The 72089-nt window shown below is 40.4% G+C and overlaps 1 protein-coding gene across 1 annotated transcript; it reads right to left on the minus strand.

Moving 5' to 3' along the window:
* Positions 1-7719: 7719 nt before the first annotated feature.
* TBX1 (T-box transcription factor 1) lies at positions 7720-50685 on the minus strand. The gene is made up of 8 exons (XM_073559081.1): positions 50511-50685; positions 48117-48474; positions 44442-44543; positions 43339-43510; positions 42059-42214; positions 14291-14358; positions 11263-11360; positions 7720-9466 (listed from the first exon to the last, which is right to left on the minus strand). The coding sequence occupies exons 1-8, from the start codon at positions 50683-50685 to the stop codon at positions 9087-9089; spliced, it is 1509 nt and encodes a 502-aa protein (XP_073415182.1). The 3' UTR covers positions 7720-9086.
* Positions 50686-72089: the final 21404 nt, after the last annotated feature.

Consider the following 72089-nt stretch of genomic DNA (forward strand, 5'->3'; position numbering starts at 1 on the left):
CGTAATTTGCCTGAAAAAGACACTTTGTGCACATAGCCTTCTGGTTTGGAGCGGGTTCCATCAGAAGCTACTTAAAGAAAGTGTTATGCACTTTCTTTTTTCCCACCAGGTGTTTTTCAAAACCTGAAGCTGAAATAAACGCTCAAAAACTGAACATATGGACAACAAAGTGGCTTTATAAAAATTTTTATTAAAGCGCAACCGTTGTTTTAATATCTATTTAATAAATCAATAGTACACATAAATAAAAGCAACTTTGTAATATACCGTATATACTCAAGTATGAGCCGACCCGAGTATAAGCCTAGGCACCTAATTTTGCCACAGAAAACTGGGTAAGCCTATTGACTCGAGTATAAGCCGGGTATGCATTGTCCCCCCATCCCTGTCCTGGTATGCATGCCTCCCCCGTTGCTGTCCTGAAATGCGTGGCTCCCCCATCGCTGTCCTGGTATGCGTGGCTCCCCCTGTCCTGTCCTGGTATGTGTGGCTCCCCATCGCTGTCCCGGTATGCGTGGCTCCCCAGTCGCTGTCCTGGTATGCGTGGCTCCCCCTGTTGCTGTTATGGTATGCGTGGCTCCCCCCCATCGCTGTCCTGGTATGTGTGCCTCCCTCCATCCCGTCCTTGTATGCATGCTTCATATTACAGAGAGAAAAAAAAAACATCCTACTCACCCTCCAGCGTGCCCTCGCAGCACCTCGTTCCAGCAGCTCTTCCTGTGCTGAGCGATCACGTGGCACCGCTCATTAAGGTAATGAATATTCCCTCCACACCTATGGCAGTGGAGATGCATGCATATTCATTACCTTAATGAGCAGTACCACGTGATCGCTCAGCACAGGAAGAGCTGCCGGAAGCCGGCACCAATGAGATGCTGCGCGGGCGCCAGGACCAACGAGATGCAGGGCATGCTGGAGGGTGTGTCGGATGTCTTCTGAAAGCTGTGGCTGCAGTTGTCACTGTGCACGCTATAAGAGAAATGAATATTAATTTCTCTTTAGCAGCGGCACAGGCTTGAGCCACAGCCGCCGGCTCCTGCCTCCTGTCACCCACTGCTCTGCCACTCCCCCTACCCTGCTGGCATTCTGGGACAATTGACTCGTGTATAAGCCGAGGGCGGCGTTTTCAGCACAAATGTGCTGAAAAACTCGGCTTATACACGGGTACTGTATATACGGTATCTCACAGAGAACTCTGCCTCTTTCTCCTCCAAGACTGATCTTTCATTTTCAAAATTCTCAATTTACAGGTAAAATCTGGATTCAGTGAAGACAGAATGTTACATTACTGAGATAAGAGATGGCAGTTGGTGCTGATAAGATTCTATGTACATGGGAGGGGATAAGAGAAAGGAGGAGCTCTGCCTATAGCACCTCACTCCTCCTTATCACCTCTACAAAGAAACTTATGAGTAACAACAGTCATTTCCTATCTTCATTGAATACAGATTCTACCCAGAAATTGAGAAATGTACCCAGAAATGCGCGTTTTGGTACAAGACCTTCATCAGGGGTGGGCACCACACTTAGACCTCCGGACCACCAGGTAATACCTAATGTGCCTTTTACATGTTGTTTATTGGTGCTTTAAATTGCCCTCTTCTTTGTCTACTATGCTGTGTCACATATCAACAAAAAATCGATAACATTACATTTTATATATATTTATACGATACTTTATATACGGAGATAGTGTCACTCCGTCTTTGGGGGTGTAATTGCTCAGCAATTGGGACTTTCTGCATCTTGTATTTCCTTAGAGGTATTTGCATACTGATTTTTCTTGGACAATCATTTATCTCGTACCATTTGTGTAATTTCATGTCCCTTCCCTTTGTTTTGGCATGTACCTGCTCCCTGTGTGGTTTGGGATGCTTTTTTTATCTATCTATACACTTCTATATATACTCATATATAACAACCATTGTTGTTTTTATTGTTATGTGGGTACTCGTCATCTACAGTGCTCCCATTCTCTAATCATTGTCTGTTGATAAAGGTTTTTTATCTTTGAAATCTTTTTTTCCTACTCTTTTTATGACCTTAGGTTCAGGTTTTCTTCTTTGGGCACAAAGATCAGAACAGCAGAACAAAGAGCACTATGAAAACATCACCGAGTAAAGCTACAACTGGCAACTGTCTGATCATTGTCAGCTAGCTAAATAGCCAGGCAATCACCCAGAAAGGGTGACACCTGGAGGAAGTTCAGCAGGCCCGGATTTATTGAGCTGTTGGAAAATCCTTAACTTGCCTGGAGATAGCCCCGCACACCCAAACTCTTGATTGGGTGGCCTGGCTATTCCATTCACAAAACTGACAGCCCAGCACGCCCCTGAAATCCATTGGATGATTGAGCTGTCACCCACTACGTCCCTAGGACATGAGTGGTAGAATCGTGACACGCATGTTGCAATATGTGTATCTCACCCCAGCACGTGATGCGCTCCATTTATCTAACTCTAGCACATGATATACTCTGCGTATCTAACCCCAACATGTGACGCACTTTGTGTATCTAACCAAAGCGCATAATGCATTCTGCATATCTAACCCTGGTGCGTAATACAGCCTGAGGCACCAACTAACAGAATGAATCAGTGCTGCCAGACGTCTTCAGTGACATTGTCCAAGAGTCAGTATCACATTTCAGTCACCAACAAATTGTTTCTGCACTGTAATCCTAACATAATAATAACCTCGACCAGGTACTGCACATCTACCCCCTATTGATTTGAATAGGGAACAGATGTGCAGAATCCAGCCACGGCAACTATACAGTTGACGGAGCTGTGCTGTGCAACTCAGTAGCTGAGCAGTTCTGGCCAACACCAGGGACAGCTGATCAGCGGGGGGTGCTGGGTGTTGCACCCCCGCCGATCAGACATTACTGAGCTTTCCTAAATATAGGCCATTAATTTTAAAATCCGGGACAACCCTTAAGGTGCCAATACATAGTACTCCTGCAATTTATCAAGAGTGGGGAAAGATAGTGCCAGACACCTCTGATGGTGGCTCATCTCTGCTGAGAAAAAAAAAAGATTGACCTCTGTAGCATTAAGTCAGTGTCCTGTGTCATTTGTTGTTTTGTTGACAGAGATGTAGCTTTAATCCCTTAACGACCGCCGATACGCATTAAAACGGCGGCTGCTAAGGGTACTTTTCCCTCATTGACATTTTAAATGGTGATCGGTAATAACGCGGTAGTGCTGTCCAGAGTCGGAAAATCTCCGAGGTCTCAGCTACTGAGGATAGCTAAGACCCCTAAAAACATGATCAGGGCTGAATTTTCCGGTCCTCGAACACGTGAATAAACACGTTATTCAGTGAACACGTTATTCAGTGAATAACGGCGATCACAATAAAAAGTGTGCTCGCTGTTTCAATGATTTCTCTCTCTTCTGAAATGATATACATGACAGAGGAGAGAGAAATGATGCCTCCCTTGATACTTCCTCCATCCTCGGGCGCTCCTGATGCGTCCCCCGGCCCGGTGTCATCTTCCTGGGAAAAAAAGTTGCGGGCGTATGTGAAATCTGCCAGCCGGGACCTAGGAAACAAAAGGATATTTTTCCTATTGGTTCCTTTTGATGACTGTGATAGACCCTATCACAGTCATCAAAAGAAAAAAAATTGTAAATAAAATACACCTTTGTCGCACCCGTAGTTAGATAAAAATAATATTTTTTTTTTTTCCATTCTTTGCAGTTGGGGTTAGGATTAGGGTTTGGGTTGTGTTAGGGCTAGTGTTAGAGTTGAGTTAGGGTTGGGGTTATGGTATGGTTGGGGTTAGGGTTTTGTTAGGGTTAGGGTTGTGTTAGGGTTAAGATTGATGCTAATGTTGGAGCTTCGTTTTTTTTTCAAAAGTAAGAAAAAAATGACGTTAGGACAATTAATGTTGAGCGTAAGTGCTCGCTACTCGAATTTTCATGTGGTGCTCGTGTATGCACAGAGTATCTCAGCATGTTTCACGGCTGTTAGATAACCCCCAAAAATGCAGGGATCCATGATACTCCGTGCATGACTTGAGCATATCATTTGAGCACCCGCGATATTTGGTGCATACCCGAGCACCCGATGCAAACCAGAGTAGCAAGCACTTAGACTCATCACTAATGACGACATATTCAATATGACAACCTAATGTTATCAAATTCTGTGTCGTACCTGTGGGTTCAAAATGCTCACTATATCCCTGGATAAAAACCTTGAGGGGTTTGGTTTGTAAAATGGTGTCACTTGTTGAGGGTTTCCACTTTTTAGGCACATCAGGGGCTCTGCAAACGCAACATGGCGTCCGCTAATTATTCCAGCAAATTTTACATTCAAAAAGTCAATTGGCGCTCATTCCGTGCTCTGCCTTGCATCCAAACAGTGGTTTTCCCCCACATATGAGGTATCGGTGTACTCAGGAGAAATTGCACAACACACTTAGGCGTCCATTTTCTCCTGATACCCTTGTGAAAATAAAAAAAAGTTTGGGTCTAAAGTTAAAAAAAAAGTGAAAAAAAATAAAATGTTCATTTTTTTAACCACATTGTTTCAGTTCCTGTAAAGCATCTGAAGGGTTAATAAACTTCTTGAATGTGTTTTTTTTAGCACTTTGAGGGGTGCAGTTTTTAGAATGGTGTCACTTTTGGGTACTTTCTGTCTTATGGGACCCTCAAAGTCACTTCAAATTTGAATTGGTCCCTAAAAAAATGGTTTTGTAAACTTTAACCACTTCCTAACAAAAAAAATTATGTTTCAAAATTGTGTTGATGTAAAGCAGACAAGTGGGAAATGTTATTTGTTAACTATTTTGTGTGGCATGACTGATTTAAGGGCATAAAAATTAAAAGTTTGAAAATTGCAAAATTTCCAAATTTTTTGCCAAATTTCCATTTTTTTCACAAATAAACATTAGTCATATTGAAAAATGTTACCACTATCATGAAGTACAATATGACAACAATCTCAGAATCAGTGTGATACATTGAAGCGTTCCAGAGTTATCACCTCATAAAGTGACACTGATCAGAATTGTAAAATTTGGCTTGATCATTAAGGTCAAAATTGGCTCGGTCATTAAGGGGTTAAAGGAATCTGCAAATTATTTAATGATTCATTCAGGGTTTTTTGGTACATTTTTTGGCATTTTTTTACACAACAACATACCGTATATATTAAAAATAAAAATGAGAAATCTTTCCATTTTCTCACTGACTACTAGGGCTTTTTTTTACTTTTGTTTCAGTAAATGACACATGTATATAGGTACAGTGGTGGAATTCTAACCCTATCTTTTGTATTTAAGTTTCCAATGAGCGTGAAAATTGTCAATTAAAAAATACATGCACCCCAAAAACCTGATTTAAATGTTTATGGTTCCTTAAGTTAAATTATAATCAATTTGACAAATAGTTGCCCAGTCTCTGGCATCAGTCAGTCTTCAGCAGCTATTCACTAAAATGGCTCTTGCATCCACTCTGCACATACTGCTGGTGATGCTCTGTACTTTCTAGGACAAAAATAGAGAATTCTCAGTGTTAAGTGCAAAGTGCATCATGCAGGGCTTAAAACCTGTAGGTTTCATTTTAAATTTGTTTTCCCATGAAAGATATTCATTTATTGCCTATCCCAAAATAAGCATTATAAGGGTTGGGGGACTCACTGCTACTTCCCCACTTAACACTAGAATGGATGTCCCTATCTTCATTCCACTTCTATACAATGAGTAGTGACAGAGCAGCAGGGCCATAACTACAATAGGTGCAGGGACTGCAATCGCTCTGGAGCTTAATGGGCCCAAAAAGTTCCTTTATCCCATATGAAAAGACCAATACTATTAAGAATTTGCAATAATTGGTAGCTTTTGCATTGGGGCCCATAAGCTTCAAGTTACACCCCTGTAGGACAGTATGGTTGTGAATTACTGCTGCCACTCCATTCAGTGCTTGGATATCTCCTTTAAACCCATAGAATGGGGCAGCAACTGTCATAGGAAACAATCTTCTGCTGTACATCCCAACAATAAGCCTTTGCATTTTAGATGACTCTAGTTGTTGTTTTTTATTATTAACCCCTTCACAACATTGGGATTTTCTGCTTTTGTTTTTGCTCCCCTTTTTCCCAGAGCCATAACTTTTTTATTTTTCCGTCAATATTGCCATTTGAGGGCTTGTTATTTGCAGGAAAAGTCGTACATGTGAACAACACCATTGATTTTCCATATAGTGTACTGGAAAGTGTGGAAAAAGTTAAGTGTGGTGAAATTGCAAAAAAATGCAATTCCACAATTGTTTTTTGTTTTTTTCACCATCACATTGAAATGTGACCTCGAGCGTGCGCAGTATGCTTTGCCCAACAAAGGGCAAAACCGAAAATCAGTAGTGCGCATGGCCGCAAAATACTTCCGGGACATAAAAAACAACTGCATATGCGGCGCATGCGCACTACCGATTTTCGGCTTTGCCTTCAGTTGGGCAAAGCATATAGCGCACGCGCGAGGTAATGTTTCAATGCGCACGCACAAAATATGTACGTGATCTGCGATCTTCACAGCGAAGAATGCATACAGCAAGCTGAGGAGGGGTGGAGTGATGGAACAGAGGCAACTCCCATTGGACCGGACCGAACAGATTAACATACAGCACGGGACAAATAAAAAAGATTTTTATGGGTGATACATGGGGAGTCAGGGGATTTCAGAACTAGTTGTGGATTTCTCTCGCGCATCACCCCTACTCTGGAACTCTCTACCACAACATATCAGACTCTCACCTACCATCGAAACCTTCAAAAAGAGCCTGAAGACCCACCTCTTCCGACAAGCCTATAACCTGCAGTAACCACCGATCGACCAAACCGCTGCACGACCAGCTCTACCCTCGCCTACTGTATTATCACCCATCCCTTGAAGATTGTGAGCCCTCGCGGGCAGGGTCCTCTCTCCTCCTGTACCAGTTATGACTTGTATTGTTTAAGATTATTGTACTTGTTTTTATGTATACCGCTCCTCACATGTAAAGCGCCATGGAATAAATGGCGCTAGAACAATAAATAATAATAATAATAATAACTGACACTCAGTTAAATTATATTTTTACCTCGTAGGCCAAAAAAGTGGTGACAGGTTCCCTTTAATTTTCCATCGTGACTGTGTGATACATTTTAACCCTGTTTAGAAAGCAGAGTTTTGCTCGATATCTCCATGAGATATCCAACCTCTTGATTTACTGCCAATTGTAGACTGCGTGGATACTATGTGTAGCCATATGATATAAAGAACAGTAAATCAGTTTTGTTTTTTTTCAAGTGAAACTGTATGTTACGGTTATGGAAAAAGAAGGCAATTTATACTGAAATCTGAAAATATATATTTTTATACACTATTGTATCTTTTGTTTCCAAAAACTTTGAAACTGGTCCTGGGCTTACTTAATCAGTGAAGCATTGCAGGATGAGACCCTGCGTTATGGGAAACATATCTCTGAATAGTGGGTTTGACCTGAGGTTGAGCAGACTCTGTAAGAACACAGTATTTATAAATTTGCTCTATCCCTTCTGGTAGATGGGGAACACACACGTTTTATATCAGCTACACACTACTGCATACATTGCCATATGCTCTGCAAGGCAACATTTGTATACATTTATAAATGACTATTGATCATATATCTACTAATGCTTGTTACCATTAATGTATCCACTGTACAGAAAGAACACAAGGGTACATTCCAAAAGAAGACAAAAATAACATTTATAGTCAGCCATTCATTTTCAGTTTAACAGGTTGTTTTTCTACATACATATCTACAAATGTATCTACACTTGTGTTTACAGTGCTTGCAGAAATGAATTATTAGTTGCACAAGAGCATCTTGCAATGTAGACATGTCATCATACAGTCTAATCTAGAAAATAAATAAGAGTTGATTTATAATGTTCAATGAAATAAATAAAACTTCATGGGTGCTTACAGTCTGGCTAGTGCAGTAGAGTGTGCTGGATTGGCTTCTGTGAAACCACTGGTTATATCAGAAGTGGTGGTACAAACTATGAGTGTATATATAAACTGCTGCAGGACGAACAGATTTAAAAACACTATTTATCCCCTGATAAATAAGTAATGACAGCTCTATCATACAGAAATTAATATTTGCAAGGTAAAACTTCAGAAATACACGGCAAATGAATAACAGTTGGGTTTACACAGCAAACATCTTGTAGTGTCTTATTACATTACACTGGACATCGTTGCTTCATGCATTGCTATACATTAACTGCTTAGATGTGAGATGGGTAAAGCAGTTTTATAATGGAGGTCGATGACCTGTGAAGGAACGTAGGCTACTGCTCGGATGTGCTGACGGGCAAAGCAGTTTTATGAAGGCAGTTGATGACCTGTAAAGGAACATAGGCTACACAGTAAAAAAAAAAAACTTGCATAGTTGTGTGTTTACTTCACAATATGGTGCAGCCAAAACTTCACTCTCCAAAAGTAAAAAAAAAAAACAAAAAGTTATGTTAATACCTCAAGGTTCATCTGCAACTGACCCTACTATACTGTACATTTATTTCCAGGAAATAAAAGAAAACAGCACAACGAAAAGCATATGGCTTCTATAAAGCAAGAATAGTGCTTGACCCTGCAGAAGTCAATGCCCTTTGTGAACACGTCTGGATCAATCATTCACGTGAAGCTGTGGGGACTGATACCACACTTTCTCTTGCAGTTGCTTTGGGAAAGCTGAACTTGTATACAGGTCCATTTTACTACTACTTGTCTTTTGCTCAACACCCTCCCCCAGCACAGCATCACAGGAAGTCACTGACACATCTCAAGTGCCTTTGTTGGCAGAGGTGTCCTTTCTAGTGACATAGTGTCATAACAGCCCCAGCAGGATTAGGTGGAAGATCCAGCTTGCTTGTTGGTTGCTGTCACAGTCATAATGATAAGTCAGCCATAATGACTTTAGGGTGATAGTAACTTTAATTTCAGCAGTAATGTAATATCCAAAGCATACACTACTGAATAATTAAATCATGCATAAAACATCCATTGTCTATAGGTTTAAATAGTTGTTCAATAAGATTATTCACTCCCGTTATCTTGGTCCATATTCATAACTGCTAGGTGCACCAGCCGCAGAGTACATATTGGCTGCAGGGTTCATATGATGATGGTGGTAGCCATGTCCTCTGATACTTGGTAAAGGATAGGGTGTTGGTCTGGTTTTTGCTCCTAGATAGTGATCATAGCTTGTTGGATACTTGTATGGGTGATGATGCAGAGGTTCTGAACCCTGAGAATGGGGGTCCAATCGCAGTTCATGTGGAGGACTGGGCCTGCCAGAACTAAGAGGAACAAGTCCACCCGGCACAGGAAGTGATGGGCTAAGAACTCTAGACATTAGTTGTTGATGGGCTGCGTCCCCGTGTAATGGAGTGCCACTGGTGTCCCTTTCATAATCTCTCCTGTCTCCATCTGCAATAGAATTAATTTTTAAAATTAAATTAGATCATCAGGTTCACTTATAATTTCTGTTCTCTAGATATAGATAATTATTATCTAATTGTGCTGACAAAAAAAGTAGAAAAAAAACATTTTTCATACAGTTCCTAAACCTTTTTCACTTGTATTAACCCTATCCATATTATATTCAATAATTACAAAACTTAATATGTAAAAATATATTATCTCTTTGTTAAATTATAAACATCATTTTGAGGTTACAATTCATGTGTTCACTTGTGGAGACTAATTTGGCATATAGTGTTCCCTGATGATATTGTACCTGCACTCATCCCCAGGACTGTGTATGATATTGGAGGATATTGTTTTAGTATCATTCTGTGTATCACTAACAAGGACCATATACTGTATATGATTAGTGAGGCGAGATCTTTTGATAAATGGTATTTTTTCTAACAGTACAATCTTGTTAGCAGATCACAAGCAATGTTTTATTATGTTTGAGTCTCTATTCGGAAACTATTCAATGGACACATTTACAAACTATGGCTGAAAAATTTAAAACAGTTGCACAGTCCAAAAAAATCACAATACTTAAATGCACCTAAAATCTTTATTAATTTCTTTATTTAAGAGTTTCTTCTAGTACACTCATGCTTTTAGTAAGTTCAAATTGCATATTACCGGCCTAACAAGTTCATATCTGGCATTGAATAGGGAAACACAAGACTAAAACTAAATTCATGGAAGAATACAAAAAGATCAGTATGTGTCATTATTGCTGTTTTGTGCTCAGTGGATCAGATGTTCTTTCACCCTGTTAGTAAAATAAACAGGGGGCTTTGCAATTGTTCTGAGCAAAAACTACTATCAATGCAAGCGAGTCTATCTGAAAAGTAAGCTGTGTATTTTCGAGCACTCCGTAATCTAAGTGCAGGGAGGGGAAGAAAAGCAACAGAACCGTTGTGCGGAAAAACCTCCAATCCTTATCATTGTGCTGAATTGAAAGCTGTGTCCTCCTGACAAGACATTCTTATAGGGATGAAATCTGAAAGAAATGACTGACAAGTATGTGCACGCTTGAAATTTCTTAATGTTGTGTAACCCTAAACAAACACAGACTGCATTTATTTGACCAGACCCAAAGTGTGCTGTAGAGTATGGGCCCCCTTGGTGTCTCTGGAATTGTTTGCTCTGCATAATGGAAAATAAATACATGTAAAATGTACCAGAATGTGACATTATTGAAATCCACAGTATAAGTAGCAAGAAAAACTCCCACAGTGTGTGTGGTAAAACGCCCTATAAATCTGCCAGTCTTTTCCTGCTGTGAGAATTCTGCATCAGGAGGTTAATAAGTGCAAGTTATATAGAGTTATAGAGCTACTGTGTACTCTGTCATCTCCTGCTAATAGCCTGCTAATTTCTTACAATAAATCAATAGATTAATAATATAAAAAGTAAATGTTACTGTTGCTATAATTACCCCCTGTCATAATTTCTTTATAAAATAATATAAAACAAGTTTGATTTGTCCCTCCAAGCTTATACGGCGACTATATATGACATTGAGCACGCAGAGACTTTACAGCACATTTGCCTCAGCTACTAAATGCTAAGTAATGTGCCCTGACCCTACTCTAATTAATTGGACCCATGCATGTAGTGTGAGTGCCTTGGCATTTGTACCTTTTGATTGCCTTGAGGAACACAGATTTTTGCAATTCATTCTAAAAATATCTTATAAAAATTTTCTCCATATTAAACATGTTCATCATGTTAATCACCAAGGCTGCAATCTTACTGACCTTTGTCACTTCCATTTTGTGAAGGTGATGAAACAGGATTCCTGGACCTTGCAAAAGCACTCATGAGTGGGAGGGATCCTGGTCTATGATTCCTGGGCCTGCAAGGTCACAGATATAGAAGTAATTTCCAAACACTTCTAATCACACATTTCTAAGCTCTCTTAACCCCTTAGTAACTATCAATACATCTTTTTACTGACTTGCAATATAAGAGACTAGCATCACCCGACGGGTGACAATCCTGCAGCTGTCAGCCGCAATCAGTGTTGGTATATAGCCGTTAAACCCCTTTAATGCTGCTCTCAATAATGAGTGCCGATACATAATGGATTACTGCTACATTTTTAAACCTTATAAAATGCTAACAAAATAAATTATCATATAGCACAATGTGTCACGAAAAAACAATCTCAAAATATATGGAATAAGTCAAAGCATTCCAGAGTTATTACCACATAAAGTAACACTGGTCAGATTTCACAAATTTGTCTCGACCTCTGAGGGGTTAATACTGCCTTAAATTCTGTGCAAACATCTGCATGTTTCACTCTATGACACAGGATTTTATCATTTATTGAAAACTCCTGTGCTTGGTATCCACGATGTAAACAAATGTTTCATATGAAATATTATTTTTACCATGCTTTCATTATTTAGTAGTAAATATACACTACTCAACTTTGAAATTACAAAGCCAATAAGAAAAAGTTGTTTAATTACAGAAATCACAGAATTTATAGACTTGTCATTGTTATGCAAATGATATGTAAAGTTTTCCAAACATCTTGAATTATTCAATATCAAGTATGTGCACCACGCAGACACGCATGCACTTACATGCCTTGGCTCCTATCAGTGAGATAATTAATAGAAGTTTGATGAATATTCTGCTATACTGAATACACTTGTGCATGCAAATCACCCAGATCTGCTTCTGGCAGCTCCTTTTGCAATTTTCAATTAATGAAGACCTTGATGAGCTTGATGGGAGACAAGACCTGAGACGCTGAAGGCTATGGTGTCACTTTAATACCATTAAGCCTGCTCACAGTAGCACAAGCAACATGTGGCCTGGCATTGTCGTGTTGAAAAACAGCTCTTGTAACGTTTCAGAGAAATTAATGTACTCGTGGTTATACCTGATCCATTCTGTACTGGAAGTGAAAATTTCTTGCTAAATACCAAAGCTAATTATGCAAATTGTCTCTTCAGAGAGGAAGAGGAACTGAACTCCAACGCCACCTATTGGAAGTAGCAATAAGAAAAGTCAATATCAACCTTTTAAATAGCCTTGCAATATGTATACTAAATCATATTGCAAGGCTCGTTAAATGGTCGATATTGACTTGTAGGATTGCTACTTCCAATAGGTGGCGCTGGAATTCAGGTCCTCTTTGTCTCTGAAGAGAAAATTTGCATATTTAATTTCCCAGAGAAGCATGCAAGACATTTAAGTCTCCTCACACTAGCATGCCAGCCCTAACTTGTCACTCTCCACAAATAGAAACCTTACTCCTTAGATCCCAGTCTTAGCCTCACACCTAGCCAAATCAAATCTCATACTATGAACTGACGAGGAGCAATATCCCGAAACACCGTGTCTGCAAATTAGAATTCTGGTTTGGCTTTATCCTAGGTCAAATTGTAAGGCTCATTAAAGGGTTGATATGGATTTCTAGGATTGCTTCTTCCTATAGGTGGTGCTGGAGTACAGGTCCTCTTCTCTATGGAGAATCAGTTTACATATTTAATTTCCCAGAGGAGCATGCAAGGCATTTAAGTCTCCTCATACTGGCATGCCAGACCTGCCTTGTCACTCTCCACAAGGAGAAACCTTACCCCTTAGATACCAAGACTAAGGAATCAAGCTTTGTCTACACAAACCTTTAGAATACATTTTCACATACTGGACTATAAACCATATGTCCAGCTACAGGTGTTCCATTAACCTCATGCTACTGCTCTCAAAGGATATCGTAATGCAGAATAAGGTGGCAAAGCAGCGAGGAATCACATCCTCTTCATCAATGAGTCATGCTTTTGGGTTGGATGCAATGAATGCTTGGGATTGGTAAGGAGACCATGTGGGCAACACCATGAAGAGGCCTTCACAAGAGGAAGTCACACCACTCCTATTCCCAGGATTATAGTGTGTGGTTGCATAATATACAGAAGTCAGACCCCTCTAGTCTTCATTTCAAGATACTCAAACAGCTCGGAGTTACATAGATGTGATCGCGAAACTAGTGGTAAGACGATTTATCCAAAGTGTCCCAGGAGCCATTTTTTAACACTACAATGCAAAATTGCTACTCTTGCTACTCTGAGCAGCCTGCAGCATCTCTGGACTTGTCTCCCATTGAGCACAACTGGGATGTCATTGGTTATAAATTGATAACGGAGAATCTAGCAGTGGATCTTGGTGATTTCCCAAGTGCATTCAGTGTGGCAAAACAATTATCAAACAACCATTAATAACCTCACTTGATACCATGCCAAGATGTGTAAGTGTGTGTATTTTTTGCATGTGTCGCTCAAACTCGATACTGGATAAATTGAGATGTTTTGAAAATTTTCATTTTTCTTTATTATTTGCATAACATTAACATTTCTATCCTGTGATTTCCATAATTCCATTACGTTTCTTTCCTGATGTTGCAATTTCAATGTTGAGCAGTATATTTATAAATTCTAGATCAGCTATATTTGTAATAATCTTTTCCTCCGGGAGCCTCTTACCCTTGTTTTACTCCTATTCACTGTGCAGTGAATTTTAACGTCCTTGTGTAAACACACTGAACTGAGGCCTGGAACAAGTAGGCACTTGCTCTATGAAAATATGATGCGAGTAAAGGCCTGATTGTAGCAGGTAACCCAGTTTATAAAACAGCACTTATAAGAGGAACCATGAATCTAATAATAAACTGTACTGTATTGATACATTTACAAAAATGAAGTTGAAATTGTAGAATAACTACATGTATATTTTTCTATCGCAATGCATTTGACAAAATTATGTTTTACTTACCAGTCCTCTGGGTCACAGTCCCTGAAGCCCTTGGCAAATGGGTTACTAGCAATTTTAAGTTGTGTTATCTAAAAAATAAAAAAAAAATTTACTAAAATGTCAAACTTAAATCTGTTTTAGTACAAGAGTCATTGGTTAATGGTCTGCTGTCAGTAATTATGCCAGAAGACTTTTAGGCCCCATCGGTTTTTCACGTATATAGTCTATCAATTTTTTTTTTCATGGATATAACACATGATATAAACCTATAAAAATGACTACCATAAACAAAATATAATAAAAATAATCAATTTTTTGCTGTATTTGCTACATGATTAAAAGCAAGTAAATATACAGAGAATTGTCAATTCAAAATCAATGTGGGTGTACACACACATCATTATTATTGATACATTAATAAAGCTCATATTTCAAGGCCTCCACTGGTGATACAGATGCTGGGGATGTTTATATAAGTAATAGCCTCCTCAAAGATACATAAGCTATTTAAATAAAGCATAGCTGCAGGAATGCAAATTATTAAAATGATATAATCCATGAGGAAATATGCATAAAACTATAGGTGCGAAGTTCTTACATATATAGAGCACCATTCAAAAGATGCAAGGAGTACAAAGACATAGGCGCCACAATAGTAGGTTAGTAATAAATCACTACTATGGATCATGTTGGACATCAAACCAGGTACAGAAGACTCACAGACTAGGTACAGTAGATAGAGCATATTACAATAATTACCAGAGCTATTTATAGATTGTACTCATAGTAGTCTATAGTGCTGTTCTCATGTCCATGGTTTTAATGAACAGTGTCTTCAAAAACATCCCTGAGACATGTCCAATTTTGTTTTGAGTCATTGATCAAAATCACCTATACAAGCCTGTGGGTCTGTGAAAATCACAAACAGCAAAAAAATCCAAACAAACATTTTTATTGTGCTTTTCTCACAATGGAATCAAGGTGTCTGTGTTCAATCCATGTGCAGTCTGTTTTCATCATTATAAGAAATAGCAAAAGCCTTGCAATTTTTTTTTTTGCATACAACAAATTCATTGATGGTAAAAACTAACACACCAACTATTCCCTGATGAAATTTGCATTGAAAAAAACTGATGAAAATCCGATGTCATTTATTAAAAGTCCTCAAATGTAATATGCAAATGTGCAAAATAAAGTGAACAGTTATTTCACCACATATAGAACATTTTCTCCATATTATTATTTATTCTATTTTTTCCTTTAGGTCAAAGTACAGAAAAATGTAAGAAATTATATTTATCATTTCACAATGGACATACAAATAAATTATAGTATTATTAAATAGAATTTAATGTCTTGTTTTGGCAAACTAAAGTTTGTAATCAACTTAGTAAAGTAAGTGGCATTTAGCACTATTTTACTACTACTTACAGCTTAATATTGGGAACTTGTATGCTACCAAAACACTTTGGATATTGCAGATTTCAGGAACTACGGATGTAGATGTATCTTTATCTACACTCACACAGGACAATCTGTGCGTATACAAATCAACATACAAGGCTTGTCCTGACCAGCATACACAGACCCAATTATGAGAACTCAGAAGTATTAAGACCTCACCTCATGTTAGTTTTGCTTTTGATTCATAATACAGAAACAATGTTAGGGCTCATTCAGATGTCAGTGATTTTCTTATGTGCAAAAATGGTTCATGTTTCATTAGGGTTTTTGTTAAAGAGTTTCATCAGAGTTTGGTCAGTTTGTTAGTTGTTACCATTTACAGTATGGTCAAAAGTTTAATCAGTTTTTGCTTGGATGAAGAAAAAAAATAATGGAAGTTTCTCAAGCTTGTCCTATCAGGGCACTGATTGCTTCCAAGCGCTGTCAGATTTTTTCACTGACCCATTGACTTAAATTGGTGAGTCTGAACTGAGACTCGGATCAAAATAGGCCATGTCTCCCATGCTTGTGTGTAAACCACTCAGTTGGCAAAAACACAGTGACATATGAACAGCTCAGCTCCTTAAACAATAACAGGTATGAGTTCTATCTGGGAAAAAATTCAGATAGAATTTGGATGAAAAAAAACTGACGACTGAATGAATGAATGAGCCTTTAGTCAACAGGGCAATGCACACAGCCATATGTTTTAACAGCTGCATTTCCATGCAGTCTGCATATCTCTATTTATAACATACTCTATTATATGTCACATTACAAAATAAGATGTGTTTTAGATTTGTGTGACTCCTGAATTGTTGATTACTATTTCTATTTTTAACGTGAGAAAATATATATAAAAATAGACCAGAAAGTACTAAACCAACACAAATCTAAAAAATATAAGAATGCAGATATTGAACTACATCCAGATCCATATTTTTTTTATCTCAGCTGCTTATTTTATTTTTTATTTTTCATTTGTCATGTGCATGAGGTTGCAGTATGAATTCTTCTCTTTCTGTGCTATAGAGTGTCTAAATTATATTTTTTACAGCTTTTTTCTGTTACATTGTAAAGAGAATCTGAGCTTTTTCACATTAGCACTTGTGCTGCTGGTGTCAATGCTCTCTGTATTTATTTTAAAAGTGAATGCAAAAAATTGTGAAAATTGCTCGATAACCTATCTGTGAGTCTGAACTAAACCTGCAGGTACCAAAATGCCAGTGCATCAACAGACTAAAATATTTGTTAGAAGGTCAGAAAACAATCGACTTTTCTAAACCTATTTACGATATATTGTAAAAAAAAAGTTTAAGCTACAATATAGAATTTGGAAAAGGTAAGGGTTTGATGCACACAGATACAAATCTAAGGTAAGCCTCAAATACATATTAATATGTATTTTCATCTATAACTAAATAGAATTACCGTAAACATAAAGATTGTAATCTTTAATCAACAACAATTCACATTACAAAATAAGATAAAAATGAAATAAAAAATTTAAAGTAGATTAAATAGTTTTCAACCTTGTGCTCTAAATACGTGTGCAGATATTACTAGTTATATTAATATATATTATTCTGCGGAATTAGTCCAGCATCTTCCTTCATCCCTATATATTTAATTAAATGCTACATTTTAATAACACAAATCTATGATAATCACATGCTTTTTAATCACTTGCTTCATGTGAACTTTTTATAGCATGTATAATAATACTGAAGAAATAAAGAAATGTATGGGATTATTTTTCTGCCAATAGACTTTGCTTAAGGGAAGATATACTGCACCAGGATCAATATCTAGGTAGCACTTAGCACAATATATAATTGTCTACCGTATTGCTGAATAGAGAAGCTGTCTACAGAGATGAAACTTTGTTCTAGTCATACAACAGGCTTAAAAATCTAAAAGTTAAAAAAGCAACAATCAACTATTACGGTCTGTAAATTAACATATAATTCTTCTCCACAGACTTAAAGCCATCAAACACCTATTCACTAAGAGGTTCTGTAACATGTACTTGTAAGAATATGGCAAACTACAATAATGGGTCACCAGCGGAGCAGCTAAGGGTGCATTCACATTGCGTTCAGGCACTCATTCGGTGGCTCCATTGGGGTTTATGATCGAACATCCACAAATCACCCCACAAAATGGGATTTGGATGTATACGCTGACGGGGCCATAGAGTATAATGGTGCTGGCAGAGCAAATGTGCGCTGTGCTGTGCATAATTTTCGAGTGTGTAAGCTTACTGGAGGAGGACACTCAGACGTAGTACATTTGCATCTGCGTGTCTGTCTCCAGTAGGCGTACAAGCCCAAAAATGATGCACGACAGAATGCATGTTCGCTCTGCCAGCACCATTATTGTCTGTGGCCCGTCGGCGCATACGTCTGAATCCCATTTTGCGAGGGGTTCGGACATAAGCCCTAACGGGCCACTGAATGGGTGCCTAAACGCAAAGTGAAACCACCCTAAGACAAATCACTGGCTAAATCACAAGTGTATTTATCTGATTCATCTGAGACAAGGCAGGGCATTCTCTTTATTTAAGTAAATCCGTGGATAAAGTATGTGATTGTGAGTTTCCGGAATGGGTTGAAAAACAAACTTTAAGCCTTTTCTGTGACAGTTTCAGACTTAGAGGTCAAAGTGATAGAAACCAGGAGAGAGGCAGTGAGAGGGGGAAAGAGAGACAGAGCAGCTGTCCCGGGTCATCAGGAAAATGCCAAGCTCACAAGAGCACTGGGACTACTGCTTCCTTCTCCTTGTGTCAGTCGGTATGTGATGATGTGCATGCACTGCATTGCCCCCTGTACCCATAATAATACACAGTGCACTGCATGACCTGCTGTACCATAATAACAAAGTTCAATACATGACTTGCTATACCCATAATAATAATACATAGATCACTGCATGGCTTGCTACACCCATAATAAAATACAGAGCAATCCATGGCCAACTGCTCCATAATAAGAAAGTGCACTGCATGGCCTGCCTGCTGTACCATAATAAGGTAAAATGCATGGCCTGCTGTATACATAATAAAATACAGTGCACTGCAGGACCTGCTGTAGCCATAATAACAATACGCTGTACATTGCATGGTTTACTGCACTCATAATATTAAACTGTACCCTGCATGGCCTGCTGCACCCATAATAAAACATAATGCAAGCATGGCTAACTGAACCCATAATAATAAAGAGTGCACTGCATAGCCCACTGTACCCATAATAATAAACAGTGCACTGCATAGCCCACTGTACCCATAATAATAAACAGTGCACTGCATGGCCCACTGTACCCATCATAATACACTGTATACTGCCAAGCATGCCATAACCATAACAAAACTGTGCTCTGCATGGCCTGCTGCACTCATAATAATACACTGCATGGCCTTCTGCGCACATAATACACAGTGCACATCATGGCCTGCGTCACCCATAATTATACACTTTATACTGCATGGCCTGCTGCACTCATAATAATACACAGTGCACAGCAAGGTCTGATATACTTATAATAACAACAGTGCAATGTATGGTGTATTTTACTCATAAGAATACACTTTTCACTGCATGACACTGTGTACTGTAATGCCTCCTGTGCCTATAATGATTCACTGTACACTGCATAGCCTTCTATACCCACAATAATACACTGTGTACTTCATGGCTCTCTGTATTATAATAATACACTGTGCATGGCAAGACCCGATATAATTGTAATAATACATGATGCACTACTATGCATTATCATAATAAGAACCAATATAATTTGTACCACACGTCTTGCTGTATCCATAACAATATAGTGTGCACTACATGATCTGCTATAACACACAGTGCACAGCATGGCCCCCTGGACCTATAACACACAGTGCACATCACGGTCTGCTGTACCTATAACACACAGTGCACAGGATGGCCTGCTGTACCTATAACACACAGTACACAGCATGGCCTGCTGTACCTATAACACACAGTGCACAGCATGGCCCGCTGTACCTATAACACACAGTGCACAGCATGGCCTGCTGTACCTATAACACACAGTACACAGCATGGCCTGGTGTACCTATAACACACAATACTCAGCATGGCTCGCTGTACCTATAACACACAATACACAGCATGGCCCACTGTACCTATAACACACAACACACAGCATGGCCCACTGTACCTATAACACACAGTGCACAGCATGGCCTGCTGTACCTATAACACACAGTGCACAGCATGGCCCGCTGTACCTATAATACACAATATACAGCATGGCCCGCTGTACCTATAATGTTATATACAGTATGGCCCGCTGTACCTATAACACACAATACACAGCATGGCCCGCTGTACCTATAACACACAATACACAGCATGGCCCACTGTACCTATAGCACACAATACACAGCATGGCCCGCTGTACGTATAACACACAGTACACAGCATGGCCCACTGTACCTATAACACACAATATACAGCATGGCCCGCTGTACCTATAACACAATACACAGCATGGCTCACTGTACCTATAACACACAATATACAGCATGGCCCGCTGTACCTATAACACACAATACACAGCATGGCCCGCTGTACCTATAACACACAGTGCACAGCATGGCCCCCTGTATCTATAACACACAGTGCACAGCATGGCCCCCTGTACCTATAACACAGTGCACAGCATGGCCTGCTGTATCTATAACACACAATACACAGCATGGCCCGTTGTACCTATAACACACAGTGCACAGCATGGCCCCCTGTACCTATCACACAGTGCACAGCATGGCCTGCTGTATCTATAACACACAATACACAGCATGGCCCGTTGTACCTATAACACACAATGCACAGCATGGTCCACTGTACCTATAACACACAGTACATAGCATGGCCCCCTGTACCTATAACAGTGCACAGCATGGCCCGCTGTATCTATAACACACAATACACAGCATGGCCCGTTGTACCTATAACACACAATGCACAGCATGGCCCACTGTACCTATAACACACAGTACATAGCATGGCCCCCTGCACCTATAACAGTGCACAGCATGGCCCATTGTACCTATAACACACAATACACAGCATGGCCCACTGTACCGATAACACACAATACACAGCATGGCCCGCTGTACCTATAACACACAATATACAGCATGGCCCGCTGTACCTATAACACAATACACAGCATGGCTCACTGTACCTATAACTCACAATACACAGCATGGCCCGCTGTACCTATAACACACAATACAGAGCATGGCCCACTGTACCTATAACACACAATACACAGTATGGCCCACTGTATCTATAACACACAATACACAGCATGGCCCACTGTACCTATAGCACACAATACACAGCATGGCCCGCTGTACCTATAACACACAATATACAGCATGGCCCGCTGTACCTATAACACACAGTACATAGCATGGTCCACTGTACCTATAACACACAATATACAGCATGGCCCGCTGTACCTATAACACAATACACAGCATGGCTCACTGTACCTATAACTCACAATATACAGCATGGCCCGCTGTACCTATAACACACAATACAGAGCATGGCCCACTGTACCTATAACACACAATACACAGTATGGCCCACTGTACCTATAGCACACAATACACAGCATGGCCCGCTATACCTATAGCACACAATACACAGCATGGCCCGCTGTACCTATAACTCACAATATACAGCATGGCCCGCTGTACCTATAACACACAGTGCACAGCATGGCCCCCTGTACCTATAACACACAATACACAGCATGGCCCGCTGTACCTATAACACACAATGCACAGCATGGCCCGCTGTACCTATAACACAGTGCACAGCATGGCCCGCTGTACCTATAACACACAATACACAGCATGGCCCGCTGTACCTATAACACACAATATACAGCATGGCCCGCTGTACCTATAACACACAGTACACAGCATGGCCCACTGTACCTATAAGACACAATATACAGCATGGCCCACTGTACCTATAACACACAATATACAGCATGGCCCACTGAACCTATAACACACAATACACAGCATGGCCCACTGTACCTATAACACACAATGCACAGCATGGCCCGCTGTATCTATAACACACAGTGCACAGCATGGCCCCCTGTACCTATAACACAGTGCACAGCATGGCCCGCTGTATCTATAACACACAATACACAGCATGGCCCGTTGTACCTATAACACACAGTACATAGCATGGCCCCCTGCACCTATAACAGTGCACAGCATGGCCCACTGTACCTATAACACACAATACACAGCATGGCCCACTGTACCGATAACACACAATACACAGCATGGCCCGCTGTACCTATAACACACAATATACAGCATGGCCCGCTGTACCTATAACACACAGTACACAGCATGGCCCACTGTACCTATAACACACAATACACAGCATGGCCCACTGTACCTATAGCACACAATACACAGCATGGCCCGCTGTACCTATAACACACAATATACAGCATGGCCCGCTGTACCTATAACACACAGTACATAGCATGGTCCACTGTACCTATAACACACAATATACAGCATGGCCCGCTGTACCTATAACACAATACACAGCATGGCTCACTGTACCTATAACTCACAATATACAGCATGGCCCGCTGTACCTATAACACACAATACAGAGCATGGCCCACTGTACCTATAACACACAATACACAGTATGGCCCACTGTATCTATAACACACAATACACAGCATGGCCCGCTGTACCTATAATGTTATATACAGCATGGTCCGCTGTACCTATAACACACAATACACAGCATGGCCCAATGTACCGATAACACACAATACACAGCATGGCCCACTGTACCTATAACTCACAATATACAGCATGGCCCACTGTACCTATAACACACAATACACAGCATGGCCTGCTGTACCTATAACACACAGTGCACAGCATGGCCCCCTGTACCTATAACACACAGTACACAGCATGGCCCACTGTACCTATAACACACAATACACAGCATGGCCCACTGTACCTATAACACACAATATACAGCATGGCCCACTGTACCTATAACACACAATACACAGCATGGCCCACTGTACCTATAACACACAATACACAGCATGGCCCGCTGTACCTATAACACACAATGCACAGCATGGCCCCCTGTACCTATAACACAGTGCACAGCATGGCCCCCTGTACCTATAACACACAGTGCACAGCATGACCCGCTGTATCTATTACACAAAATACACAGCACGGCCCACTGTTCCTATAACACACAATACACAGCATGGCCCACTGTACCTATAACACACAATACACAGCATGGCCCACTGTACCTATAACACACAATACACAGCATGGCCCACTGTAGCTATAACACACAATACACAGCATGGCCCGCTGTACCTATAACACACAATATACAGCACGACCCGCTGTACCTATAACACACAATACACAGCATGGCCCGCTGTACCTATAATACACAATACACAGCATGGCCTGCTGTACCTATAACACACAGTGCACAGCATGGCCCCCTGTACCTATAACACACAGTACACAGCATGGCCCACTGTACCTATAACACACAATACACAGCATGGCCCACTGTACCTATAACACACAATATACAGCATGGCCCGCTGTACCTATAACACACAGTGCACAGCATGGCCCCCTGTACCTGTAACACACAGTACACAGCATGGCCCACTTTACCTATAACACACAATACACAGCATGGCCCACTGTACCTATAACACACAATATACAGCATGGCCCACTGTACCTATAATACACAATACACAGCATGGCCTGCTGTACCTATAACACACAGCGCACAGCATGGCCCGCTGTATCTATAACACACAATACACAGCATGGCCCGCTGTACCTATAACACACAATACACAGCATGGCCCACTGTACCTATAACACACAATATACAGCATCGCCCGCTGTACCTATGACACACAGTGCACAGCATGGCCCCTGTACCTATAACACAGTGCACAGCATGGCCCGCTGTACCTATAACACACAATACACAGCATGGCCCACTGTACCTATAACACACAATATACAGCATGGCCCGCTGTACCTATGACACACAGTGCACAGCATGGCCCCCTGTACCTATAACACAGTGCACAGTATGGCCCGCTGTATCTATAACACACAATACACAGCATGGCCCCCTGTACCTATTACACAGTGCACACCATGGCACGCTGTATCTATAACACAAAATACACAGCATGGCCCACTGTACCTATAACACACAATACACAGCATGGCCCACTGTACCTATAGCACACAATACACATCATGGCCTGCTGTACCTATAACACACAATATACAGCATGGCCCGCTGTACCTATAACACACAATACACAGCATGGCCCACTGTACCTATAGCACACAATACACAGCATGGCCCACTGTACCTATAACACACAATACACAGCATGGCCCGCTGTACCTATAACACACAGTGCACAGCATGGCCCCCTGTATCTATAACACACAATACATAGCATGGCCCGCTGTATCCACAACACACAATACACAGCATGGCCCACTGTACCTATAACACACAATACACATCCGGCCCGCTGTACCTATAACACACAATACACAGCATGACCCGCTGTACCTATAACACACAATACACAGCATGGCCCACTGTACCTATAGCACACAATACACAGCATGGCCTGCTATACCTATAACACACAATACACAATATGGCCCGCTGTACCTATAACACACAATACACAGCATGGCCCCCTGTATCTATAACAGAGAGCACAGCATGGCCCGCTGTATCTATAACACACAATACACATCATGGCCCACTGTACCTATAACACACAATACACAGCATGACTCGCTGTACCTATAACACAAAATATACAGCATGGCCCACTGTACCTATAGCACACAATACACAGCATGGCCTGCTATACCTATAACACACAATACACAATATGGCCCGCTGTACCTATAACACACAATACACAGCATGGCCTGCTGTACCTATAACACACAGTGCACAGCATGGCCCCCTGTATCTATAACAGAGAGCACAGCATGGCCCGCTGTATCCATAACACACAATACACAGCATGACTCGCTGTACCTATAACACAAAATATACAGCATGGCCCACTGTACCTATAGCACACAGTGCACAGCATGGCCCGCTGTACCTATAACACACAGTACAGAGCATGGCCCACTGTACCTATAACACACAGTGCACAGCATGGCCCGCTGTACCTATAACACACAGTGCACAGCATGGTCCACTGTACCTATAACAAACAGTGCACAGCATGGCCCGCTGTACCTGTAACACACAGTGCACAGCATGGCCCGCTGTACCTATAACACACAATACACAGCATGGCCCACTGTACCTACAGTTGTGGCCAAACGTATTGACACCCCTGCAATTCTGTCAGATAATGCTCAGTTTCTTCCTGAAAATGATTGCAAACACAAATTCTTTGGTATTATCTTCATTTAATTTGTCTTAAATGAAAATACACAATAGAGAATGAAGCAAAAAGCAAAACATTGATCATTTCACAGAAAACTCCAAAAATGGGCCAGACAAAAGTATTGGCACCCTCAGCCTAATACTTGGTTGCACAACCTTTAGCCAAAATAACTGCGACCAACCGCTTCCGGTAAACATCAATGAGTTTCTTACAATGCTCTGCTGGAATTTTAGACCATTCTTCTTTGGCAAACTGCTCCAGGTCCCTGATATTTGAAGGGAGCCTTCTCCAATCTGCCATTTTTAGATCTCTCCACGGGTGTTCTATGGGATTCAGGTCTGGACTCATTGCTGGCCACCTTAAAAGTCTCCAGTGCTTTCTCTCAAACCATTTTCTAGTGCTTTTTGAAGTGTGCTTTGGGTCATTGTCCTGCTGGAAGACCCATGACCTCTGAGGGAGAGCCAGCTTTCTCACACTGGGCCCAATATTATGCTGCAAAATTTGTTGGTAGTCTTCAGACTTCATAATGCCATGCACATGGTCAAGCAGTCCAGTGCCAGGGGCAGCAAAGCAACCCCAAAACATCAGGGAACCTCCGCCATGTTTGACTGTAGGGACCGGGTTCTTTTCTTTGAATGCCTCTTTTTTAATCCTGTAAACTCTATGCTAATGCCTTTGCCCAAAAAGCTCTACTTTTGTCTCATCTGACCAGAGAACATTCTTCAAAAATATTTTAGGCTTTTTCAGGTAAGTTTTGGCAAACTCCAGCCTGGCTTTTTTATGTCTCGGGGTAAGAAGTGGGGTCTTCCTGGGTCTCCTACCATACAGTCCCTTTTCATTCAGACGCCGACGGATAGTACGGGTTAACATTGTTGTCGGACTGCAGAGCAGCTTGAACTTGTTTGGATGTTAGTCGAGGTTCTTTATCCAACATCCGCACAATTTTGCTTTGAAATCTCTTGTCAATTTTTCTTTTCCATCCACATCTAGGGAGGTTAGCCACAGTGCCATGGGCTTTACACTTTTTGATGACACTGCGTACTGTAGACACAGGAACATTCAGGTCTTTGGAGATGGACTTGTAGCCTTGAGATTGCTCATGCTTCCTCACAATTTGGTTTCTCAAGTCCTCAGACAGTTCTTTGGTCTTCTTTCTCTTCTCCATGCTCAATGTGATACACACAAGGACACAGGACAGAGGTTGGGTCAACTTTAATCAATGTCAACAGACTGCAAGTCTGATTTAGTTATTGCCAACACCTGTTACCACAGGTGCCACAGGTAAGTTACAGGTGCTGTTAGTTACACAAATTAGAGAAGCATCACATGATTTTTCGAACATGGCCAATACTTTTGTCCACCCTCTTTTTTATGTTTGGTGTGGAATTATATCCAATTTGGCTTTAGGACAATTCTTTTTGTGTTTTTTCATTTAAGACAAATTAAATGAAGATAATAATACCAAAGAATTTGTGTTTGCAATCATTTTCAGGAAGAAAATGAGTATTATCTGACAGAACTGCAGGGGTGTCAATACTTTTGGCCACAACTGTATAACACACAATACACAGCATGGCCCGCTGTACCTATAACACACAATACACAGCATGGCCTGCTGTACCTATAAGAAACAGTGCACAGCATGGCCCAATGTACCTATAACACACAATACACAGCATGGCCCGCTGTACTTATAACACACAGTGCACAGCATGGCCCGCTGTACCTATAACACACAATATACAGCATGGCCAGCTGTACCTATAACACACAATATACAGTATGGCCCGCTGTACCTATAACACACAATACACAGCATGGCCCGCTGTACCTATAACACACAATATACAGCATGGCCCGCTGTACCTATAACACACAATACACAGTATGGCCCACTGTACCTATAACACACAATACACAGCATGGCCCACTATACCTATAACACACAATATACAGCATGGCCTGCTGTACCTATAACACACAGTGCACAGCATGGCCCGCTGTACCTATAACACACAATACACAGCATGGCCCGCTGTACCAATAACACACAATATACAGCATGGCCCACTGTACCTATAACACACAATGCACAACATGGCCCACTGTACCTACTGTATAACACACAATACACAGCATGGCCTGCTCTACCTATAACAAACAGCATGGTCCACTGTACCTATAACACACAATATACAGCATGGCCCGCTGTACCTATAACACACAGTGCACAGCATGGCCCGCTGTACCTATAACACACCACACAATACACAGCATGGCCCTCTGTAGCTATAACACACAATATACAGCATGGCCCGCTGTACCTATAAAACACAATACACAGCATGGCCCACTGTACCTATAACACACAATACACAGCATGGCCCGCTGTACCTATAACACACAATACACAGCATGGCCCACTGTACCTATAACACACAGTACACAGCATGTCCCGCTGTACCTATAACACACAGTGCACAGCATGGCCCACTGTACCTATAACACACAATACACAGCATGGCCCGCTGTACCTATAACACACAGTGCACAGCATGGCCCGCTGTACCTATAACACACAGTACAGAGCATGGCTCGCTGTACCTATAACACACTGTACACAGCATGGCCCGCTGTACCTATAACACACAGTACAGAGCATGGCTCGCTGTACCTATAACACACTGTACACAGCATGGCCCGCTGTACCTATAACACACAGTGCACAGCATGGCCCGCTGTACCTATAACACACAATACACAGCATGGCCTGCTGTACCTATAACAAATAGTGCACAGCATGGCCCGCTGTACCTATAACACACAATATACAGCATGGCCCGCTGTACCTATAACACACAATACACAGCATGGCCCGCTGTACCTATAACACACAGTGCACAGCATGGCCCGCTGTACCTATAACACACAATACACAGCATGGCCCGCTGTACCTATAACACACTGCACAGCATGGCCCCCTGTACCCATAACATAATGCACATGTAAGGGGGTGAGATATAATCACCTTCGTGCTTCCCTCCTAATTGTCTTTCATTTGCTGATAATGTCTATGATAAATGCCTGCGGTCCAGCTACATAGAAATATGTATTATCGCTCATATTTTATGGTACTGCCACATGTATATATGTGTTACCATTCTGTACAGAACTGTATTATATTATTTTGTGCTCCTTTAGTATAATATTACATAATATAATGTGACTGATGTTCATGTATAGTTTAGGGTAAGTAAAGTGCATTCTTTTACTGACATTATAGGAGGGCACTTTAGTACATAGTTCCTATAGATAAGGGTAGATGGCAACAATAATCCCATAGATGAAAAAATGGTGTGGAGACAAGGGACAACCCTGCTCCAACACCATATGCATAAGCTCAAAAACTGATATAAAAACCAGGAGAAGCAAAAGAGCATGCAGTCACTTAATTATAAAAAATATATCAAAATTCTTTATTGAATACCAATAGTACAGTACAAATCACAAAGACGTGCTCATAAGTAAGTGTGGGCAATAGATCCCAAGAAGTAACCCCTCAACCTCCCCCAGATGAAAAACCCGGCAAGTGACACAATTTGAAATATAGCACATACCTTATCATATATCATAGTACCATGTCAGTTTCCAAAAAGACTGAATCATTGTAATTAAATGGCCAGATAAGATTTCAGTGCTGCCTGCTATTGAGGGCATGGTAGAGGTATACCATAAAAAATGTGCCCACAGAGGTTGCAGGGAAAGCCATATGGCAACTTACCATGGAGGGGAGAGGAGAACTCAGCCTTCTCCTTGACAAAGCGGCGGGGGACGTCGCGAAACGCGCGTCGGGGGTTCCACAGCTGAGTTCTCCTCTCTCTCCCCTCCCTGGTAAGTTGCCATATGGCTTTCCCTGCAACCTCTGTGGGCACATTTTTTATGGTATACCTCTACCATGCCCTCAATAGCAGGCAGCACTGAAATCTTATCTAGCCATTTAATTACAATGATTCAGTCTTTTTGGAAACTGACATGGTACTATGATATATGATAGGGTATGTGCTATATTTCAAATTGTGTCACTTGCCGGGTTTTTCATCTGGGGGAGGTTGAGGGGTTACTTCTTGGGATCTATTGCCCACACTTACTTATGAGCACGTCATTGTGATTTGTACTGTACTATTGGTATTTAATAAAGAATTTTGATATATTTTTTATAATTAAGTGACTGCATGCTCTTTTGCTTCTCCTGGTTTTTAGATAAGGGTAGATGTAGTTCCTTTAAGGGCCACTAGATGGGGGCATACTAGTGGGCACTGTTAGGTATTGTTGGTAGGATGTTTATAGAGGGTTAAGTGTAGGAGGAGCTGCCAGGTAGTAAGAGGGAAGTTTCTAGGAAGTTAGGTCAGACGGGGCCAGGGTGCCAAAGTGTCCATATGGGCTATATGCCCAGACAGCTCGGCAGTCACGTAACGTTAAAGCGCTGTAGCCCACATTATTCACGGCCACTGTGCATCGTAGCAGTGGGCCAGAACAGGAAAGGAAAGATGTGGTGACTCATCGCCTGGGCAGATGCTTTTAGGGTAGAAGTCGGTTAGACTGAAGAGATGAAGAAAGTTGGAGGTTCGACGAGATCGGTACAGACGGGCCGGATGCTTTACCAGAGGCCACCAAACCTGGTGACTGATGATTTCGAGTCTGGGGCGGAACAGTCAGAAGGAATTGTCATCATGGCGAGGTCAGGCCAGGAAGGAACTGGGGAGCAGTCTAGGACAGTCCAGTCCGGGCGTGTACTGCACAGAAGCGACAGCCAGAAAGGGAGAGATGAGGAAACAAGTTAATGTCACAATGTACCAACTGTGGATGTAATGTGTGAAGTATACAGTAAAGAGAATGATAAAGTTAACTTGGACTGTGTCTCCATTGCTGGAGGTCTCCTGGAAGAGGGACCGTCATTGCCTTGGAAGTGCCCGGGGGAAGCAGAATTTGGAGAGGCAGGTACGCTGAAGAGAAGAGTACAGTTTTCTGTAGGGGAAGGACTGGACATAGATGTTGCAGTAATTCAGGTCACGACTACAGTCCTGTCCCTCCTGTACACACAGCATGGCCCGCTGTACCTATAACACACAGTACACAGCATGTCCCGCTGTACCTATAACACACAGTGCACAGCATTGCCTGCTGTACCTTTAACACACAGTAAACAGCATGGCCCGCTGTACATATAACACACTGTGCACAGCATTGCCTGCTGTACCTTTAACACACAGTACACAGCATGGCCCGCTGTACCTATAACACACAGTACAGAGCATGGCTCGCTGTACCTATAACACACAGTACATAGCATAGCCCACTGTACCTATAATACACAGTGCACAGAATGGCCCGCTGTACCTATAACACACAGTGCACAGCATGGCCTGCTGTACCTTTAACACATAGTACACAGCATGGCTCGCTGGGCCTATAACACACAGTGCACAGGATGGCCCGCTGTACCTATAACACACAGTACAGAGCATGGCTCGCTGTACCTATAACACACAGTACATAGCATAGCCCGCTGTACCTATAAAACACAGTGCACAGAATGGCCCGCTGTACCTATAACACACAGTGCACAGCATGGCCTGCTGTACCTATAACACACAGTGCACAGCATGGCCCGCTGTACCTATAACACACAGTGCACAGCATGGCCTGCTGTACCTAGAACACACAGTTCAGAGCATGGCCTGTTGTACCTATAACACACAATGCACAGCATGACCCGCTGTACCTATAACACACAGTGCACAGCATGGCCGCTGTACCTATAATACACAGTACATGGCATGGCCTGCTGTACCTATAACACACAGTGCACAGCATGGCCTGCTGTACCTACAACACACAGTGCACAGCATGGCTCGCTGTACTTATTACACACAGTACACTGCATGGTCCCCTGTACCCATAACACACAGTGCACAGCATGGCCTGCTGTACCTATAACACACAGTTCAGAGCATGGCCTGTTGTACCTATAACACACAATGCACAGCATGACCCGCTGTACCTATAACACACAGTGCACAGCATGGCTGCTGTACCTATAATACACAGTACATGGCATGGCCTGCTGTACCTATAACACACAGTGCACAGCATGGCCTGCTGTACATATAACACACAGTGCACAGCATGGCTCGCTGTACTTATTACACACAGTACACTGCATGGCCCGCTGTACTTATAACACACAGTACACAGCATGGCCTGCAGTAACTATAATGATGTGAACTGCATAGCCTGCGGTACCCACAATAACATAGTGTACTGCATGGCCTGCTGTATGTTAGCACCCTAATGATCAGACCTAAAAGTGTGTAATGAGTGGCCAATTTTTTGCCTCCACATTTGAACAGCCATATTTTTTTTTATCTGATGTGACTATATGAGGCAAAGATGATTTTAGAGCACTGAATGGGGGTATATAGAAATGCTGTTTATGATTTTCTTTTAGTTGAGTATAGAAAATAATATTTATTCATATTTATTTTATATATATTTTATGTTATGTACTCACGGCATGGCCTGGTGTACCTTAAAAACACACAGGCCCCAATTCATCAAAGGGTTTAAAAGGATTGGAAAATCACAACATTTTTCAGTCCATTTTCAGTTTTCTCCTACAAAGTGAGCAAAACTGGAGTGAAACAGGGGGTGTCACAACCTTCACTCATCAAATTCATGGCAATGCCCATAGACGGATTGTAATGAGGACAATCTGGTTTACCGCCCGGGCCCATCGCTGGATTGCCCTCACTATAATGTTTTGTGCGCACCATCTGCAGAGTACATATCCCAACAGGCAGGTTTCTTGGCACTGCCCAGCAGACAATGCAGAATGGCAGCCCAGCTCCAGGGGAGCTCCCGTCGCCTCTGCCGTGCCAGCGTGATGATGTCATCAGCTGGCGCTGGCGCGATTAAGTCATGACATAGTATGTACGCACTGGCCTGTCTAGAAGTGGAGCCTTGGGGGCTCGCAGCAGAGCACCAGGGGCACGGGAGCGAGCTGAATATGTCTGTATGTGTTGTTTTTTTTATTCATATGTGCATGAGGTGTGCGGACTCGTACTGTATCTAAGAGGCTATACAGGGGCTCACATTCTATACAGGAGGCTATATAGGGTCTCTCACTAAATACAGGAGGCTATATAGGGGCTCACACTGTATACAGGAGGCTATACGGGGCTCACACTGTATGTAGAAGGCTATGTGCAGGCTCATACTGTATATAGGATGCTATTTAATGGCTCACACTGTATACAGGAAGCTATGTGTGGGCTCATACTGTATACAGGAGGCTATGTGCAGGCTCATACTGTATATAGGACACTGTGTGCAGGCTCATACTGTATAATAGGCTATGTTCAGGCTCATACTATATATAGGAGGCTATGTGCGGGCTCATAATGTATATAGGAGGCTTTGTGCAGGCTCGTACTGTATATAGGAGGCTACATGGGGACTCATACTGTATATAGGAGGCTATTTGGGGTCTCATACTGTATATAAGAGACTATATGGGGACTCATACTGTATAGGGAGCTATGTGGGGCTTATACTGTATATAGAGAATATTGTCAGTGCTCATACTTTTTATAGGGACTCATACTATATTAAAGGAACTACTGTGGGTATAGAAAGTATTCAGACCCCTTTACATTTTTCACTCTTTGTTTCATTGCAGTCATTTGGTAAATTCACCATCATATTCCACTGTAGGGATTGTATTGTGGCAGGTGATGAGCAGTACCTGGTTTTCTCCACACATACCGCTTAGAATTGTCATCAAAAAGTTCTATCTTCATCTCATCAGACCAAAGAATATTAGTTCTCATAGTCTGGGAGTCTTTCATGTGTTTTTTTTTTTAGCAAACTCTATGCAGGCTTTCATATGTCTTACACTGAGGAGAGGCTTCCGTCGGGCCACTCTGCCATAAAGGCCCGACTGGTGGAGGACTGCAGTGATAGTTGACTTTGTGGAACATTCTCCCATCTCCCTACTGCATCTGTGGAGCTCAGCCACAGTGATCTTTGGGTTCTTCTTTACCTATCTCAACAAAGCTCTTCTCCCATGATTGCTCAGTTTGGTTGGACGGCCAGGTCTAGGAAGACTTCTGGTGGTCCCAAACTTCTTCCATTTAAGGATTATGGAGGCCACTGTATTCTTAGGAACCTTGAGTACGGCAGAAATTCATTAAGTAACCTTGGCCATATCTGTGCCTTGCTACAATTCTGTCTCTGAGCTCCTTGGCCAGTTCCTTTGACCTCATGATTCTCATTTGGTCTGACATGCACCGTGAGCTGTGAGGTCATATATATAGACATCGGTAGAAGAGATAATCCAGCTCTTTGTTCCTTTAAAATCCATCATTTATTGAAGCAAAACTTTAAAATCCAGCATTATGACATACAGCATAAGTGTCACAAACTTCCCCAGGGATCCGTAAGCAGACGCGTTTCGAGCTTAGTGGCTCTTTTGAAGCAATGAAGGAGTAGAACCATCTCAAGGAGGATCACAAGGAAATGGACAGCATGAGACTTAAATATGAGTGTCTGAGCAAAGGGTCTGAATACTTATGACCATGTGATATTTCAGTTTTTCTTTTTGAATAAATTTGCAAAAATTTCTACACTTCCGTTTATTTCAGTCAAGATGGGGTGCAGAGTGTACATTAATGAGGAAAAAATTGACTTTTTTTAATTTACCAAATGGCTGCAATGAAACAAAGAGTGAAAAATTCTTAGGTGCCTGAATACTTTCTGTACCCACTGAACTAATAACACACACAGCACTGCATGGCATGTTATGCTAATATTAACACACAAAGCACTGCATGGCATGTTATACTAATAATACACAGAGCACTGCATGGCCTTATACACTAATGATAAAACAAAGCACTGCATTGCCTGATACACTATTATCATACAGAGCACTGCGTGGCTTGACAAAACTAAAAATAACACACAGAGCACTGCATGTCCAGAAATACTAATAACATACAGAGCATTTCATAGCCTGGTTTACTAATAACAACACACAGAGCACTGCATGGCCTGATGTATTAATAATAACACATGGCACTGTATGGTCTGATATTATTATAATAATAACACACACAGCACTGTATGGCAAGATATACTAATAGCATACAAAGTACTGCATGACCTCGTGTATTACTAATAACAACAACACCGATCACTGCATGGACTGATATACTAATAACACACAGGGCACTGCATGGCCAGATATACTAATAACATACAGAGCATTTCATGGCCTGGTATACTAATAACAACACACAGAGCACTGCATGGCCTGATATACTAATAACACACAGAGCACTGCATGGCCTGATGTATTAATAATAACACATGGCACTGCATGGTCTGATATTATTCTAATAATAACACACACAGCACTGTATGGCAAGATATACTAATAGCATACAAAGCACTGCATGACCTCGTGTATTACTAATAACAACAACACTGATCACTGCATGGACTGATATACTAATAACACACAGGGCACTGCATGGCCAGATATACTAAAAATAACACAAACTACTCCATGGTAGTTAAAAAAAACTAGATGCACTGCTTGGCCTTGTGTACTATGATCTTTATGGTCAGCCTCAAGAAACATGGCTATGTTTGTCAGATAACAACTAGCAGTGCACTGCATAGCAAACGGTATATACTTATAACACAGGTTGCACTATTTGCACTGCACAGCCTACAGTTATAATAGCAGATGTATTGCATGACATGCAGTTATAACAACACGTAGGAAACCATTCATCAAGGTGTTTTCTGCAGTTTTCTGATGTAAAACACCTTGAAATGTCACCTTGAAATGTGCCTATTAATGAGTAAAGCGCATCTTATTCTAGCGGTGCCTTCATTAAGATTCAATACAAAATGCCAGTCTTGATGATTTGGGCTTATTCTGTATCACATAGCCTGTAGTAGTGATAATAACACATAAGTCTGGGGTCACAATACGTTTATGCTACTCCTCTGTGGCTCCATGGGGGCTTACGTATGAATTGCTAAAAAACAGGATTCAAATGGAAACCCTGACAGAGCCATTCACTATAATGAGGCAGACAGAGTCACTTTATGCTCCGTCTGGCATATGTTCTGGTAGTGTATGTCTTATTAGGCATGCACAAAAGCGTGGTGGACTGATCTTTTTTTCAGGTCTAAAAAAACGGACACTATTGAAACAGAGGCTATACGGAGCACTAAGTGACTCTGCCTCATTAGGCTGGAGTCACACTAGCGAAAAAATCGGACAAATGCAATGCGATAAAAAATCGCATTGCATTCGTCCCAATGTTATTCTATGGTGCAGCTCCCATCATCCGATTTTTTTTTTCGGAACATTTCCTCGGACCGAGACAATCGCAGCATGCTGCGATTGTCACCGATTTTCGGATCGGACTCGCCAATGCAAGTCTATGGGTGCGATTAAAAATCGGTTTACAAACGGACCACACGTGAGACTTGCAATAAAATCGCAAGACTCCTCCAGGTCAACAGGAAAGAGCATCAGGCATTGGTATTGGATGTCAAACGGATGCTTAGATGCGAATAAAATCAGTTCATCGCCGGAAATTCGGATGACAGACGGTTCTCTGGACAAGAAATCTTTGCGCAATTTCGTACTGTAAAAATCGGACCAATTTTTTAATCGTTGTGTGTGACTCCAGCCTTAGAGTGAATGGCTCTGTCTGTGGTTTCATCAAAATCACGTTTTTCAGGGATTCATGCAAATGTCCCAACAAAGTCAAACAAGTAGCAGAAACATAATGTGAACACAACTTACTACATAGTCTGCCATAGTATATAATAACACAGTGCACTGCATTAACTATATAATACATAGTGCACTGCATGGGCTGCTGTAGAATATAATAACACATAGTGCTCTGCATGGGCTGCTGTTGTATATAATAACACATAATGCACTGCATGGGCTGCTGTTGTATATAATAACACATAGTGCACTGCATGGGCTGCTGTAGTCTAAAATAACACAGTGCACTATGTGGCCTTCTGTAGTATATAATAACACAGTGCAGTTCAGTGCATGGGCTACTGTAGTATGTAATAACAGAGCTCTGCATGAGCTGCTGTATTACATAACACGTAGTGCACTGCATGGTGTAGTATATAATAACACAGTGCTGTGCATCGACTGCTGTATTAAATGAAAACACTTACACTGCATGGTGTAGTATATAATAACACAGTTGACTGCATGGGTTGCTGTAGTATATAACACATAGTGCAGTGCACTGCATGGGCTGCTGTAGTATATAATAATCCTTAAGGATATAAAGTTATTCTCGGGCTTACTGTGCGCAGCTTGACCGGAATGAAATCACCACAATGTGAGAAATTTGACCATTTAATTCCCTACGCGTTTCAAAGTGTGAACCACTTCTTCTTCAGGGGTTGACATAAGGGGAACTGATACAGCGGCTTCTGGTTAAATACATGCAATATTTGAACTTTGGCGCCAAGAACACATGTGACAGGGAACAAGAGTCAGAGTTCAGAGGTTAAAATAGCGCAGGAGCAAAGTTAAAATCATTATAATCATTTTAATCATTTTTCTTCTAATGTTTGCAGGGGATATCTTAAAAAGGGATTTATAGAAGAAAAAGGAAAGGAGATGAGGAAGAATGAAATTCTCCCAAAAAGACATGAGAATGATGTAAAACGAACCCGTCAAGAAAGGGGAAAAAAAGGGGAGATGAAGGTCCAGAGCCAGAAATACTGGACTAGAGAAGAAACACGCTTGGGAAAGGGGGATTTATACCATGTTTCTAAAATTATCTAAACATATTGCTAAAATGGAAAAAAATAAAAAAATGTATATATATTAAATTGTCTTTTGTATAAAATCGTATATAAAAAATGGTATATAAATATATATAAAATATGAAAGTTTCAATAAGCGCAACCCCTACATCGAAGGGTTAATTCTCACAGGCATAACATTAAAATAGGTTTCCTACAACACGGGTTATCCAGACACTTTGCCCTGAAACACAATAATAATCAGAATGGATTCAAACTAACTCCCAAAGTTCAAATATTGCATGTATTTAACCAGAAGCCGCTGTATCAGTTCCCCTTATGTCAACCCCTGAAGAAGAAGTGGTTCACACTTTGAAACGCGTAGGGAATTAAATGGTCAAATTTCTCACATTGTGGTGATTTCATTCCGGTCAAGCAGCGCACAGTAAGCCCGAGAATAACTTTATATCCTTAAGGATTTGCATTGGAGGTCACGCAGTGGACCTTCGGGCGTGCAGCAAGCTGACGGCGAGTCTATATGCTTATACCTCTCCTGGAAAAGGTGAGTAGACTTTTTCCATATCTATTCCATTTATCACCAGATAAGACCCTATTGCGCTCTTTTGTTTCCTAGTTTCATTATAGTAGTATATAATAACACATAGTGCTCTGCATGGGCTGCTGTTGTATATAATAAAAGTCCACTGCATGGGCTGCTGTTGTATATAATAACAGTGAACTGCATGGGCTGCTGTTGTATATAATAACACATAATGCACTGCATGGGCTGCTGTTGTATATAATAACACATAGTGCACTGCATGGGCTGCTGTAGTCTAAAATAACAGTGCACTATGTGGCCTTCTGTAGTATATAATAACACAGTGCAGTTCAGTGCATGGGCTACTGTAGTATGTAATAACAGAGCTGTGCATGAGCTGCTGTATTACATAACACGTAGTGCACTGCATGGTGTAGTATATAATAGCACAGTGCTGTGCATCGACTGCTGTATTAAATGAAAACACTTGCATATAATAACACAGTGGACTGCATGGGTTGCTGTAGTATATAACACATAGTGCAGTGCGGTGCATGGGCTGCTGTAGTATATAATAACCAGAAACAAAAGGGGCGTTCCAGCTGATAAAATTTCTTACTTTATTGTAAAAATAAAATAGTACAGCGGCTTTCTCCTCAAGAATAGATGGATGTGCAATGAGGCACTGAGACACCAGCTACGTGTTTCGACCCATGTAGGGTCGAAACACGTAGCTGGTGTCTCAGTGCCTTATTGCACATCCATTTATTCTTGAGGAGAAAGCCGCTGTACTATTTTAATTTTTCAATAAAGCAAGAAATTTTATCAGCTGGAACGCCTCTTTTGTTTCTGTCTACTATCAACTATCGTTGGGTCCAGACGAGGTTCGGTGCTGTGGCTGTGGCTGGTGAGCTGGCTAGGGCTTTTTTAGCCCATTTTTTCTTCTATTAGTATATAATAACACAGTGCTCTGCATGGGTTGCTGTAGTATATAGCACATAGTGCAGTGCGGTGCATGGGCTGCTGTAGTATATAATAACACAGTGCTCTGCATGGGCTGCTGTAGTATATAACACATAGTGCCGTGCTGTGCATGGGCTGCTGTAGTATATAATAATACAGTGCTGTGTTTGGGCTGTTGGAGTAAATGATAATATATAGTGCACTGCATGGGCTTCTGTAGTATGTACTAACACATAGTGCAGTGCACTGCATGGCTGCTGTAATGTATCATAATTCAGTGAACTGCATGGCTGTCATAGTATATAATAACACAGTGCATGAACTGCATGGACTGCTGTAGTATATAAGAACACAGGGCTCTGCATGGGCTGTGCATTACCATGTACGGTAGTTTGTAAGCAGGGCAGGATCCTCTCCCCAACCATATCAGTCTAACAATTTTACTTTATTTATGTATGTAATATATATGTAATATATGTGTTTTATATATATACAGTATATATATATATATATATATATGATCCCAGCAAAGAGCAAACAGATGAACGGCATACTAGGGCACACAAACCACCACATTATCAGACGGAGCTATTTATCTGAAGTATTGCGGCATATAATTCAGTCAAAAAATTGAGGTGCTTGCATGAAAAAACATGAATATTTCAATGTGAAGCGAAAAAAGAAAAAATATGCAGCACTCACCGATGTAGCTGAAAAACTGTGAGTCTTTATTTCACATAATTTCCATCAAATGTGTGGACATGCAGGACGTTAGAGGAATGCTAGGGGAGGGAGGTGCCGGACAACGGCCGTTTCGCGATATATATATATATGTGTGTGTGTGAGATATGTATGTTATATGTAATATGTGTGTGCTGTGTATGTAATATCTATGTAGTATATATGGAATATGTGTGTAGGATATAGGTAATATATGTGTGATGTGTATGTAATATATATGTAATATGTGTGTAGGATATATGTAATATGTGTGTGATGTGTATGTAATATATGTGTAATATGTGTGATGTGTATGTACTGTGTGTGATGTGTATGTAATATATGTAATATATGTGTAATATATACCTAATATGTGTGTAATATATATATGTAATATATATGTAACATGTGAAATATATATGTAATGTGTGTAAGGTGTGTTAATATGTGTGTAATATATGTAATGTGTGTAATATGTGTAATACATATGTAATGTGTGTAATATACTGTATGTGTGATATATATATATATGTAATGTGTGTAATATATATGTGTGATATATATGTAATGTGTGTAATATATATGTAATGTGTGTAATATATATATGTCATATAGATGTAATGTGTGTAATATATGTGCGATATATATGTAATGTGTGTAATATGTGTGTGTAATATATATGTAATTTGTGTAATATATATATGTCATATATATGTAATGTGTGTAATATATATGTAATATGTGTGTAATATATATATGTAATGTGTGTAATATATATAATATGTCATATATATGTAATGTGTGTAATATATATGTGTGATATATATGTAATGTGTGTGTGTAATATATATGTAATGTGTACAATATATATTGTAATCTAATATATAAAGCTCAAGTGTGTGTATGTATGTATGTATGTGTGTGTGTGTATGTCCGGGATTGGCATCCGCACCGTCGCAGCTACAGCCACAAAATTTGGCACAGTCACACGTCTGGACCCCGAGAGTGTCCTAGGCTATGTTGTGAGGCGAAATTTTAACCCTGCGCGTTCCAATTCACCAATTTTGCCCCTATCTACATAATGGGGAAAAAGTGTATCAAGCCCCGCCCCTCATTATGATGTCATAATGGTTGCTATGGCAACGCTGATTCATCATAGGTTGCAAGCCCTGCCGCTCACTATGATGTCATAATGGTTGACTATGGGATGGAGGATGTGTGCTGGGTATATGGGCACTGGACTATGGGATGGAGGATGTTTGATGGGTATATGGGCACTGGACTATGGGTTGGAGGATGTGTATGATGGGCATATGGGCACTGGACTATGGGATGGAGGATATGTATGACAGGTATATGGGCATGGGACAATGGGATGGAGGATGTGTGATGGGTATATGGGCACGGGACTATGGGATGGAGGATGTGTGATGGGTATATGGGCATGGGACTATGGGATGGAGGATATGTATGATGGGTATATGGGCACTGGACTATGGGATGGAGGATATGTATGATGGGTATATGGGCACTGGACTATGGGATGGAGGATATGTATGACAGGTATATGGGCATGGGACAATGGGATGGAGGATGTGTGATGGGTATATGGGCACGGGACTATGGGATGGAGGATATGTATGATTGGTATATGGGCACTGGACTATGGGATGGAGGATATGTATGACAGGTATATGGGCACGGGACTATGGGATGGAGGATGTGTGATGGGTATATGGGCACGGGACTATGGGATGGAGGATGTGTGATGGGTATATGGGCATGGGACTATGAGATGGAGGATGTGTGATGGGTATATGGGCATGGGACTATGGGATCGTGGATATGTATGATGGGTATATGGGAATGGGCCTATGGGATGGCGGGTATGTATGATGGGTATATGGGCACGGGACTATGGGATGGAGGATAATTATAATTTGCTATAACTAACCACAGTTAGTTACTATGCCCGGGCAGCGCCAGGCTCTTCAGCTAGTATATGTCATATATATGTGTGTAATTTTGGTGATATATGTAATGTGTGTAATATATAGGTAACACGTGTGATAAATGTAATGTGTGTAATCTGTGCGTTCTATACACATATACACTGCTCTCTTGCAGCTGGTGTCATGGGCAGCTCACACGGGTGTTTGTGGGCAGTGATGGGCACTTCCGTGGTGAGGTAGAGCAGGCCTGGCACATCTATGAAAACAAAGAGCCAGATTTGTGCAAACACCCGTGACTGACATGTCACAGTGGGGAGTGACGTGGAGTCAGCGGCTCTGGGTTTACACGGGGAATGATCTCCCTGTGGGGTTCAGCCTTGTTTTCCTTCCCTCCTGTGTCCATCACTTCGTTATGACCGGAGCTGCTCTCTGCCCCCAAGTCCTGGACAAGGCCTGGAGCATATGGACACTGGACAGAGACTGCATGCAGAGACAGGAGCCGCATTCTCAATCATTACCAACACCACGGTGTAATAGCCGGCATTATGGCGTATGACACTGCTGCGCCACAGTACCAGGCTGCGGCCGTCGGTGCCTCACAGATTTGGCGGGAAATTGTCAGTCACGTTTATAAAGAGGCAGGAGGGGGTTATACATGGAAGGCGGTGTCCCCGGAGGACAGAACTACAACCATACAGCAGCCTCCACCGCCTGAGCTGTGCTGATGGCGCCGCCACTCACCCGGTGGTTCTGATAGGCGGTGACTGCGGTGAAGCGGGTCTCCTCAAACACAAACGTCTTGAAGTTCTCCTCCGCGTATTTCTCGCTGTCCTTCCGGGGGTCCACGTACACCACATGGAAGCGCGGCTGGTACCGGTGCATGGAGTTCAGGATGATCTGAGGAGGAGAAGCCCGGACAGTCACCACGGAGCCCCAGAATGGCTGCCACTGCCCCCTCACAGAGAGTATATACTGCATAGGGTGATAATGTGAGAGCCAGCCATGGGGTGGAGGACCCGAGCGGCCAGACGGGAGACACAGGAGACATTCACCCTACAGAACTAACAGTAACATGAAAGAGATGAGATGTGGACAACATGAGAGAGAAATGCACCAGAGATGGCAGAAAGATGGCGAAACCCATCCAAATCTACTGAAGGGAAAAACAATAGATACAGAGTAATAGAAAAATATAGAAAGATAGACTGATGTGAACATATAGATTTCCCAATAATAAATAGTTATAAGGGAAATGCATAAATAATGGAAACATAAATATATAGACAGTAGTGAAAGATAGATATTAGATAGATACTAGATAGATATTAGATAGATAATGGATAGAGATCGATAGATAGATGATAGGCAGCACAACAATACATTAAAAAAAACTGAGCGAAAGATCCACCTTTGGACCGAAACCTCGTCATTACCGGCTACTAGAAACTACTGGTCTCATTCTTTCCCCTTTGTGCGCTGCCTCCATTTTTTTCTTTAGATAGATAAACAATAAAAGCAGCAGCAGTAAAAGAAGTGAAGGTGCCAAGTGTCCCAGGTACAGACCAGGCCTTCCATAACATCACAAATGGAGGCAGCCCACCAACTGTACAGGGGAAAGGCACTGCTATGTAATAACTCATTATGGGCTGATAATAGCTCTATGCTTCACCTTTACAATTGGTGTGCTGCCTCCATTTTTTTTTAATTTTAGACAGATGTGTAAATATAGTTTGATGAATGATACAATTATATAAAGGGAATAAATAAACAATAGAGACATAACAGGAAGATATAAATAGATTAATAATAAAAGAAAAAAACATACATAGCAGATAGATAGATCGATAGATAGATATGTAAACAGGTACATTGAATAGACAATGGCCCATAACAGAGCTGATGATGCTGCTCTGTGGGGGTTCTCTGTGATAAAGTCATTGCACCCCATAGATGGCTCTCTCATCCCCACTAGCCCCAGTGTATTCTGTGGATAGCTGTAGATATTACTTTCTCTCACTTACATGGCCATTGTCGTCTAGTAAGTTATTGGTCAACTTCAATTTGTCAAAGGAAACGATCTGTTTCATCCACTGAGCCCCCTTGGCTGGAGAGTCCGGGTGGTAGTGCACCCTGCCCGGGGTGGCGGGGTCAGCCTTGCCTGCTACTAACCACGATGAGCTGTGGAAAGCATATCTAGAGGGAGACACACAAGGCATCACATAGGAGAAACACGCGTGACCGGACACTGTGATGTGCAGGCACCGGTCTGTTCTTGTATACATTTATGTGCATCCTATCTTGTGTATTATCTGTATGGACGGTATGTATGAATGTGCTTCTCTCTGTGAGCATGTGACACATATTTATGTTATGCTTTTTTTATATTAATATGTGTTTGTAATGTGTTTGCTCGGGTAATCTGTGCCCTGTGTGTGAGATATGTGCACACTGTGTGAGAGCACCATATGTGTTGGATGGGGGATTGAATTTGTATCCTTTCCAATCCTGCTTCCCAGTGTGCACGTTTATATGTGTAATATGTAGGATATGTAATGTATGGGGAGAGAACTGCTGGTACATGCAGATAGCATGGGTTATATGGCAATGATGGTTCTCCTGCCCTCACCCCATACATAGAGTCATTATAATTACCGCAATGGCAAGGTTTGTTATTACGGTGTACAATGAGTGGTTAGTATATATTGCATCTTTTCTCATATTATTATATAATAACATAGATTAAAGCAGCAGATTATGCCCAAGTACTATTTTTTATGTACAAGAAGGACACAAATGTGTACAATGCCCCTCACTTTGTATATGCTTATTACATGGGGTCATGACAACATTTAAAATTAATATCATGAAATATAGCAGTGAACCTAATACATCTACACATAAAATAACATTAATCCTTTCTGATCCATTATGCTGTTTTTTTCAAAGAAAAACAATACGGGGATACATGACAAGATATCAGACATACATGCTTTCCAGAAGCCCACATGGTGCCCATAGTCATTGCTGGCATTAGCCCGGGGTACAGGAGGGGCATCTGGGATGACATATATGTGCAGCACCTCACCCCCTGAGTCTATGCACAGCTGGAGAAATGATCTCTTACCGATAGCGCTTATCGTCCACTGGTACAAAGTCCATTAATAACATGTAATCAGCCATGGGGTCCATCCCGAATATCTTCACCTGGAAGGTGGGAAACATGCGCCTGGCAGGGGGAAGGAGGGGCAGTGTTATAGAGGATGGGGACATACAATCAATGACCACTATCTGATTATCACAAGAATAATAAGAACTCGTCTTCTTTCCAGATTGATGAGCCTATATTTGTACCTTGCTCCGGTATTCCCTATCTATTTCAAAGCCCCTGGAAGGATTACTGCAGGCTAGTACCCTCCTCATAATGAGCCGGCAGTCATCGACTTATCTGTGGCTACAGGAAAACACTGCCACAATCTCTGCACACTCAGCCACAATCGGCTTACTAGATTATAATCCAGATCTCGACTCGTTATCCTCAGTCTATCACTGAAATTATTTGACATGTACATGCACAAAGGCAATGTAGGAGCAATCACTTAGTCCAGGCGATCAGCAACGTAAAAGAGCGGTGTTACTGTGATCGATTATGTGTGTGTGTGTATATATATATATTACACAAACACACATACATATGCATGTATAAATATATAGCTATAGATATATAGATATAAATCTAATCAAAATATGAATAGCCTAAAGTAAAATGTATTATATCGGTAAGATCGTGACTGTCTCCTACTAAGAGCAATAAAACAAACAAACACTATTGGAATTTTTATCCTCTCCTAGAAATAATTTTACGTTTCCAGTATCCGTACATATATATATATATATATATATATATGTGTGTGTGTGTGTATACAGTCACTGCCAATTGTTCGGTGAAGCTTAGTGCACCAGATTGATATTTGAATACCTTGGATCATGACTTATATTACTAGTAATAACAATAAACTATTAGGTTTCAATTTTTATTGTATTCTATATGTAAGTTTGATGCGAAAAGAACTATATTTTAATATAAAATGTATCCCCGTGTGTGGTATTTAATATTTTGCTATCTGTGGTTTGCAAAAAAAAGTCGGTTAAAAGAAACAAAAAAAGGAAAAAAAGCTAGTGACTGGTCCATCTGTTTACATTTTTGTTTTTTTTGCTACTTCGATAATTAGGAAAGTGACAAGGAATGTGCGGGATGCGGTGTGGACGGTTGCGGTGTCACCAGGACAATGCAGGGACAAACAAGTAGAAAACACCGGGCTGCCATATACATCACTGATTTTCCCCATCATTTCCACTGCTCAAAAGGGCTTTTAACTCATTTACTCCTTAACCGGTTTTTAGTCGAGCCTAAACGTAAGGAGATGTCACTTCATACATTCCATCCACTCCATCCACAAACAATCCCGTCTCCCCTCCTGGTAACTGGAGATGTCAGTGCCTGCGACCCGTGTGAATTATTAAATTACTTTCTCATATTGTATCCAACAAAAGCAAAAGTTTGCTATGGCAAATCATCATATCCTTGCCAAAATTCTAGTTCATTATACAATGTGTGCATTTGTGTATACATATATTAAGAGCAATAAAACAAACACTATTGGAATATCTATCCTTTCCTATAAATAATTTGAGATTTCCACCATCCGTTTTATTATCAATTTAAATAATTAGTCCAGGCTTAAACAAAAGGTAGAAATAAAGTTTGTCCCCTGGGAACAACAAATCTAATGCAAGATACTTATTGAAATGTATTTAAATCGATTCGGATCCAGCGCTCACAGTGAGCAGCAACAGCAGGGTGTCAGGGCCCAGAAACACTGGCACTGAGGACTGTACAGCTACACGGTTTATTGTCTGTTGATTTGGGGGAACCTGCAATTTCGAGATTTCCTTATTGATCTTTCCCTTTGGCCTGGTGCATTGATTTCATTGCTCGTCCTATCTATTCTGTGCAATCACCTGTTGAGAAGTAATTGGATTCAGTAACTTGGAATAATATTTACTCTGAGCTCCTAGAAGGAGAAGAGCAAACACTAAAACACTATTTTTTTGGAGATATAGGTCGCATCTAAAGGAAGCCTCATGACCTAGGAACAATACAGAAACCTTAACAATGCAGCTCTTAATAAATATATGTGTATATATATTTATATATATATATATATATGTATATGCAGTCTATATGTCGTATATAATCAGAGCTAGATTAAACAACTGTTTAATAAACATAATTCAAGAATCTAGTAATTATTTCGCTAATTTACTAAGAACAGTATAAAAATCTGTATGTCAGCATTATTTACAGATCTATTGGGAATAAACTGCAGAGATAGTCAGTACATAGAATAACCTGAATATACTGACTGAGAGCACTTTATACTTAATAGTATTGTTGGAATTTATAGCAGAAGTAGGGAATATAGACTAGCAAGAGCTGAATCATGCTCATGTTATCAACTATGCATGGTTTCATTGTATATGCCTAATATTTAAAAATTCTCCAAAAGAGAAAATTCATCTGTTTAAGGTCTGGCGACTGCTGTGGCCCTTGAACCAAACCTGCTGTACCTATCTATATAATAAACTTATCTATATAATAATAATCATCATCATAATTAGACAAGTGTGTCTTGCTTATATCTAATAAGTTTGTGATAAGTTTACAGAGGTCGCCGCTGATAAAATAGGTTACTATGCTTCTATGATCAGGACTTTTACAATTATTGGAATAAATGATTTGGGGATAAACCCATAACAAATCCTGATCTCCCACATTGTCTCCCTGACGTGGGAATCCTCCAGAAGTTTTAGCTCCAGCTTAGCCCGTCCTGTCTCCCCTGTGCAGCCAGCACTCTAGAGTCTTTAGGTTTTTGCAAGACACAAATCTCCCCATTTTCCAATAATCCCAGTGGTCTTTATGATGCCGTGTTGGGTGGTGATAGCATCTTGGAGGGGAATTAATGAACTGAAAGCCTAGGTGTCAGTAAAGATACCTTCTCGGATCAACCTTTCACTTTGTGAATCTGATTCTAAAAGCTCTAATGCCATAATATACTGTATTAGCCCACTATGATGACACCTCAGAATGGAGTCTAGCAGGTGGTGAGTGACCATGTTTTCAAAACAGCGCACTGTACATTATTCAGGTTTTCCCTCCACAAGCTGCATGCCAATTATTGTAATTACAGCAAGAAATATTCCTACTATGAAATCATCTTTCTAAAATTGTCACAGTTTCCACTGCCAGATTCCAGCTTCACGAGTCTTATGGTTCAGGCCTAGAGAAGAACATTGTGCCCTGGTCACATATCTGCTGGTTTGGGCAAGCACCAGACCCCTGACATACTGCTGTGGAAGAGCTACAATTACAGAGTCAGTATCACAGACGAAATGACCAATTATATTCAAATAATAGGATGCACACAATGGTGATTATTATTATTAATAATAATGACAGCAGTCACAGAAATATGTTACTGTGTATGAGACATTCTATACATCTATGGATGTATCTGATAAAGATGAGGCTAGCCCTATAGCTATCCTAATACTACTCCTCTATATCTATCTTGAAAAAGGTTCGCCACTTGAACCGAAACGTTGCACTTATTGGCTAAATACACAGCTCTCATTTAACCCTGAAAAACCAGTGTGCTGTTCCTGCTTTCTGGCTTTTTTGTATCCTAATACTATAAATGACACCATATCATAATAATGGCACTGATGCATTGGCCCTTACCTTCCAGCCTTGGTGACGATCATCTCTGTGCCCAGCTGGTTGAACTCGTCCCAGAGAGCTTTCATCTCCAGCTGCACGGTGATGTTGGCCACCTTCGGGTTCTTTTTCACCGGGGCTTTGCTGCTGCTACTGCTGCTGCTCCCAGGGGTGGAGGAGGATGAGCAGCTGGAGGACGAGGCTCCAGCACTTTCGGATTCCGGGCAGGCATGGCTGGAACCAGGGCCAAAGCTGTAGGAATGCTGAGCCGCCGAGCAGGGTTCGTAGTGAGCTTCGTGCTGGCTGTAGGGGTCCCCTGGAGATGGGGAGAGGTGGTAGCCCCCAGAAGCGTTTAAGCTACTTAGACTGTTCGCTGTGAAAGCTGCAACATCGCAGAAATGCGAGAGCTGGGTGAGCCAGGGACTGGAGATTGCTGAGATCATACCCAAAATAATAAAAAAAAGAGCAAAGAGAATAAAGCAAAGGACAAAGCAGATGTTCGGCTGTGCACGACTCCAAGCACGGCTACCTGAGTGCAGACTAGCACTGCTACATGCAGGAATTTGGGAGGACAATGTAGGTGATCTGGAGGCTGCTCCCTTCCTTGTGTTTACTCAGCCCAGCAAGTTACACAGATGATCTGCGAGCAGCTACAGTCCCGGGGCTGCCTGGAGGAACCAGTATGTGGGCCACATTCCTGGAGAGATGGGCCAGTCAGATCCTTCCTGTCCTTGCCACTGCAGTGAGTGATGTGGCCCTGAGAAGAGCAGGAGCTGCTGGTAGTGCTGCAGCCCAGTGCCCGGTGCCTTATCTCCTCGCCTGCTCAGTCAGGGCCTCCCCTTTCACTACAGAACCGGTTCCTACTTCTGGGTAGATGAGCAAAAGCTGGGACTCCCAGGTAATGCGCCCTGTCCTCGCTTATGGGACCCTGATGGGATGATTGACACCCAAGTGCCTCTTCTTACCAGAGCTTCCTCCTCATGACACCCACTTTTCTGTGCAGTTATATAAGGCGTCACCCTTGCTACACCCCCTCCTCTCTTCCACTACTGCCCTCCCCTTCCTATTGTTGAAACAATAGCTATACACTCTTGTGGAGCCCTCCATCCACAACCAAACAAACAGGGCATTTTCCTTCCACTAAAAGCAAACATCAGGCACCAATGAGGTGCCATATCCCCCTCCTCTGTACCTGCCCCATATGTGCTGCTAGGACAGGGATTGTCACTGTACTCACAATTAATGGATCCTTTTCCTGCCTGGATGTAATTGTGACATATTGCTGATAATAATTATGGTAAGAAATATATGAGAAATATATGTAAATCCAAATGATTCATTGAATCAACAACTCAAGTTTTGGCCCTGGCAAAATAATATATTCAAGTCTTATGTATTTGGGTAATGTAGGAAATATATTTGTTAAGGACTGTACAGCTATAATTATTATAAAAAATTATGTTATACTGTAGTTACTTGACTCGTATAAAATAAAACAAAACTGAATGTAAATACCTCAGCACGCTTTGTATGCACTTATTTTATTTACTATTTTTTATTTGCATATTACAACAATCCTTGATTGCTAATAATTTGGTATATTACACTGACTCCAGATAAAAGTATTCCAATCTGATGAGTGAACTTAAATATTCCAGTTCTATTTATATAGGAAGCAGCACATCTGTGCGAATAATAATAATAATAATAATAATAATAATAATAATAATAATAATAATAATAATAATAATAAGAATAATAATAATGTCACTTATGGTGCACTTTAAAATATATGCTGCTTCACATGGAATGATATATATGAAAGGACATTGTCTATGGTCTTGTGTGTAATAAAAGTAGCCTGTTTCTTCAGTGAATTTCCATGTACATGCGACCTATTAGTGACCTGGACATGTAATAGTAGAATGGACTTGTCATTGTTGCTATCATTTGATATTTCTGCCTGCTTTCTGCTAAACTTCTGGTTTTATAAATGCATCTTATATTAACATTAATTGATCATGTAATTTAACCCGATAGACACAGAGTATGTGTGTGACGCCTTAAATACATTTGCAGGGGTTACATTTATTTCCTTGGTGAACTTGAAATTGGGATCTGCTGTGCGCATATACACTTGACTGTGCCAGATACAGTGGGCATTTTATACGAGCAGTTCTCCTATATGTGTTTCTACATTTTCACAGCATTATCAGAGGGTAAGATGAGGACAAGAGTAAATTAAGGCATTTGATGAGTTTATTAATAGGGACCCGCGATCCACACTACTGATCCAGGGCATTACTCAGGGCACTTGCTGGCATAGACAGACTGGGACATTGCGTGTAAAGGGAAGCCAGGGAGAAATTGTGATGATAAGAGCTACTTATGTGGATGATTAGTGACAAGGAAACTTACCCTCCATGTCCCTGGTAACAGCACTGAAGTGCATTCTCATGGGGTGGCACTGGAACCTGCAGAGCTTCTCCAGGGTAGCTCTATGCTCCTCTGTGTCCACTTCTTCTGAAGCTGAAATCAGAGAGGCGATACTGAAAGCATTGGCTTTAGGGGACAGAGGGCTGCTCTCTTCCATAAGGGAGCAAAAATAGCAGCGCCCCTGCTTCCAGATAGTCCCTCTATGACACCATTCAAGGCTGTGAAACCATCACCCAAACATAGAGAACTGCTCCTTACAGCAGCACGACGCCAACAGTCACTTCACCCACTTCTGTCCTGTAGAGCTGTACGTTTCATTGTCCGTTCTAGGCAACATAGAAGAGAGCCCCCCTCCTACCCTGTACTAAGTAACCGATAAAACGTGATTGTGTAGCCCTGATCTGTACCCAGTGTCAATCAGAAGCTGGGTGATGTCACCAGGGTCATTGCTGGGAGCTGCCCACCTCCAGGAGCTGCCTGATGCGACTGCACGTTCTGCTGGATTGGGATTTAAATAGAGCCCTGTCAATCACACCATAACTGGAAAATGCAGTGTATGGCATTACAGCGAGGATGTCCTGAGCTCCCATGTAAACTACTAGTATATATACAATATATAAATACTGACATTATCAAATAAAATATGAAATAACTGGTATAGTCTCCCCCCCCCCCTCCCCCCAGAGCAGGATATATTGCAGCTAGATTTCAATGGAGCAACAATGGGGTCGTGATTGAAATATCCAGATATTAGTTTGGGAGAGCAGGCCTTTGTGCAGAATGGTGGCGGATCTCATTAGCAGGGGATTATTCAGGGATGTATCCTCCTCACATTACCTGCTGAAATGGCCCTTTCACAAACTCTTTTACAATCTCGATGATTCCTGTGAATTACCAGATTTTAGGGACCCTGCTAAATATACAGTACATGATTGCTGATGAAAAAAGGTATGATATTGGCACCTTATGTGAAACTGACACAAGCTGCACTGAGATGTATAACATGCTAGATAATGATTTCAGTGGAAATGATTACTCTTTGCGACAAATGTGCTCTGAATCTAGGACGTATTTGGGCTAATTAAAAAGACAAAGGGATTGTTCACAGCGCCACGTTTTTAAGCAGAGACGACATCCAATCTGTAGATCACTGAGTAAATGTAATTTCCACACTAGGAGATGCTGAAATGTTCTCATGAATGGAATGAAGGAGCAATCCTCAGGTCTGCTGTGTGTTTATAAGTTGTTGATTCTAGTATTATTAATATATTCATAATATTCACATTAATAAGCACACCGTCACGTCTGCAATCATCTGTACATGGATCCAGAGGATGCGCTCACTATCATTTGTTCCCACTCTGAATCTATAATTATTATAATTGGAGTCGTAAGAAGAACGAGTAGGAACAGTTTTTATAGCAGCACTGTAATAAATTAGGATAAACGTAATATGTGATATGTCGGAGCACTAAACTGGTTTCCAGTAATAACTTACACAGGCCATATATTAGACACATCACATTATATAATTTGTATGAAGCGCTGAAGCCCCGGGGCACATGATGTGTGATGGGTATATTCCAGCTTGTGCTTGCATCTATCACCCTTGCAGGAATGCACATGGCGGTCATTTTGCTATGCTTAGAAATACAACTCTCATGCACCCCCTTTCATATATAGATTTACAGTCATGGGTCTAACAAAGCATATGATTAGATAAGCTCTTGCATGGTCAATCTGGTCAATCATTTGTAATTATTACCTCTTTTCATATAATTTAATTTTTTTTAAATGAGCGTTCAAACTATATAACACAACAGTAATTACTCTTCCTTCTGTATTTATTATAGTGAGCATTCTTCCATCATTTAATGTTCTAAAATAATACTCATTGTTTTAATTATTTACCACAAGGATAAGGAACACAAAATCAACTGTCTAGAATTTATAGTGCATACTATAACAACACTGCTAATGTATGGGGTCTATAAGGGGGCACCACACTACCATACACTACTATCCTAACTACATCCATAAATGTATGCAGCTCTCTGATACATATTTATATATATATATATATATATGTGTTATATATATATGTATATAGATAGATATCTATATAGATATATATATATATATCTATATATATTTATATCTGATATATCTATATATCTATATATATCACATATATATATATATATATATATATATATATACACACACACACTGAGTTTGCTGATGTGATTTACCATGACACATATCATAATGTTATATATATATGCAAATTTTCGTGAATAGCTAAAGTCACTGATTAGTGTCTATGCAAAGATTATAAGCAAGGGAAACACGTCTGTATCTCTTTTCATATCACTTCACTGGGGATTGTGGCTGATGATTGAGCATTGTGGGCACTATATGTTCATGTGTGCCTCTTATGTATTAGCCTGTCTGGCGGTATCTTGAAGGTTGCGGGCTGACAGTTGCTATATTGCTGTTGTGGGTTTGCTGGTAAACAGGTCTTGTGAGTTGTGTTGTGACAGTTGTTGTTAGGCCTGTGGATGACAGGTAGACAGACAGGCAGAGGTAAGTCAACACTTCCTGGCTTCAGGCTGCAGAGTTCTTTCCTAGCGCTCAGGGAGAGGTGGGAGTTCCACTGTATTAGTGCAGCATAGAAGAGATACTACTAAAGGTGTATTGTATCATCATGGCACGCCTCAGTGTAACAACTAATGTACTATAGACATAATGCTGTATTAACTGTCCTGCAAAGCTTTGTAATGGTGTTAAAATAATCATCTTCTAAATTCTAACTAAATCTATTGTCTCCAAAAGAGCATGAGATAGAAATGTCTATATAATAATAATAATAATAATAATAATAATAATAATAATAATAATAATAATTAACATTTCCGTAGCATCTTCCTACAATTCTACCTGTTTCCTTTTTGGATTGCACAACTGTGCTCCAATTAATAGACCCTACACCCCCTTTATATGAGGTCTGGCTATAGTCATATGACATGTCATCAAGTCATTTTTTTCTCCGCACAACAGACAGTGGTCTATTCCCCGGATTCTAAGGGGTTAAAGGGCACTTAATCTATCACTCTTATGGACGTCAACACCCACCTTTGTGTCCTTTGTTATTTTTTCCTGTTGCTGTTATACTGAAATGGCCAACCATGGGCAGGAAACCACAGTCTGAGGAGATGATACAGTGCTGTCAAAGCTCAGCTACATTGTTCCAATATTTAATGAAACATTCATAGCACTCTATGTGATGTGATCCATTGTGAAAAGCTGCTGGTTTATGAGATGTGTTCTGTGTATATGTATGTACCTGATCAGTCCTGTATATTCTACAGGAGACATCAATCCGTTTGTTTATTATTCTGCAGTAATGAGATCCTGAGCACCAGGCAAATTTCCTGTACAGCCCCAGTTACCATATTGTGTTTAACCATCACTTAATCCTCACATCAACAGATCAGATGACTTATTTGCTACAACCTTCCACTTTCCTCAATGTATTCCTTATTTATTTATTTTGCCCTAGATGGAAAGCAGAGGTAGTATTAACATATTTGCTGACACTTATTACATTGCATGAAACAAGAGATCACTATGATGGAGCTGGAAAATACCTTCAAATATTATGATTACATACCCCTTTTCCAGACCTGAGTCCTGCTAACAATGGTGAATGTGTCACATCTCCCCTAACAGCACTGGGTAAAAGACAAGGTCATCGAGCTCAGGCTGCATTACTTCACAGAAGTCTGGAGGAATGTGCCCAGTGCCACTCACTCCTTTTAACCAGAAATGCGGTGAAAATGCACAGATTATTAACTCTATAAGGGCCAGACCTCCATGGAACTGCTGGCATGGTTATAGTTTTCCTTCATGAATAAAAGCTTTATATTAAAACATGTGAAGGTATTAATATGCTACCAATATCAAGGTGAGTATATAGATATACATATGTATAATTATTTATGGATGCTGAACATTTATTAGTATAATATCAAATGACAATATCTATCTATCTATCTATCTATCTAGCTATCTATCTATCTATCTATCTATCTATCTATCTATCTATCTATCTATCTATCTATCTATCTATCTATCTATCTAATCGCCCTAGTATATTTCCCAACATGTATGATTAAAATGTAATAGCAGTGGGATTCATTAATATTTACACATTTAGAATATATTGATCATACAGATTCTACATTTTAATGTTCCTATTAATGCCAGCAGTGTTTGACTTGTGGCCCCTTGCTTTTTGTCTAGTGATTCTATCTGTGACTATCTACAGTACATAGTATGTTTTAGATAATTATTACCGATGGAGTGTCTGTCTGTGCTGCCTAGGTCCCCAATATACTGTTCCCCCATAGCTGGAAGCCCATGTATTGGAAGAGAACCCCTACTTACGTGACAGCTCCCAGCGTGAAAACATTCACTTGTCCTCAGAGGAGACTTGGCGCTTGGATGAGACAGCAGTAGACCCAGATTTATTTATACTGTTCCCATCACAGCATGCAGTCCTGGCTCTTTTTTTTCTCTGCCCTATAAATCCTTGCGTAGGATTTCTTATGGCATTGACCAACCAACCACCAAATCTGGCATTCAGCTTTTCGTCTGAATTGATTGAGCTATAGAAGGGACCAAATGAATACATGACATTGCCTTTTCCATAATCTGCAATTTGCCAGGAAGGCAGCCTAATGAATGGGAGCCAGTATGGGAAAGTATGGGAACACCTCCCCCAACCAGTTATCATATCCCTGAGTAGTGAGTTTGGGTGCCTGACAGCTCTAGCGCCTCTTCTGTTTACAGGCAGGTGAATGGAGCCAGAGAACAATAACCCATTTATCCATTATTATGAAGCATCACCATCATCATTGCCACATTCCATTATTAAAATTCATAACAATGGCTTGATATTTCTATCTATCTATCTATCTATCTATCTATCTATCTATCTATCTATCTATCTATCTATCTATCTATGATCTGTCTCTCTCTGTGTCTTTAATAATTGCTATCTATTTATTTAGACGTCTATAAAATGTATTTGTAAATGTCTCTGTAATCACTTATCGCCTGTATATATCCTATGATATAATGTGTTGTTAAAATGTGTTAACGCTTTCCTCGCCTGACCCTTCTATTTATATACCACATGGGGATATGTATGTTTCAGTATCCTGTTATTCGCTTTCTCCATTTTCACATTGCTTATGATAAATCTGTCATTGAACAGACACACTTGGTGGAAGTGGTCACTGACCCAGAAAAAAGAATAAAAAAAAATGTGTGCACAGACTATGATAGATAGATAGATAGATAGATAGATAGATAGATAGATAAATAAAAAAAAAACAAAAGCAGCACTCCATCAAGAATTTATGAAAAACTGTCATTTAATAGCCTATTGGGGCTCAGTAATGTTTTGGTTCTGATGAGAACTTTTCTTAAGACTTGAAAAAAAGGTTCTCAGCAGAAAAGAATCGTGGCTGACACCAATGGGCTATTTAGTTGGAGTTTTTACTAAATTCTTGATGGAGTGCTGCTTTAATTTTTTTTTCGCTATCTGGAGATTTGGTAATTGCCCGGAATAATTTGCACCCATATTGACTTTATATTGCCTGCTAATGGTGCTTCTTTTTATGATAGATAGATTGTATTAGAATAATATAATATTTAATTAACAAAACACAAGCAGTGACCACAATTTAAACACTACTGGTGTAAAGAGTATTATAATTAAGTATTTGTGTACGTTCTACATATCGAAAGCATACTTGTAGTTCATTTCTCAACAAAAACATTTGGAAATATAGAATGCGCATTATCTATCTATCTATCTATCTATCTATCTATCTATCTATCTATCTGTCTGTCTGTCTGTCTGTCTGTCTGTCTGTCTGTCTGTCTGCCTGCCTGCCTGTCTGTCCGTCTGTCTATCTATCCTATTTATTTGTAAGGTAGTAGGTGGCCACTCGGTTAATATGAAATCAGCTCCTTCCCATACAGATTGTGGTGACCAGTTGATTTGTGCCTGCGCCTGACACCACTGTTCTCTGTGTGCACCTGGTCCGCATCCAGATACATCTTACAAGCAGCGTTTCTCTGATGGGTTCAGTTTAGGAATTTCTATTCATTATATCAGCACATTACTTTAGGTAGTAAATTCAGCTCTAAATGAACTTACAATAAGCAGAAAAAATCTAGCTTTTAGAACTAAATCATCAACATCATCCAATCTATTGCGAAGTTCTGTGATGGAACGCTGGTCATCCGTATGCAGAAAAAAATGCATATTTTGTATAGTATATTTCAATTTCCCATCGAAATCTTTTAAAACTTAGAACAGTAGTTTTCGTTTATTAACTGTAACTGTGTATTAACTGACCTGATTATTAAGGAGGTGTCCAATAACAGTCACAGGTTATATATATTCTTTGCTGTTGTGTAAGTCTCCAGGTTACATTGCAAATGGAAGACTTTCTTTCTTTCTTTCTTTCTCTTCCCTTCTTTCCTTCTTTCTTTCCATTTCTTTCTTTTTTTTCTCTAGCAAATAAAAAAAATCGTTATCTAATTATTTTGCATATCTATCTATCTATCTATCTATCTATCTATCTATCTATCTATCTATCCATCCATTATCTATCTATCCCATATCTATCATCTATCTATCTATCTATCTATCTATCTATCTATCTATCTATCTATCTATCTATCTATCTATCTATCTATCTATCTATCCATCTATCTATCTATCTATCTCTCTTCAGCTAGGCCCTATGTGTTGGTTTCCGACATAAACCATTTTTTCAATCATACTTCCAGGCATAAATCAATCCTCCAATATACATGCAAAAATGAAGGCAGCACTTACAAAATAGAATATTTGAAAAATTAAATAGCCCATAGTGACGACAAAGTTTAGGTCCAATTGAGGAACTTTCTCAAGCTTGAGAAAGGTCCTTAATTGGACCGAAATGTTGCCTTCACTATTGGCTTTTCAATTTTTCACATTTTCAATTCTGGGAGTGCTGCCTTCATTTTTTGTAGGTCTGTCTATCTCCTATCTATCTATCTATCTATCTATCTATCTATCTATCTATCTTTCTATTTTAAGCATATTAATGCACCTTTAGCTAGCTTATAATGTTTCACTACATAGCTTTGTTATTTATCAGTCACCAGTAAGTTTCTGTTACTAATCTTTATCATTTTATTCTGTGACATGTTGGTGCAATCTGTAAAGTGCCTTGTTCCTTGTGCTGTACAATCATCCCATACAGATTTCAGGAAGGGACCCTCCATCTCTAGAGCTGGAAATACAACACCCCATGTTCTCTCTCTTCTTTTTTCTTCATCATTATTTGTACATAAGCTCCAATGCTTATGTGTGTGTGTTTGGTGGCTGCTGGTGCACATAGCTCTCGGCTCACTAGGGAAGGCTGCGCTTCATATACCCTTGTTATCTAGATTGTGATGAAAACACAACTCACACCTGGCTCTTGGTGGGAAGAGAATGCTAAATATGCCACTTGTGTGGTATTTATCAGAAGCCTATGAGCCCACAAGAGCCATCAAGTAAAAAGCAGGGGACCAATTAATGGAAACTTACACTCCTCTTATGGCATGATTATTTAGCAATCGGTCTGTACATGGATTGGGAGCCAGTGATACTGGGAACCTATGCTGATGGTGGCATTGGGTGGCTTTAACACTTTCATACTGGGCAATCATGGGAACAGAATGAAGCCGAGTCTGTGCTGTAGAAAGGTGTTTTGATGACACATTAAAGCTGAACGTCTCTCATCACTTGTCCCATAACATTGTATATTTTGGGAAATGCTCTCATCAGACCGCTATTTGCATATATAGAAGAGCAAGGGAAAAGGCCTCGTTTTCCAGTTAATGCTTTCTCCATCAGTAACTCATTAATTGGAGGAGCCAGCACAATACCCAGGGCTGAATTCCTGCAACTAATGAAAGGGACTTGAAAGGCTCAGCTCTGTCTGTTTGCATTTTTCTCAGCTTTCAGAAAGAAAACGACCCCAATAGTCCCGGGAAGCTTTATTAAGCATCAGTACAGAAGAGAAAATATGATTTGTAAAGGAATGGTCCATAGGGATTGGGGAGGGGGCATTCCTCAGTGGTACATGGGGCAAATATTGACATACTATAATAACAGCAGCAGAATGATTGGGGGGGGGGGGTACCCTAGTGCTGCTGCTGGCATCTGTAAAATGTGTGAACACATGCACATGTATACTCTGATGTGCCATTATCTCATGTAACAAGACATCTATTGTATCAGTAATATCCTCAGCTATAAAGGATTGTTACAATACATTAATAATGGATGGGAGGTTTGGGATTCTTACTTTTCTGCTGTTTACCAAACTGATGCTACAGTCGACATTCCCTGAACATGATATTTCATATATTAATCACTTGTAGAGACAAATTATTCTATTGCTAAGAAAAGAACAGTACACTAAAACATGACCTAGAGAAGGCTTACTGGGGAGAGTAATGGATGCTGTGTTCTATTTACCTGAGCACATTTCACAAGGCGGCAAGTTGAAGTGTAACCATCATCATCATCATATTTCCATGTGTAATGCTTTGCGACATTAGTAGGTGTGTAAATGTCAACCTTCTTGATTGATAAGGTAACAATGACCTATTTGAAGTCCTCCAGCCAAGTAGATCCTAATGGTTCCATGAGCCACCACAAGCACAGGAAGGTGGAGGTGGTAGAATTAAGAAGGGACTTCTAAGTATTAGGGGGAGTCACCTTCATTTTAAAGTGTAACTTATTGGCTTATGCGACTTAATGTATGTAAATATAGATATTATACTACATAATCTAAGATCTGTCCTATATATCCTTCAATCCTCCAAGTCCAAAACAAGCTCATACTTCGGTTAAGTCACATAACCCAATAAGTTACAGTTGTACATGAAAGTGACTGCTCCTAATACTTAGAAGTCTCTACTCAATGTTACCACCATCTTCATCTGGCGGCTCATGTAACCATCAGGATCCACATGGCTGGGGGATTTCAATACATCCATATTTCAATGTGGACATGTATATTTAAATATATACATAGGCATATATATAGAGAGAGAGAGAGAGAGAGATCTGATCTGTCTGTCTATCTATCTATCTATAGTACACACACACACACACACACACACACACACACACACACACACACACACACACACACACACACACACACACACACACACACACACACACACACACACACACACACAATCACATTTTTTTTTTTTTAAGGAAATATGAAACACGCGCACACTCTCTGCAGTCGGTGTCATTCCAGTCACTGCAACACACGTGCAGACACCAAGTACTGACCTTCATGCATGTTTGCCCTCTAGACTTTCATATCAATGTTCAAATCCAAAGGAGTAGAATAATTTGTTATTTTGTAAATACTAGTTAATGGGTTTATTTTTATGTAAATCAGCAATGTTCGGAGTATGTTCTTTTTTTATTGCATTGCTATAAATAGGGTTCACAATCTATAAAATACAAACAAAATATTTTTTTTTAATATAGTGACAATTTATTTTATTGTATTGCTGTAAATAGGGTTCACAATCTATAAAATACAAACAAAATATATATTTTTTAATATAGTGATAGACGCTTTCTATTTAGAAAAAAAAAAATCAAGGGAAAAGGCAGGGGTGCAAGGTCTCCCAGGCATGCACCAATCCATCCAATATGTGTACAAAATGAAGGCAGAATTCCCGAATTAGAAAAAAATGAAAAATAGTGACGGCAACTATGGGCTATTATTATTATTGTTTTTTTTTATAATTTGGGAGTGGTGCCTTCATTTTCTTTCTTTCTTTCTTTCTTTCTTTCTTTCTTTCTTTCTTTCTTTCTTTCTTTCTTTCTTTCTTCTATTTTTGTACAAGCTTTTCTCAGCTACAATATAGGATGATTATTATTTTAGTCATAAAAATGCAAAAGTCTACAACACACAGGTCAATTCATGGCTGCTCTTTCATGCCCTGTCTCCATTGCCAGACAGCACCAGGAGCCAAGAGAAACGAGAGGCACTGAAAGCTGATCCTTGGGGAGCTGGGAGTGGGCATAGTAAAAGTGCAAGACCCTATTGCCTGGAAATATAGGTGGGCTTGTAATCTGCATAAGTGTCCTCTGGGGTTTATACCCCTCATGGGGCACCACTTACCTCCTGCTACTTGACCACACAATGTACAGATTCTATGGCAGGGTTCTATAAAGTCACTCAGCATCCTAATAAATACAGCCCGACATTAGTGACTGGTAAACACCAACCACAATCCACAATCCGAATCATTATGATCTATTGATGAACTTCCCCTTTCTCTAGGATAAACATATAGTGACTGACATTCCTGCTTGCAGGCAGAATCCATATCACAGTATAGTATTCCATAGAATCAATCATTTCTGATACATAGACAATCATTAAAGTGATAAATTCCCCCAGTTGAAGGTCTGAGACCTAACTATGAAGAATTGCTGGATTTATTTACTGTTTCATGTGTTATCTTGGCTGACAATTTGTATTCATAGTTAACCATTTGAGTGCTGCTTCTGCTAGTTGTTGCCATAAGGTGTTAAACAATCTCTAATGTGCAGAAATTCTCCATCGCCTGTATAATGAAAAGCTCAGGACATGATGGTAGTTGTGGTCCAAGCACTTTATCGAGGCAGTGTGTGGAGCTTGTGCAGGCAGCTGGCACACCATACATTGCATTATGTCACTTGTCCCAGAGTGACACCTTGTAGGCAACAATCAATCCAGGAAAAGTAAATAAAGTCAGTCCAGTGGAATTTGCCTTGTATATATCCTATAGACTGGGAGAATATAGGCACTGTTTATTCAGTGGGTTTGACAGGAAAAATATCGCTATAAACACAAGAGAGCCATTTATTTTAGTCAAATATTGTGTTTTTCTTTGGGTTTTGCCTTTTGAACACATTTCCTATGATAGAAAACATGGGGACAAAGTCACTTCCATGTAATAATATTATGGACTGCACAGTTTCTCTGCTGTACAGAAAGCTACTGAGGAAAGTCCTTAACTTCAAGATTTCTGGTAGGTTATAGTGAACATAGCATTGCCAGAGAGACTGGGAATATGCCTGGGAAAGAGGGGTTTCTCTTATGGTTGTCAGATCGACTCCACTGGAGTATTGAGCTGCCACTATAATAGTAAGAAGAAGCCATCATCAGCATAAAGGAAATCTGAGGATAATTAGAGTGTGTGTGGAGTGGGAGCCTCTGTCCACTGCCCACAGTGTCACAATGAATCCACATCCAGCAAACACCTCTTCAGAAATTGGAAGAATTACATTAACCTCCTCACCCCTGGCCCCAGCAGTGGCTCAGTTTAAACACAGGCACAGATAACATCCCGCCGCTGTTTGAAGAAGCAATAATGTTCTCAGAGCTGTCAAGGTTCAAGGACCCAACACTGACTGAGGCAAATATCCAGATTGTTACAAGGACACAGGAGGACACTGGGCTCTGTAGATTGTAAGCTTTATGCAATGATACAGGTATCTATCTATCTATCTATCTAGTGATACAGGTATCTATCTATCTGTCTATCTATTATCTATCTGTCTATCTATCTATTATCTATCTATCTAGTGATACAGCTATCTATCTATCTATCTATCTATCATCTATCATCTATCTGTATATCTATCATCTATCTATCTATCTATCTATCTATCTTTCTATTATCTATCTATCTAATATCTATCTATCTATCTATCTATCCATCTATCTATTATCTATCTATCTATCGATACAGCTGTCTATCTATCTATCTATCTATCTATCTATCATCTATCTGTATATCTATCATCTATCTATCTTTCTATTATCTATCTATCTAATATCTATCTATCTATCTATCTATCTATCTATCTATCTATCTATCTATCTATCCATCTATCTATGTATGTATCTATCTATCTATCTATCTATCTATCTATCTATCTATCTATCATCTATCTGTAGATCTATCATCTATCTATCTATCTTTCTATTATCTATCTATCTAATATCTATCTATCTATCTATCTATCTATCTATCTATCTATCTATCTATCTATCTATCTATCCATCTATGTATGTATCTATCTATCTATCTATCTATCTATCTATCTATCTATCTATCTATCTATCTATCTATCTATCTATCTATCTATCTATCTACGACCATGTAACCTAAAAGAACATTTCAAGAAGAGGTGAAGACTAAAAAAATATTCCATGAAGGCTCAGTGGAAAATCAGGTAACCAGATCCGCCTGAACTATGACGATGACTACAGCAGTGATTCATTATAACGATGGGGATATTACCGCTATAATTTACTAGGAGATTTAATACAAACTGTTCCAGGGTGGCTTTCTAAGTTTTTATCGCTGTATTTTATATGGGACACAGTACTGATAGAGTTATGGGTCTTGGAAAAAAAGAAGTATGTTCACAGCGGCCTACAATGCAAGGAAAATGCAGAAAATACTGAAAACAAATTGTACCCAAATAAAAGTCAGTTTCCTTTAGTGTCATCTGTATTTATATAGGTAATTAAACCAAAATGCTATTTGTAGCTATTTACGTACATATACATATATATATATACACACACACGTATGTATATTTTTTCCTTTAATTAAATTCTATTTATCTATAAATAAACAATTTATTGTATATAATTTTATAAATACACACGTCAGTATTATAGGGCAGGCATGCTTGTACTGTACCCTACACAGACAGAGATAGATTTCATATTGACAAATAGATTTATAAATTTATAGAAGAACTATATCTACTTATATAATATGAAAATATATTAATAATTGTCTCTCTATATTAAATATATAGAGATTTGCAATTTCTCGTTCCACAGAGATTTCACACATCATCTGCAAAATGCTTTTGACAAATTATTTGTATTGGTACAAAATCAATTGGTAAATTATGAAAAAAAAAAGTTATTGGAGTGAACGCAAGACTTCTTTATAAGTTTTTCTGCAGGGTATATTTTATGAAGAAAGAAAAAAAACTAAATCTGCATTGTGTTTAAAAAGGGAATTAAGTCTCAAGGGGAAATTTTCCATCTATTTATTTAAAATAATATATTGATTATTCTTAATGTATTTTTTTGTCATCTAGGGGAATCTGCAAATTGAAAACTCCAGAAGAAATTTAATATGGCTTATATAAAATAGCAAATGGCTATCTATCTATCTATCTATCTATCTATCTATCTATCTATCTATCTATCTATCTATCTATCTATCTATCTATCTATCCATCTATCCATCCATCCATCCATCTATCTATCCATCCATCCATCCATCTAGACGAATGCAAAGTAGATGAACATTTTACAGTCTCTTTGGTTTCCTTTAGTTCCTGAGCACAGTGATCACTTCTGATATCTTTTGACACTCAGGTGAACCATTAAATCAAATTGTGACTTTCTTGAGTTTGGTTAGGTGAGGTACAGACAGGTTTGTGTACAATACATGTTCTTATGGTGACATAACCTCCAGAGATTACATGATACCATGAAAATAACATGGAGATATCCTCTAGGTAATTGTTTGTTCTCATTACAGGAGTATCACCTATTATTTGCTATCAAAGCTTCTATATCATATAATATTTTTTCTCGTAAGGTAAACATACATTTATGCATGCTTTTTTTGTGAAATAAAGATTTTTCTTTTTGAATATTTTAATTGCTTTGAATGTATCTAATTATTGCATATAATTAACCTAAAAGAAAAAAAAATAAACCTTGCACAAGATTTGGGAGGCTATAAATATAGGAATATAGGCAGGATAATATAATGAATTAAAACAGTCAGGGAAACTAGAGAGGGGTTTAATGAAGAGCAACATGCGATTTTAATATGTTGTAGTTTAATATATATAGATGCTACAAAGAAAATAATAAGAAAATGGATATAAGTTTGTAATTGATTATAAGATTATAAGATCTGGAATATGTAAGGGATGTATGGGACCTAGGCTCACACACTGCAGTTTCTGCATGTAATTTACTTTTTCTTATTTCTGATTGAGAAGTGTCTAAAAACATAATTTAAGAACAGCTGAAAAACATACATTAGCATCAGAGTATCCATATTTACTGGAATGTTATTTAGTAATTTAGCAAATTCTTTTGATTAAAAAATAAAGACAGAAAAGACAGATGCAAATGTCTTATTTTCACAGGCTCATTTCTGCTTTTGACTTAAAAATAATGATTATATATCTATATCTACTATATATATATATATATATATATATATATATATATATATATATGTTGGACAACAAGCCAGGACTGGAGAAATTTAAGCGTGTAAAGAGATATACTGCTGCAGTGTTGTAAAGTGTACACCTGCTATGTTCGAAAAGTTATACATACTGCCATCAATAGTTTAATTTTTTTCTTTAACATTTTCCAATATACAATTATTCTAGTAGGCCCTTAAAACATGTATAGTCAATTTTATTGATGCAATTGTTCATAAACAGACCATTAAATAGAAATCTGATAGTAACTAGTAGTAGAAATAAACACTGTTTTTATTCTAGCTTTGCCTGATATCTCTCTGCACATGATCAGTACAATGAATTAAATATTGTGAGGAACAAAATGTATAAAATAGACATGCAAAAATAATGCTACATCATAATATACAGTATGATAATGTGGAATTGATATCTCATTCAATAAACATCTGAATCGTTCTGAAGAGTTGGCATTAAGGGAAATTTAATCTAAAAAAACCCCAAAAAAGCGGTTTTATCAACTATTTGGGTGATAATTATCTAATGCCTATGGACATATTTAGTAAACTTATATACATATATTTAATCATATTTTTCTATCATTAATATTTTGTGATCATTACATATTTTACTTGACAAAATTTTGTGTGTCAAATTGTACTATGCCAATCATGACACATAAATAGAGTTTGTCCTTAGACACTGACTTCTGAGGCGTTTTGAACCGAGGAAATTGAGTGAGCACCCCCTTCTGCTGGGTAATTGCTATCTGGAGACAGGAAGGGGGGAGTCAGCTTTCACTAATTATTTTTTCCTAAGACTCCTAATTAGGACTCATTTGTACATAAAATATTTTTAGCATGTCTCTTCCTGGACATATATGTTTTTTTTTTTTAATTTCTCAAACAGCCTTGTGTCTCCAGACTTGCGGAGATTTTGGATACAACTTAAGGGAATTGAAACATCTATACATGCTGCAATAATTATTTTATTATTATTATTTATTATTATCGCGCCATTTATTCCATGGCGCATTACATGTGAAAAGGGGTATGCATAAAAAACAAGTACAAGAATCTTAAACATTACAAGTCACGACTGGTACAAAAGGAGAGAGGATACTACCCGCAAGCGCTCACAATCTACAAAGAATGGGTGAGGATATATTAGGTGAGGGTAGAGTTGGTCGGGCAGAGCTATGGTGGTTCGGGGGTTACGGTAAGTTGTAAGGTTGTCGGAAGAGGTAGGTCTTCAGGCTCTCTTTGAAGGTTTCGATGGTAGGCAAGAGTCTGATATTTTGTGGTAGAGTTCCAGAGTAGGGGGATGCGTGGGAGAAATCTTGTATGTGATTGTGGGAAGAAAGGGATAAGAGAGGGAGTAGAGAAGGAATCTTGTGAGGATCGGAGGTTGCGTGCTGGTAAGTACCGGGAGACAAGGTCACAGATGTATGGAGGACTCAGGTTGTGGATGGCTTTGTATGCCATAGTAAGAGTTTTGAACTGGAGTTTCTGGGTAATGAGGAGCCAGTGAAAGGATTGACAGAGGGGAGAGGCCAGATAATAGTGGGGGTATAAGTGGATTAGTTGGGCAGCTCTATGCCACTATGCCAAGTAATACCTCAATTGGGGAGAGAGCTTTGAGTCTAGGAAAGTTCTTAAAGCTAGTCATCAATGGTTTGTTTTCTTGGGATTACTAATAGCTATGGTATATTAGTAGGAAAACTCATGGAAAGTACAAATCATGGGTGGTGTTGTATTGTAATCAAATAAATATGTATAGAAACATAATAATGTAATAAGAAGTCTTCCCTCACATTTATAAAGTGCCAACGTGCCATCCATATAAATAAGTATAAAGATGAATTATACTTAGATCGCTTCAGGACTGAAATGATTGGAAGGTAGGATAGGTCATCACTTAGTGCACTGCTGAAGAGTGAGGCATAATTTTTTTGTGAAAAAAACCTAGCAAACAACATCATGATCCAATGAGAAATTACCCAGCACTAAAAGGAATCACTTATTGGCATGGGGCGGGTGCCTAAACCAATAAATGGATGTTCAGCTGACAGCTATCTCTAAGGGCTCCCTCATACACAGGATTGAACATATGCCCTGTCCTTCAAACCGCACATTCAAGCTCTCGCCACCTCTTGTCGCCTCTGGCTCAAAAATATTTACAGAATCCATCCTTTCCTCAACCCTTCATCTACTTAAATGCTTGTACATGCCCTCATCATCTCCCGCCTCGACTACTGCAACATCCTCCTCTGTTGCCTACCTGATAACACTCTCTCGCCTCTCAAGTCCGTCCTTAACTCTGCTACCTGACTAATCCATATATCTCCTCACTACTCCTCTGCTTCTCCCCTTTGCAAACTCCTTTATACTGGCTCCCAATTTCCCAGCTCAGTTCAAACTTTTGACACTGACCTACAAAGCCATCCATAACCTTTCTCCTCCATACATCTCTGAACTAATCTCTCGTTATCTTCCCTTATGTAATCTCCGGTCCTCCCAAGACCTCTTTTTCTCTTCCACACTTATTCGTTCCTCACCCAGTCGCCTCCCTGACTTCTCCCAAATATCCCCCATCCTCTGAAATTCTGTGCCCCAACACGTCCGGTTATCCCAACGTTTGAATTCTTCAGACGGAACCTGAAAACCCATCTTTTCAAGAAAGACCTGCAACCTGCAATGACCACGCTGTCACCTCAAAAGCACTGGAGCTATTACAAAATCCCGACCTGATGTTTCCTTCCCTGTTATTCTGTAGAATGTAAGCCCGCAAGGACAAGGTCCTCTAACCACTGTATCAGTCTATCATTGTTAGTTTGTTTACTATAATAACAATATATGGCACATGCAAGCTTTTTTTTACAATCCATATAACGTATTAGGCTGGAAAAACACTTTCAAGTGGAAGATTGCTTTGGATTTATAATAACGTAACTTTTGCTAAATGCTTTAGACTAGAATAACTGTACAAAATAAAAGTACATTGTTTCCCACGTGATGCCATAAAAAAGCCCCATTAAGTCTACAAAATAAGACATAGCAAAGCATTTAAATTAGTGAAGACAGAGATTGACATAGAAAATGTTGCGCAAATAAAATTTGAAACAAATTAAGACAGTAATAAATTCCCCCTGAAAACTCTATATGTTATAATGTCAACAATCAGTGGTTCAACTATCATACACAGATCAGTAAGATAAAACCTAGTGATGAAATGAAGAAACAATATTAACAAATTAATATAATATTATGATTTATCATTGATCATATCAGACAGGTAATTGTCTCCCAATTTCATAATATCATGACTCCTCTACGAGCCTGCGCTTCACCTAGTTCACTTCTGTCTTTGAAGTGGTCATACAGTAGAAGAAGACATTACCAGGCTTTTCTCACTTTCTCATCCTACTACATGTAACTGTGACTCTATTCTCCCTCACCTTCTTCAGTCCCTCTCCCTGGTGTCCGGCTGTCACTACCTACCTAACTATAATATTTAACCTCTCTTTCTTCTGTTATCTTTCCTTCCTCCTTCAAACACACCGTCATAGATCCATTTCTAAAAAAAAAATCCCTCGACCATGACTTTGTTGGCAATTACAGACTTGTTTCTTCTCTTCTCTTTATCTCTAAACTCCTGGAGCCTTTGGTCCACTCTCGTATGATCCACTGTTTCTCAGATAACTCTCTTCTTGACCATTTACAATCCGACTTTCGCTCTTTACACTCTATTGAAACTGTTGCCCTTCCTAATGTCTCTAACCATGGGCATACCCAGGATCAAAACTAGGAGGAGGGGCAAGCCATGGTCATTCAGGTTGTAAAATTTTAGAACGAAAAAGGTGAATGAAACTGCTCCATATAGTATAATGAGCCCCATACCTGTATATACATCATCACCAGCCCCAACCCACTAAGCCCAGCACCTGTATATACATCATCACCAGCCCCAGCCCACTAAGCAGAGCACCTGTATATATCATCACCAGCCCCAGACCACTGAGCCCAGCATCATCTGTATATATATCATCACCAGGTCCAGCCCCAGGCCACTGAGCCCAGCATCACTTGTATATACATCATCATCAGGTTCAGCCCCAGCCCACTGAGTCCAGCACCTCCTGTATATATATCATCACCAGGTCCAGCCCCAGGCCACTGAGCCCAGCACCACGTGTATATATATCATCACCAGGTCCAGCCCCAGCCCACTGAGTCCAGCACCACCTGTATATACAGTACATCATCACCAGTTCCAGCCCCAGCCCACTGAGCCCAGCACCACCTGTATATACATCATCACCAGGTCCAGCCCCAGCCCAGTGAGCCCAGTACCACCTGTATATACATAAGCCCAGCCACAGCCAGCCCCCAGTCCCTGTATATACAGTATATCAGCCAAACCAGCCACCAGCCCCTGTATATACATAAGCCCAGCTGGCCCCCAGCCCCTGAATATACATCAGCCCAGCCATCCTCCAACCCCTGTATATACATCAGCCCAGCCAGCCCCTAGCCCCTGTATATACATCAGCCACAGCCAGTCCCCAGTCCCTGTATATACATCAGCCACAGCCAGCCCCCAGCCCCTGTATATACATCAGCCCAGCCACAACTAGCCTCCAGCCCCTGTATATACATCAGCCACAGCCAGCCCCCAGCCCCTGTATAAACATCAGCTAAATCTAACAGCTACTACTTCCTTTCTCTTTGCAGCATTTGACACTGTGGATTTCAAACTACTCCTTACTAAGCTCCGCTCTATTGACCTCAAGGAAAACATTCTCTCTTGCTTCTCCTCCTACTTCTCTGACTGCTCTTTTATTGTATCAATTGCTGGCTCTTTTTCACCTCCTTTTTCCCATACTTTTGGGGTTCCTCAAGGCTCAGTCCTAGACCTCTCCTCGACCCCTCCTCCACTCTCAATGCACAGCTCCTATTGGGCAAATCACCAGCAGATTTGATTTTCTGTACTATCTCTTTGCTGATGACACCCAATTATACACTTCTTCTTCTGACAACATGCCTGCATTAGTACAAAATACTAGTGATTGTCTACCCGCTGTCTCTAACCTCATGTCCTCCCTCTATCTAAAAATAAATATCTCAAAAACTGTACTCCTTTTCTTCCCTCTACTAACATACTTAAATGGGGTCGGACTGACCCAGCGGGATACTGGTGCATTCCCCGATGGGCCTCGGGTCCTTGGCGGGCCCCTGAGCAGAATGCAGAGGTGGCCCGCTGGTTTAAACTGAATGCATGTCCGAGGATACACATTCAATTGAAATGTATTGCTGCACCACAATAGTTAACTAGGCTGGTGGCTGACTTGAGTGTGCCCGTTGCAAGCGGCGCATGACAGTGACTTGCCGGCATTTGACGTCACAGTCATGTACCGACTGCCATGGGAACGCACTCAAGTCAGCCACTAGCCTCTGCTAAGTCAGCAGCCATATTACCACGAGCTTGACTGATCTGCAAGAAGAAGATGCCGCACGGTGTGGGAGTGTAGGCAGGTAAGAGAAATCTTTTTTTTCTTCTATGGATGCGGCATGATTCTGGGGCCAGGCCAAGTGACACATGGGGGGCCAGCCAGGCCAAGGAACTCAAGGGGGGTCAACCAGGCAAAGGGACATAATTACTATAGGTGGCAATAAGGGGACATTATTACTGTTATTGTAATATAATTTTATTTTTAGGAGACTGTTTTCAATTGGTGGGAACAAAAGGAAAGTCCTGTTACTGTGCAGGGCAGTACTATGTTGCTTTTTTCTTCATCTGGCATAATGTAGGAGTCGGGGAGAAAGTGGGGAATGTTCTATAGCAGAGATCAGCTTTGTTTCTTCTATGGATATGGCATGATGCTGGAGCCAGGCCAAGGGACATATGGGAGGCCAACCAGGATGAGGAACATATGGGGGGCCAGCCAGAACAGAGGACAAAATGGGAGGCCAGCCAGGCCAAAGGACATAATGGGGGGCAGCCAGGCCAAGGGATATAATGGGTGGCTAGCCAGGCCAAATTACCTAAGGGGGCCAGCCAGGCCAAGGGTCATAAGGGGGGCAGCCAGGCCAAAGGAAATAAAGGGGGGAAGTCAGGTCAAGAGATGTAAGGAGGGCCAGCCAGGCCAAGAGACATAGAGGGGGCAGCCAAGCCAAGCAACATATGGGGTGCCAGCCAGGCTAAGGGACGTAAGGGGAGGCTGCCAGGCCAATGGACATATGGGACCAGCCAGGCCAAGGGATATAAAGGGGGTCCAGCCAGTACAAGGGACATAATGGAGTAGGGCAGCCAGTCCAAGGTAACTAAGGGGGGCCAGCCAGGCCAAGGTACATAAGGTTGGGCCAGCCAGGCCAGGGGACATAAGGGGGCAGCCAGGCCAAAGGAAGTGAGGGGGAAATCAGGCCACAGGACATAAGGAGGGCCAGCTGGGCCAAGAGACATAAGGGGGGCATCCAGGCCAAGGGACATAAGAGGGGCAGCCTGGCCAAGGGACATAAGAGGGGGCAGCAAGGCCAAGGGACAAAAGGGACCAAAGATGGGGCACATTAATAAATAAAAGCGGAAAAGGGGCCAGGATGAGGGACAATATTAGTTTATGGAGGTAGGTTGGGGACATAATTAATATAGGTGGCAATTAGGGGACATTATTACTGCTGTAATATAATTTACCTTTTAGGAGGCTGTTTTCAATAGATAGGAACAAATGGAAGGTCCTGTTACTTTGCAGGCAGTACTATGTTGCTTTTTTCTTCATCTGGCATGGTGTAGAAGTCAGGGAAAAAGTGGGGAATGTTCTATAGAAGAGATCAGCTGCAAATGACTGTGTTATTCTCTGCAGAGTCAAGTCCCGATAGGAAGAAGTGATAGTGGACTGTGAGAGATGAAGAAGAAAAGCGAAGTTTCACCTAGAAATGTCACTGGTGAGTCACTGTATCACATGTACATGCACACTTTACACTATATACAGAGCTCCTCTGATCACTGGTGATCACTGCATTATCTACACTATATACAGAGCTCTTGTATATAATGCCACTAGTGATCACTATATTATCTAAACATTATACACTATATACAGAACTCCAGTGTATAATGTCACTGAGATTTAGTGTAATGTGGGTGTGGTGAAGAAGATTTGA

Source organism: Dendrobates tinctorius, unplaced genomic scaffold (assembly GCF_039654945.1).
Source record: "Dendrobates tinctorius isolate UK_male_01 unplaced genomic scaffold, ASM3965494v1 ptg000265l, whole genome shotgun sequence".
Lineage (NCBI taxonomy): Eukaryota > Metazoa > Chordata > Amphibia > Anura > Dendrobatidae > Dendrobates > Dendrobates tinctorius.

What these genes read in the sequence shown, in the direction of transcription:
- TBX1 (XM_073559081.1), bottom strand. Translation starts at nt 50,685, where the DNA reads ATGGAAGAGAGCAGCCCTCTGTCCCCTAAAGCCAATGCTTTCAGTATC. An exon ending in TGTTACCAGGGACATGGAGG is followed by an intron (nt 48,475 to 50,510) that starts GTAAGTTTCCTT and finishes GCGATGTTGCAG; the next exon opens with CTTTCACAGCGAACAGTCTA. An exon ending in ACAAAATGGAAGTGACAAAG is followed by an intron (nt 9,467 to 11,262) that starts GTCAGTAAGATT and finishes ATTCTATTGCAG; the next exon opens with ATGGAGACAGGAGAGATTAT.